The sequence below is a fragment of the Bicyclus anynana genome, chromosome 1, assembly GCF_947172395.1.
Source record: "Bicyclus anynana chromosome 1, ilBicAnyn1.1, whole genome shotgun sequence".
Taxonomy (NCBI): domain Eukaryota; kingdom Metazoa; phylum Arthropoda; class Insecta; order Lepidoptera; family Nymphalidae; genus Bicyclus; species Bicyclus anynana.
The window spans coordinates 11,893,041-11,965,129 of record NC_069083.1 but is presented as its reverse complement, the minus strand read 5'-3'; the positions used below and the strand labels follow the sequence as shown (position 1 = coordinate 11,965,129).

The 72,089-nt window shown below is 35.7% G+C and overlaps 2 protein-coding genes across 2 annotated transcripts; one reads left to right on the top strand and one right to left on the bottom strand.

The window, feature by feature from the left end:
• Window positions 1-21,508: 21,508 nt before the first annotated feature.
• Window positions 21,509-29,691, bottom strand: LOC112055338 (snurportin-1; the record flags this gene model as incomplete). The annotated part of the gene is made up of 7 exons (XM_024095404.2): window positions 29,385-29,691; window positions 29,120-29,213; window positions 27,552-27,722; window positions 24,609-24,800; window positions 24,275-24,405; window positions 22,957-23,105; window positions 21,509-21,756 (listed from the first exon to the last, which is right to left on the bottom strand). Coding segments are annotated over exons 1-7 (1,143 nt in total), but the record flags the coding sequence as incomplete, so codon positions are not given.
• Window positions 29,692-35,105: 5,414 nt separating this feature from the next.
• On the top strand, window positions 35,106-65,506 carry LOC112055339 (integrator complex subunit 6). The gene is made up of 16 exons (XM_024095406.2): window positions 35,106-35,393; window positions 35,492-35,569; window positions 35,992-36,231; window positions 37,450-37,630; window positions 45,482-45,690; window positions 46,403-46,582; window positions 48,454-48,606; window positions 50,429-50,659; window positions 51,384-51,578; window positions 54,480-54,689; window positions 55,830-56,030; window positions 57,315-57,635; window positions 58,745-58,850; window positions 59,177-59,355; window positions 64,148-64,274; window positions 65,064-65,506. Exons 1-16 carry the CDS (start codon window positions 35,277-35,279, stop codon window positions 65,288-65,290), a joined length of 2,955 nt encoding a protein of 984 aa, XP_023951174.2. The 5' UTR covers window positions 35,106-35,276; the 3' UTR covers window positions 65,291-65,506.
• The last annotated feature ends 6,583 nt before the right edge of the window (window positions 65,507-72,089 follow it).

Here is a 72,089-nt window from a genome sequence, read left to right as displayed (position 1 = left end):
TTTTTTTACTTTTCCCAGGTAGATTTTACAAACCTTTTCAGGGTACAGGGTATGTAGCCATATGATACGTCGATTGTCTTTCTACAAACGCTAACGCTTCGAAAATTAAATGAAATATGGGTTGAATCATGCATGGGATAAAATTAATTTTGGTATTTATTGATTTTCATAAGCCCACCTATTATGTAAAATTGAGATACGTTTTATTTTTGAGATTATTTTCTTTTTTTGGGAGGTAGTTTAAGAAATAGCAATGTTTTACGTTCATATAGTCCACTAGCGGACGCCCGCGACTTCGTCCGCTTGAAATTTAGTTTTTCACAAATCCCTCGGGAACCATGGATTTTTCCGGGATGAAAATTTCAAAATTTCAGCCAAATCGGTTCAGTAGTAGGTATCTAAACAAACATTCATACAAATTTTCGCGTTTTTATTATACAGTTTATAGTACGAGTAGGATATACTTTGAGCGCGGAGTGTTGACTCATTCTGTCTTCGTATTTTGTAAAATTAGCACAATTAGAGCCAATGTTAGTTCCAAATTCAGTAAATTTGTGTTCGTGTAAGATTTGTTTCATACTGTTTAATGTAATTTGTTAATAAATAGTTCAATGTAAAAAGTGTGAATTTGTTGTTATGAATTAAAAAGTTGAACCTTTGTTTCAAATTGGTCTTCTAGATTTTATCGTACAAGATACGTGAAATTGTTGCAGTACGATGTACAGATACGTTAAATTTTACTCGTATATACGAGTATAAAGTTGTCTTGGCCGAGACAGACCTGAGCCAATCTATACTTATAATAAATCTGTAGAGAGGTCAATTCTGTACATGAAATAGATTTTCAAAATAACTACCAGGGGGTGATTAGTTATCGATAAAAAAATGCAAGTCAAAAATGCAATCAGTAAAATTTTTGTCTGACTGTCTTTCTCTCTAAAACAAAAACTACTCGACGGATATTAACGTAACTTGGTACAATTATTCTTCATACTCCTGGGGGTTATAGTGTACTTTTCATCACGCTACGATCAATAGTAGCAGATTTAGAGACTGAACCTGGGACCTCCTTGTCATAAAGGAACACATACACAACTGCGCGACATTGCTCAAAATATTAAATCCGACAAGCCTGACATTATTTGGTTAAGTACAAAGTAGGCCAGAACGAAATATGATAACCCTGCTTTTGTTCGTTATACTCCTAGAGTGTTTTGGTAAAATGAGAACTGGGATGCCTGAAGCTCGTTACGTGACGAAGGTCGAGTACGTAAAGCTGAATGAAGGGACGATGAGACGTGTTTTCTGTCGTAGCCACTCCGTAGCACACCTCATACTTGACATAACCTAACAGATTTTCACGTAGCACATTAAAAATGTAGCTATGAGCATGTTTTTTTAACTTTACTTTTACCATTTGTAGCACCCAACGTTACCGTGGCATAAAGCACACCAGCGCCATCTAGAATCTATGTATACTTATAACACGAATTCTATACATTTTTTACATTCTGTACATTGAAGATATTTTGAAAATGTTTGTTGGGGGGCATTATATAATCGATTCTAAAGCTAAAAATATTGTTTTTCGATTTTTTGTCTGTCTGACCGTGTTTTTGTTGCTATTCGGGCATCACGCTGAAACTACTGAATGAATTCAAATGAAACTTGGCACGGTTTAAGACCATAATACAAAAAAGATTATAGGATACTTTTTATTGCAAAAATAAAATAAAAAGGGGGTGAAATAGGGGTTGAAAGTTTGTATGGAAAGTCCTTCATTTTTAGAGTTACAGTTTTAAAATTTTGTTCATAAAGCATAAAAAAATACGAAATATAATAGATAGAATAAGATTTAAACATTTTTAAAATTCAACCCCTAAAGTGGTGAAATAGGGCTTATAACTTTACATTGATTTCCAAGCGGAGAAGTCGCGGGCGTCCGCTAGTTGTATATAAATTAGGAGTATGCTAATAGTAAAGCAATTTTGTAAAAGTAACAGGGTATCTAGGGTCATTACTTTCAAAGCTACAGGGATTTAAAGGGTCAGATTTGCAGCACGGACCCCTGTAAAACGCCCCATACAAAATGGTACGATTTAATAACGTTGTAGGTCATAATGATCGTTAGATTTGTATGGGCGTTCAAACAAAAATACTAATATCTTTATTATTTGTGCGTTTATGTTTATAATTCAAAATAAAATAAAAAATATGGTTACAGAATAGAGCTACTGATATGACATCACAAACTGCGTGTTCGTACTAATATAATATTCATAGTAGGTACTATTTAGTTTTTATGTAGGACAACATAAAAATAGTCGATCTATGTAATAGACACCTAAATTGGAGTTTCTCAGTAAGATAATCACCATTTTAGCGACTGTTATAGAACGATGGGTATTATTTTAATCGAGTTCAAAATACTTTGTGACAGTGACAAAGTATTCCAACAAGTTTGATCTGAATTAATAAGTTCTTTTACAGTAAAAGTTGGCCAATCTACGCCATAATGTACACTGTCCCGTTCCCATTTTCAAGATCTGTGTCTAATGGATTTATCTTCGCAAACTGCAGTTTTATACGAACAAAATTACTGTGACAATAAACCTTTATGTTTTACTGTCTTTTCTCTATGTTTCTGAAAAAGTCAGTCATATAATTTGAGATCTATTGTTTGGATTTTAATGCGTCTTTTACGATACATTCAGATATTACGCATGAGGGATTTTTATTGGAGAGTTTCGTCGGTATATATCTATCACTAGCTGACGCCGCGCGGTTTCACCCGCGTGGTTCCCGTCCCCGTAGGAATATGGGGATAATATATAGCGTATAGCCTTCCTCGATAAATGGTCTTATCTAACACTAAAATAATTTTTCAAATTGGACCAGTAGTTTCTGAGATTAGCGCGTTCAATAAAAACAAACAAACAAACTCTTTAGCTTTATAATATTAGTATAGATAAGCTTTTTAGTATATAGATAGATGGACAGATAGATAGAAATAATTTATTTGTCAACACAACAAATAACTTCTAACTTATAAATAATTCATTTATATCTTAAAACTATTTAATGACAATACTAGCAGTATCTAGAGTGTTTTTGTGACTGAGCTTTTCAGAGGGAGCAATTTTTCTATGCTTAGCATTGCCGTGTTTCGCTTTAAAGTTGCCCGGTGTAATTGCAGGCACACAAGTCTTAAAACCTACATGTCAAGTTGATGGACACGGAATTGTAAGAAATGTTCCTTGTATGTTCTACAATGTGTTGCCCTTTTGTTTATTCTATACAAGTTAGCCCTTGACTACAATCTCACCTGATGGTAAGTGATGATGCAATCTAAGATCGAAACTGTTAGGAGTGGGACGAAAATCCACACTCCTTTCGGTTTCTACACGCCATCGTATCGGAATGCTAAATCGCTTGGCGGTACATCTTTGCCGGTAGGGTATTAACTAGCCACGGCCGAAGCCCTCTACCGGACAGACCTGGACCAATTAAGAGAATCTCAATCGTCCAGCCGGGGATCGAACCCAGGACCTCCGTCTTGTTAATTCACCGTACACACCACTGCGCCGCGGAGGCCGTGCTCTATTTATAGGGGATGATTATCCACTTACTATATCATAAGTACTTCAATTCATTCACAGCCGATTTTGGCTACAGCGACGCTTCTGGCTCCTCAGGTCTGGGTAAGGAACTTGGACGGAAAGTTCTCTGGTGTGCTTTCCAGTGACTAATGTACCCTATTTTGGCCTTAAAAGTGCGACTACATAGGGCACAAGTTAGCACACTATCACAGTAATTGTATGGAATTGCGGCAGGTGGGCGAAGCTTAAGATCATCTCGCTTCCGATCTAAGTCGGGTCACGTTGTTGCTCAATCAACCCATATACGGCTCACTGTTGAGCTGGAGTCTCCTCTCAGAGTGAGAGGGGTTAGGCCAATAGTCCACCACGCTGGCCCAATGCGGATTGGCCGACTTCACACAGGCAGAGAGTAAGGATATTTCTCTAGTATGCAGGTTTCCTCACAATATTTTTCCTTCACCGTTTGAGACACGTGATATTTAATTTCGTACTTCAATTATTCATTATTATTACAAGGCTAGAAAAAAAGGCACACAATTGTTTATATCATAGGTTTCCTAATAATTCTTAAATATCGTAGATCAGATAGGATTCAAAATGTTCTAAGCTAAATTCTATAAACTAATTTCAAAGATTGTAGAGTTGTAAAGTAAGAAAGTATTTTTATATGCCAATAAGATTAAATCTCTACAAATTGCAGGCGCTTCTTATTCCACTAGTGTCTGCCATTACTAAACCTATTAGCTCAGCAAAGAATCCTTCACTTTCTAATTTCTTTAACTCCCGCATTAAAGTTGTTTGATTAAGAAGTTTTCCGAACTTTGAGTGGGTAGTTGAGTGCCTCATTTCAACTAGCACGAAGATAAAGTTTCAGTTTAACTTTATAAGTAGATCCTTATTTTTATAGGTGTACTAGCTGATGCGGCACGGTTGTACCCGCGTGGTTCCCGTACCCGTAAGAATACGGGGATCAAATATAGCTTATAGTTTTCCTCGATAAATGGGCTATCTACCACTGAAAGAATTTTTCAAATCGGACTGGTAGTTCCAGAGATTAGCGCGTTCAATCAAACAAACAAACTCTTCAGCTTTATAATATTAGTATAGATATGAATGAATGATGAAATAGTCCTTGTAATCACGAACATAATCTATTCTGCTATACTATACTATATTATAAAAGAACTGTGATAGCCCAGTGGATATAACATCTGCCTCCGATTCCGGAGGGTGTGGGTTCGAATCCAGTCCGGGGTAAGCACCTTCAACTTTTCAGTTATGTGCGTTTTAAGAAATTAAATATCACGTGTCTCAAACGGTGAAGGAAAAACATCGTGAGGAAACCTGCATACCAGAGAGTGTGTGTGGGTTTGATTTGTGATTGAAGGGGTGTGGATTTTAATCCTATTCCTAACAAGTTAGCCCGCTTCGATCTTAAAGGCCCCACTCAAACATCTGCCGCAGGGGCAATCTAGGGTGTAGGAGTGGGGATGACCCTTAATTGCATCCTTAATAGTGATGTGTGTAGGCATGCCGGGACAATTTGGGAGGATGGCCTTGCGGCAGGGCGGCAGGGGCGCGAGACTATCCTTGATCCCTAAGTCGTCCCTGCCGTCGGTGCGTGTGTAGCGCGATTGGGGCAAATTCTCAGTCAGCTTGTCAGCAGCTGTCACACGGAGTGCACGTACAAACAGCGTAGAATCAAAATGTGTACTTTTATAATATTCATGTGGCATAACTCACTTCTTTTCTGTAGCCATTTCTTCACCCAGTATCTCCTTTTCCTTTTTTTTTGAGGTAGCACCACAGAAAGCGCCAAGGCTACTCCAATCTTTTGAGTGGTCGATAATATGGGTGCCATTCTCAATACGTGTGCTCAGCTCGGCTTATTCTGGAACACTGCACGGCAGGCAAGTGTGTAGAGATACTCCCGATATCGGCACAACCGCCGTGCACCCTAGATTGCCCCTGCGGCAGTTGTGTGAGTAGGGCCCTTAAGTTTGAATCATCACTTACTATCAGGTGAGATTGTAGTCAAGGGCAAACTTGTAAAGATTAAAAAAATAAACTTAAAAATCGCCTTCTTTGGTTGTGTTTTTATTTTTTCTATTAATAATATCACTAACACAAACTTTGAGTATAGGTAGTCATGAATAAAAATTTGGTCCTGTTGTATAATATTATTAATTCAGGTTATAAATTTTTCAAGTTTACAGTTTAAGTTACAATTCAAGTGCCGCAGTGGGTAGTGACCCTGCTTTCTGCATCCACGGCCGTGAGTTCGATTCCCACAACTGGAAAATATTTGTGTGATGAGCATGGGTGTTTTCCAGTGTATGTGTGTATTTATACATTATATAAGTATTTATATGTAGTATATAAATGTATATAAATATTATAATATCAACTATCTTAGCACCCATAACACAAGCTACTCAGTGTGCTTACTTTAGGGCTAAATAGTGATGTGTATTGTATAAGTATATTTATTATTTATTAAGTGCCAATAGTCCCTATCAACATTCCCTATAATCATTCAACCTGTGCGAAGCCAGGGCGGGCAGTTAGTGTTCCACAAAGGCGGACTTAGATTTCTCACCTAATTTTCCGCAGTCTCCCGGGATATTGGGCCTTTGTCGTAATGTGGGTTAGTGAAGCAGGGACACGGATGTCCCTGGGACACTTACCAACGCCTTTTGTCTTTAATTCATTATTATATACTTACAGATAATAAAGGTATCTATTTGTCCATTTACTCCGAGTTCTTGTCGTAGAATAGAAAAGGTTTCTGGTGCATTTTTATTTTGATACGAATATTTCACCGTACCAGTTAATTTTAAACTATCCTAGGAAAGTAAGAACTTCAGTTAAAGCTGCAGAGAGCCAGGGATATAGAAGTCCTCGAACTTTGTTCTCTAGTTTCTCCACTATGTGCAATATGTACTGATGATTTTCGCTTTGGGATGATCACAGACTATTGAATATAATGTTATTTTTTATGCTCTACAAGGGCTAACTTCTAAAGAAAAAAAAAACTCTGCCCAAGATTCAAAGCGATGACCCCAAACTAACCTAACCTAACCTAACCTAACCACTAGACTCTAGTGGTTAGCCTATGGGGAAATCTAGTGACTAGATCAACAAGACAGTTAAGTCTATAATGTATCTGTGTACATAGAACTCAGTGTACATATGCCGCATGAGCCGCTAGGAGTATATATAACATATTCCGTTAAATTATATGACGGCTTTGGGATCCTCAAACTTTTAATTACTAGTGGTAGCCCGTAGTTGTTGCATAAACAACTAACTTCTGTAATTATTTGGATATTTTTAATATAGGTACCAGTAGCTTAACTTTTCGCGTCAAGTATTTTTTCAAGCTAGCGTTTTTAGTTGAAGTATATCATTAAAATTTTTCTTTTCCTTTTACTGTCTAGTGGAATGTTATAAATCAAGATATTCTAGGAGTCAAATAGAGAGATAACAATATTACCTACATGATAAGTTGGTACTGTAGGTATAAATAAAAAAGTAGGTACTTAGTTTTGATATTCTGGAAAAGGGGATTTTGAACTATGAATTACTTTTAAATGGGTGACTTTATATTTTTTCTTATAAATAACAATCAGACGCCCTCTACTTCGTCCGCGTGAAATTTAGTTCTTCACAAATCCCTCGGCAACCGTGTATTTTTCCGGGATGAAAATTAGCCTATGTATTAATCCAGAGTAATATATTATTCCGATGGCCGAGAGCCGTGTTAGCTCAGTGGATATGACCTCTGCCTCCGATTCCGGAGGGTGTGGGTTTGAATCTGGTCCGGGGCATGCACCTCCAACTTTTCAGTTGTGTGCATTTTAAGAAATTAAATATCACGTGTCTCAAACGGTGAAGGCAAACATCGTGAGGAAACCTGCATACCAGAAAATTTTCTTAATTCTCTGCGTGTGTGTAGTCTGCCAATCCGCATTGGGCCAGCGTGGTGGACTTTTGGCCTAACCCCTATCATTCTGAAAGGAGACTCGAGCTCAACAGTGAGCCGAATATGGGTAATGATGATGAATATCTTTTATGTGTTAATCCAGAGTAAAATCCTTTCTAAATTTCAGCCAAATCGTTAGTCGCAGCGTAAAAGAAGAACAAACATACGCACTTACACACAAACTTTCGTCTTTATAGTATTAGTGTGATATATAAAAATATAAATACATAAACATCTACCTAAACTCCTGGAAATTGTTACAAAAAGGGAGGTACATTTATTTAAAGTATAGAACTTGTTGTTCAATGGCAACCTACTTAAAAGTTGAGAATACACTTGTACCTTGTTTTGCAGGAATTCTTCGAGTCGGTAGCGAGAGCGGTCGTTAGAGGAAGTGCTTTCCGAGTCAATTGCACTGTGTAATGACTAACTGCGTTGTCGATTGTGAAGGAAAATGAAAATATTGTGAAGAAAAACTAAAATATTGTGAAGAAAAATTAAAATATTTATTTAGTTTGAAGTTTCGCTCGCTGAAATGAGCCACAGAATACATATTACTACAATGTAGCCAAGCCATGATAGCCCAGTAGATATGACCTCTGTCTTCGATTCAGAGGGCGTAGGTTTAAATACGGTCCGGGGCATGCACCTCCACCTTTACAGTTGAGCGTAGATAGGTAGGTAGGCCCAACGGTGAAGGAAAAACATCTTGAAGAAACCTTCATAGTTGAGAATTTTCTCGATTCCCTACTTGAAATCTGCCCAGGAACATTGGGCCAGAGTGGTGGACTATTAGCCTCACCCCTCTCAATCGGAGAATCTTGTTAATGATAATGTCAAGGTATAACCAAGTACGAGTAGGTAGGTTCATAGATGCATAACATGTTTTAAGTAATAGGATATACATGTTTTAAGGAGGAATATAGTACACAAAATATAAAGAGCAGTAGGTACGCAGAACCACCTATAGTCTAGCAAGTTCGTTGATGAAACTCCCATGATATGCGGGCGACGGGAGGAAGACTACGCCGGTATGAGAATAATATGTGTGTGCGGGGAAGTGAGGTGCATCAGTCATGAGTTTTTCATAGTGTCGAACTTTTTGCTTAGGCTTTGTGTTAATAACATGAAGTTGTCTGAAAAATTATATTATTATAGTATACTAATCTATCTATCTAATTATATTTTAAAAATTATATTATTATAGTATACTAATCTATCTATCTAATTATATTTTAAATTTTCCATTTCGTTTTGTCAATATGTCGAACTTTTAGCTAACGCTTTGTGTATACAACTTGACGTTGCCTGAACAATTATAGTATGGTAATTTGGGGAGAGATTTTAATAATTAGAAGGCGCCATAGCTTCATAATTAGTTTTCTACGGCCTCATCTTATAAGTTACTGTAATTAATAAATTTCTTTCTTTAATAGAATAAATCTCCTTAGAGAGCCAGACTGTTATCCGTGCAATAGACGTTGTAGCAAATATACTTTTTAATGATACCTATCAATAAATAAAGCATAAAATAAATCCATAAATGCTATTATTTGTATTATTTATTCAATTTATTAAATAAAAAGAAAGCTAAAAACATGCTATTTATTTCTCTATTTTACTTACGTTTTAGCGACCATAATTTTTTGTAGGACAAAAAATTGAAAATTATTAATTAGACTTAGTAAATACGTAGACAGTGTTTTTAAAAAATGTCATTACATCATTAAGTTTTGCGTGGTTTATTATAAATCAGGTAATGGCAAAAAGTACGTACCAACCTAAATCCGTTAATTTATAAGTTGAAACTAATGCTATGTAGTATGAACATAAAGGACTATCGTCTAATGATCTGATCTAACTACAATAAATTCATCCGTTGATGAATTTATTGTACTTATATTAACATTTTTATCAGTGATTCAACATTACATAACATACCTAATAAATATGTAGACAAAAAAATGATGCCATAAAGTTACGAGTAAGGTTGGGAAATAAGTACCTATGTGAAAATAAAGTGAACGGTTGTGTTACGTTGAGAGCTTAGCAAATATTTGTGACATTCCCCTGAAAAACTTTAGCGCAAGTGGCTTGCGTTACGCAAAACAAAGAGCACACTGGTGTCATAGACATCAAAAAATAATTATACTGGTGCTAGACTCTCTTCTTAATCGTACACTCTTGGTAGAATGGTCGTGGTTGCAGCCCATTCCCCTGAAAAACTTTAGCGCAAGTGGCTTGCGTTACGCAAAACAAAGAGCACACTGGTGTCATAGACATCAAAAAATAATTATACTGGTGCTAGACTCTCTTCTAAATCGTACACTCTTGGTAGAATGGTCGTGGTTGCAGCGATGAGCGACGCCTTCTGTGCAATGCTCCTCCACTTTTGGCGATTGGCTGCATTTTGAGTACACTCCACCAAAGATAACTGTGTAGCAGCCTTAACTAAATCCGTCCAGCGGGTTGGAGATCGGCCTCTGGATCTTTTGCCCTGGACTTGCTCTTGAACTACCAACCGCTCTATTGAATTATGATTTCTGGAGATGTGGCCAAAAAACTTTAAGACCCGTAAAAGCAAAGTCGACGAAAGTCTTTCTTTTATCTTTAGTGCATTGAGAATGGAAATGTTGGTTCTGAATGCTGTCCAAGGAATCCTCAACAAACGTCTCCAACACCACATTTCCAGGGCATCGATCTTGCGACGGTCTTGTAGTCGCAAGGACCACGTTTTCGGACCATAGACGTGCTAGACTACAAGGACGTATTATATAAGTCATGACATAGTAAGGCAAGGTCCAACTATTGCCAACAGAGACAACAAATTAAGTTGCACACTTATGTTAAAAGGGGTCTTGAGGCTCCTCTCCGTATGAGAGGGGTTAAGCCAATATTCCATCACGCTGGCCCAATGCCGATTGGTATTTTGTGAAGTCACACACGTAGAGAATTAAAAAAATTCTCAGGTATGCAGGTTTCCTCACGATGTTTTTCCTTCACCGTTTGAGACATGTGATATTTAATTTCTTAAAATGTACGCAACTGAAAAGTTGGAGATGCATGCTCCTGACCGGATTCGAACCTACGCCCTCCGGAATCGGAAGCAGAGGTCATATCCACTGGGCTATCACTGACTCTTGTGCGAGCTGTGCGTGCCAGCAAATAATGAACACTGTGATTGTGTGAGTCACAGTAATGCATGATCTACTTAGAAACACACTTTACCTACCAAAGCAGGTCGGATACAGGTTAGGTGTCAGAAACAACTTAAAAAGGGGAGAGCATCTTACAACAGTTCAGTAAGAACATCATCATAGTTTGTAAAATTCTTTTTGTATTATAATATAACCATTGAGAACGTTAATGGACTATTAAAAACTATAGGTAATATAACTATTGCATGGTTTGTGACTGAGTTGATATCAAGTCTGGTATAGAGATATATTTTCCACGTCCGCCCCAACGCTTGTGTGTTTATTGCTTTAGTGACACTCGAGAAGCTGTAGGCTGTAACAAAATTATCTATAGAGACTACAAAAAAATAGACGACAAATGTTTGTCGATGACATAGCTAGATTCGATTCATTACTCACTAGCTTACGAGTAGGTATCTATTCTACCCATATCTCTATGTTACTGATAACCATATTTTATTCTCAGGGAAAAGCTTGTTCACGGCTATTCTCTAACGATGTTTTGTGTAACTCGATATTGCGAGTTTCGAATGCACCGATGTCTTTCCCATTGTATAGTATAGTGTTAAACAAAGAGAGATAGAGGTAAACTCGAAACTCGCACTTGCGAGTTAAAAAAATATCGTTACAGAATAGCCTAGGTGATGTTGGCTTAGGGGCGAGAAAGAAATATTGCAATTGTACGATAATCAAAGTATTTGTAAATATTATTACAGAAGCGACTGAATCCAGAGGGCGTACGTTCGAAGCCGCTCCGGGGCATGCACCTCCAACTTTTCAGTCTCAAACGGTGAAGGAAAACATCGCGAGGAAACCTGCATAACTGAGAATTTGCATGATTCTCTACGTGTGTGAAGTCCAATTCGCATGGGCCAACGTGGTCCCCCGCAACTTCGTCCGCCCTTAGACCTCTTTAATCCAGCCCTTACAGTAGTATCGCTGTAAAAATGGAGTAACTTCTCCCGTTTTCCCAACATTTCCCTTCACTGCTCTGCTCCTATTGATCGTAGCGTGATGAAAAGTATACTAATACCTGCCCAGGAGTATGAAGAATAATTGTACCAAGCTTCGTTAAAAATCGTCGAGTATTTTTTGTTTCTATAACGAACATATAGACAGACAGACAGACAAAAATTTTACTGATTGCATTTTTGGCATCAGTATCGATCACTAATCACACCCTGATAGTTATTTTGGAAATATATTGCATGTACAGAATTGACCTCTCTGCAGATTTATTACAAGTAGGTATAGATACCTACTAAGGGACTATTTTAAAATAAACTACGAAGACGAGAATCAAAGTAAGTTATATGAAAGAAATATAACTTTTCTATCTGTATTCCCACTTAGTTAGCGCCAGACATGAGCTATTATTGGAAAAATTGCGGAAAATGAACGCCGTTCATTAGTGATTCAGAGAGCGTCCGCTGTTAAAGAGGCTCTATTATCGTCAGATTGATCTTTTTGCTTGAATAGTTTTCGATATATTTTTATTGTTAGCTTTCAAATATATCCATTATTTTCCAGTAAAAACCAGTTAGTTTCGTTGGAGACATGCCAGGAGTTTCGTAGGCGTATATTCGCCGCTCCTTTAGGAGTTTTCCCAGAAATTTAAAGCCTTGATCATTGCTGTTTGGACGTCATATATTTTGAACAATGTGCTTAGCATCTATTTCTCTTTACTATTTATGTTTATCATCAAACTGCAGGTCGTATCGTAATCGTGTACTTATGTCGAAGCTTGGGGTTTATTTTACCCAATAACCGTAAAAAATGTAGGTACTTATAGGTAAAATAAAATACTACATCTACATTCTACACTTAATGTCAGGTGACATATTGGATAAGCGAGAACGGAGAACCGATTAAAAAAATAAGCTCAACTTATTAATAAAAATAAAGTTTAATTTGTGATCAAACGCCCCTAAGGTTTAAACGTACAAAATGTCATTCCTCTCGGCTAGAGCCTAATTGAATCCTTGCACACAACAACAAAACTGACAGGGAATTCATTCTTACTTGCTCCTAAATAACAAATTTATTCTTCTTAATCATGGTTTTTTGATGACAAAATAAGCAATAGTGGGGCGCTTCCTTAAACAATGTTGCGACATTTCAGCAAGTGTAATAGCTTTCAAGCAATAAAGTGGGCACTTAATGGAGTGCTTTTAAGACTTTTAGTGCTTTTAATAAGCAACATTGAATGCCAAAGTGCCCTATGACCATAGGTGGTCATTGGGCCCAGGAACAAAGTATTCATTCATGACCATACTACATCATCAATGATCATCATCAGGCTGCTGAGCTCGAGTCTCCTCTCAGAATGAAAGGGGGCTCGAACAAAATATGGCCAAAAAATTAAGCAAAATCTACAAGTTGTGTCCCGGTGTAGATCTCGTCTCGTTCCCTTGGGAATATCGTAATATAAATAAAATTTTATATTACGATATTCCCAAGGGAACGCGACGAGATCTACACCGGGACACAACTTGTTGACAAATACCTAAATCTATACTACTAATCATGTGCGTATGATCGTTAAGAGTTTAGACAGACCTACCCTTCATAGCTAGAAATGAATAGAATCTAATGCTGTTCTAAAATTGCATAATTAAGTATAATATATGTAATTAAATACCGTCCTAAGTATAATATCTTTCGACGTAGGTATATATAATCAAAGCATTTATCCTTAAAAGTACCATAGGTACATACTTACTAAGGAAAATCTAGTACCTACCTACTTACCAACTGTGCCAAATAGGTTCCAAATTGTACCCTACATTGTGTGGGCCAAAAAAATATTCTTGAAACATTTCACCGCCTTGCCACACGACATTTATCCCACTCATAAACATGCTCAGGTATAAAAACGAAAATTAGGTACATTTACGTACGCATCTCCACGCTCTGGTACATTTGTAATATTATGTAAAGTATTATAGGTCCTTCCATGTTATTGCTCTCATAAAAACCGTTGAAAATAAAAAACAAGATTGGGTACAAATAACCTACAAAAAATCCAGTTAAGAGGATTTGTTTAATTTCCCATTTAGAATTTTAACACCATTTGTCATTATCATGATCAGCCTAATCTAACGACGCATTACACGACCACATAGAGGAATTAAATGATCTAAGCACGACCAAGTTTAGACCAGGGGATATGGAGCTTAGACCCACCCCTATGCAGAATGTTATGATGATAATAATGAACAAGATGCGGTAGCAAGCTTACAAGCATTAGAGTGTGACACCACCAACTTTCCAACTCCGGGCTGAGAATCCATAGGTACCTTGAACTACTGTAAGTTTTCTGGTAGCAAACTTAAGAATGCTTAATATTTCACAAACCAATCGGCTTTGGATTACGATGTCAATAACCTCGTAATCCGAAGCTGGCTTAGCACTGGCTAACGTCTAACTAAATCAACGGAACCGAGGCAACCAAGGCTAAAATTTTAATAAGATAGATATGTAGTAGAGAGGACCTAATTACCTATGTTTACTTTGGATTAGGTGCATGAGAACTTGAGGATGCAGCCTGCAGTATAAGATTGATTGACATTCGAAATCAAATATGGCGTAGGTATTTCGAGACACAACGAATGCATTTCCATGGGGTATCAAATAAAAGGATTTACTCAGAAGAATACAACTAAAGCAATAAGCAAATACATATATCATTTGTCCAGAGGTAGGTATTATCGAAAATTCAAATTAGTACATAGTATGAAATATATTTAGATAAATAGGGGATAATGTAAAGTACAATAGGTACCTAAAGTAGGTGCCAAGATGTGGTGAAAAACAGTAGATACCTATCTAAAAATCTTTTAATACCGCATTAGAAGTTAATTATCTTCTTATCTCTCCAATTAGGCTTTTTGGGTCGCCTTTAAATTATGTTAACTTCCTCAGTACCTAATTACTTAGATGTCTTTATTATAAAGATAAATTACTTCAAGATAATGTACCTTCGTAATTTTCCGTAGTTTTATAGGTCCTGGGGAAGTACTTACCTACCTGAAATCTAATAAAGGCGATAATATTAGACACCATTAGCGGATTTATTAGGCTCAAGTCAAATACGTCAAACCAGTTAAGATTAACTGGTTAGGTTTTATCAAGTAAAAGCCGCCACCAGCCTGACCTGGACCTATTAAGAAAACCTCAATCGGCCCAGCTGGAGATCAAACCCAGGACCTCCGTCTTGTAAATCCACCGCGCACACTACTGCGCCACGGAGGCTGTCAAAAGGGCCTAGGTACCAGCGGCGAAGAGTCCAAGCAAACCGATTCCCACCGGGTTACCTTTTGAAAATCTGTACATATTCGTTGTTGTAATGAATATAAATACACTAGTAGACGCCGCGCGGTTTTACCCGCGTGGTTCTCGTTTCAGTAGGAATACAGGGATAAAATATAGCCTATAGCCTTCCTCGATAAATGGACTATCTAACACTGAAAGAATTCAAATCAGACGAGAAGTTCCTGAGATTAGAGCGTTCAAACAAACAAACTCTTCAGTTTTATAATATTAGTATAGATATGTATGGATATGATAAACCGGTTTGTATCACGCTGAATATGAATTTTCCTTTTCTTTGGAACGGCTTACCTTTATCTATATTCCACGTTTCGCCACTGCTAAGTACCTACCTACCCCTACTGAAACCCTAATTTTACACATAGTAAATATAGGTATAAGCAACGCTCAGTTTACGATTCTTCCCTAATATTCACATCGCATGAAAACATCGTCCGATTTATGATCTGCAAATAACCGTTCCAATTTTATCTTATAAGCCAAGCCAAACGACTAGGTAGATATTATATCTATGGTAATAAAACGATGGATATTAGCTACGCTTTAATACCATGTGGGCTTCGCTTTTTCGGCTATAGATAAGTTACCTATTTATCATCTGTAAGCTTTTTTTTATTATTATTATTATCGTCAGAGTTAGCACGGAACTGCATGGCATTACATCGTGCTAACTGCCTCTAGGGTTTTTCCCATTTCTTTTTCTCCTCTTTTTCCTTTTCTTCCTTTCTTATCATTATTTTCCGGAGCATTTGTGCATATTTTTGCCTTCGCTTGACAGCATACGCGCAATCAGGCTGCCGGAGTCTACGATCATCTCTAAGCTGGAGCTGTTTCTTATCCCTAACTATAGTTTGGTAACTTCGTTCGTAACACTCCCGATGGGCAGCGCGGGCCGGGGGGCGTGTAGCGATGAATGAAAAACCGACGACCAATGCACAATTCAATCAATTCCCCGCATGCACAATTTCACACCCGCACAGTCTTTCCCCTCGACGCCCGCATATCATGGGAGTGTCATCAACGAACTTGCCAGACTATAGCAGAGGCCCCGCGGTTTCACCCGCGTAGTTCCCGTTTATGTTGGAATACAGGGTTAAAATACAGCCTATGAACTCATAAATAACGTGACTCTCTAGGGGTAAAAGAGTTTTCAAAATCGGTTCAGTAGATCCAGATATTACCAACACTTTACCTCATTATTATTAGAAAAGATCTTTTTTTTTTCCTTTTGACGGCCTCTGTGGCGCAGTGGATTTACCTATTACGTTCGATCCTCTGCTGGGTTGATTGAGATTTTCTTAATTGTTCCAGGTCTGGCTCGTGGGAGGCTTCGGCCTTGGCTAGTTACCATCGGCAAAGACGTACCGCCAAACCATTTCGCGTTCCAGTACGATGTCGAGAAAAAACCGAAAGTGGTGTGGATTTTCATCCCACTTCTAACAAGTTAGCTCCCATCATAGACAGCATCATCACTTACCATCGGGTGAGATTGTAGTCAAGGGCTAACTTGTAGTGAATAAAAAAAAACAAATACTAAAAAAACAATGAATTAAATTCATTGAGTATTTATTATTTTATTGTCTTTTTAGTATTTGTTTTGATAGCAACAAAAAATAGAAATATGTATATAAACTGTGACAATTTCAACTGTCTATCACGGTTCATGATAACATAACATAATTTTGCCTTGTAACAGACGGACGGATGGACAGACAGAACAATTTATACGTACGGACAGACAGACGGACGGACGGACGGGCGGACTGACTTACGGACAGCGGGGTCTTAATAATAGGTCGTTTTACCCATTGGGTAAGGAACCCTAAAAATAAACAACCTAAGTAATCAAAAAAAACATCTTTATTACTACATGTAACATGAACTTGTCACAGCACGAAACATTAAAAGCTGTATTCGTAACAACTACGATAATTGGTTTACATACGAGCAATGGCGTGCACATTATAGAAGCAAGCATGCTTTGCATATCCAAAGAAGAGTTTTCCATTTTGTACAATTTATATGTACACTGCCTAGTTCAGGACCTAGTGCACGCCACTACATACGACTGAAGTCCTACTAAAGGTTTCGTCAGTATATAATCCACATTTATCACTTATTACTACAAATACAAAAAATCTCAATAAATATCTTAGGAAATTCTTCATATGCAACATTTACGAATACACAATTCGCACTATGTGAACAATTTTTATGGACTACAATATACAGGATGCTCAGGAGTATTTCCCATAACTTCAAGGTATTAACGAGGCTACTAGGAACCGAACTGCATAACTAATATTTTATAAAGTATAAAAAATATATATATTTTTTCATACAAAGTAATCCAAATAATACCGACTATCATTAATGAATAAAGAATATAAACCTAGAGTTATGGGAAATACTCCCGAGCATCCTGTATATAACTATTCGTTTTTACAGCGTAACTATAAGACCTAGGGATGCGCGCCAAGAGAGAAAGAGAGAGAGAAGGGACGAAAGAGAAAGCGACATTTTCAACGCCTCCGCTATTGGTCGGCAATATGTCTATTTTCTCTTTACCAGATGTCATTAACGCATGTTAAGTTCTACAGGAGGAGAGTCAATCACTAGGATTTGAAGTGAGAGATTGACAATTATTGTCATATAAGAGAAGGCCCAAAGAAAGACCCTTGCGTTAGGTAACAATTTGAAGTTAAAGGTTATGAGCTCATTAGAGCTACCTGGCACCACGCTTCGCTTTTTACCAGTATGTAGTATAATATTACGTATACTAAGAATGGTGTATTATAACTTGGCAAGTTCGTTGACGACACTCCCATGATATGCGGGGGGTAAGTCGAGGGCGCGGGGGCAGAGGGAGGAATTGCGCGGGTATGAAGTCGTGCAAGCGGGGCATCGCTATCCTCCTTCCAGCCCGTGCGACCATCGGGAGCGTTAAGAACGAATTTGCCAAGCTTAAAACATACTATTGAATCACATATTCAGAAAGGGCAAAAGCGTTAAGGTCGGGGATATAAGATCACGCCGCAACCATTATTTGGTTGAGGTTGCATGATTTAAACCAAAACATAAGGTATGAATAATTCTAAAATAGACACATATTGTAAGTTATACAAACAACACAGACAAATATATGTTTTTTCATCTAAATATAGATAGGTCTAAAAATATAGGATAGTTTAAATAGACATTCATTTATGATAATCATTTGTATATTAAGATCTTCATTCACTACACAAAATGTTATGATCATAGGTCTGAATTATATAAGGATAATATAAACATATCGTAACTAAGGTAAAACATTATACCTATTGAGTATTTTAATAATTCAGATAAACAAAAACATTGAAATAGATTTATTGGTGTAAAAAAGTGCCGACCTGCTGTAGCTTTTTCGGAACCTGTCAATTTAGTTTAACTATATCTACGAGAAAATTAATTCTACCTGGCAATACAACAAATTCACAAATTGACCTATACCTATTGTATTGTCTATGAATGAACGCAAGATGTTATTTTAAATCACGTTTCAGTGTGACGTCACACCATTCACTTTCAAACAGTAAACAAACACGGTCTGTGAATGTGGTGAGGTGCCAGGTAATTTACATTATAGTTTAAATACAACCATATACCAATTGGTACAAAATAACATTAAATAAACATAAACTTAAGTTCTTTATACATATTGCCTGAGGCACGTTAAAAGTGGGGCTTTATTTTTTTTTTATTATGTTGATGATGATTCAAAAAACCACTCAATCAATGTAATCAACCGAATACTTCAATAAAATTTTACTTGAAATATTTTGGAATGTACAAAACGAATTCCATTCCAATAAAACGCTGTAAGTAGTGGACAAAGACCTTTATACTGCTAGAATATAATAGAGCATTCACACCTGACATAATGTCAAGCCTGTTAAAATGCTCACTTTTATCCCTAGTGTTAAAAAGGTTAGAGGAAACGAGATCCATATCTTTATGAAAAAGTGTCCGTCGCAAGTCGTTCAGTTGCATATTGCAGACAGTGACTGATTTTCTGTAAGGTATGAAAGCTCAACAAAGATCATTGCTCATTAGAGCCAACTTGCACAGCTTCCTGACAACTTGCAAGCAAGTCGAATCTGTGACACTACAAAGTAAATGTTGTGAGCGCACAAGGAAGGCGGTGCTATATGGGTGCCAGATGGCTCTAATGGGCAGTAAACCAGAGCTCAACACCAGCAATACCAATTTTACTATATACGAGTTAAAATATTCTGTAGTTGGTGTTGAGTCTTCATAATATGCAACTACATAAACTATACATCAACAATAGTTATTTAAATATTCTTTCACATTAATTTATTCAGTATTTGCAGGTTTAGTGGCATCGGCTTTCTCGTCTTCGGCATCCATTGATACGATCCTTTCTGCCTTTCCAGCTGACTTGCGCTGTAAAAATAACAAACAGTTAAATGTGTAAGTAACCCATACATAAATTAATGTAAATAACATTTATAAATTGAAGTATTTTACTTGGCTGATTATGGCACATAAAAGGGTAGTTGACTCATATTAAATTTAATATAAACAATATTAATTTCGTGTACCTAGCACATTGAATAAGGGTCCGAAATATATCGATATCAATTATTAATAAAAGTTAAGGATTTTATATTAAATTTAATTTGAATAACACGTATTTATTAAATATTTCCAAAAATCAAAAACGCTGTCGCCCATTTTGTGACGTCACGAACACACTTGATGTACTAAACGTAAAACTAATTGTTAACCAATATTTTTGTCAAAGGCTCCGTTTGGTAAACGACTAGTTAAAGTAACTTCATGAAACAGATAAAATATAGACCACCATGGCGTTTTGGCTCGTATTGTCAAAAAATACGAGTCAAAATGTTCTAAGCGTCAAACAAAATTTTTTTTCAGTCAAGTAAAACGATAATGAACAATTTAAGAATATTTAAAAAAGTGTCAACTAGCCTATTATTCTAAGGTGCGCTGAGTCCGTCAAACTGACACTCACAAATCTCTATTGGTAAAAGATTAATCAAAATCGGTTTTTAAAACCTAACGCGAACCCTGCTCCGATGCCGGTTGGCGGACTAAGAAATTAAATTAATTTCGACAAAATCGTTCCTTTATCTTGTTTGTTTTGTTACATCTTTGTAATATTTGCTGCTTGAGCGAATCGATGCCGAGGTCATTGCAAGGTGAACGAGTTGTAGCGTGCAAAAAAATATTTAATTTTTAATTATGCACATAATATACACAACTGCTTGACAACAGAGAGAATGAGCTCAAATACTACAACTTCATTGGTTCGGAAACAAAACTATTGGTAAGAAGATTTTAGGATTAACTCGAGCGCGCAGAATAACATGAGGGAGGATATCTTGCATGTTGTTGAGTTTTTCCACCAAATATAACCACTATAATCAATCAAATTCAAATTTTTAAATAATTTTAATTTAACTAATTTTATTTTATTGTAATTAAATATTTGCATACGTATTACTGGTGAGACGTTGTTACTAATTACATAAGAACATATTTGTATCTAAACTGTAATATTATTTTCAAATAAATGATTAAGATTCTGAAAGCTATATAGAAGACTATATAGCTTTCATTTGTGCCATCAGGCCAGTTTGTTTCGCCAGTGTCACGTTGATAGAGAAGACAATGGAGAATGTTGAGTGAACCCTTACTTACTTTCCCTTACAGGGATATTTATATAATAGCCGCGCGCTCAGCAACCCGTAATATAAGGGAAATAGTAATATAAAGGAAAAGCGCAATAGGGTAGTTGACTCATATCAAATTTAATATAAACAATATTAATTTTGCATAGTACATGGAATATGGGTCCGCAATATATCGATATTAATTAATAAAAATTAAGGATTTCTTATAAAACTTAATTTAAAAATCATGTATTTTTTCTTCAAAAACGCTGTCGTCCATTTTGTGATGTCACAATGTTACTTTATGTAATAAACGTCAAACTAATTGTTAACTAATATTTTTGTCAAACGCTACGTTTGTAAGGGTTTTTTTTATAGTGACGTCATGAAACAGTTGAAATATAGACCGTCATAGCCGACAGGTGTTTTGGCTTGTATTGTAAAAACAATTAAAACTAAAATTTTCACGTCTCAAAACAATATGAAAAAAAAATGTTTAAATCTAGTAGAACGATAATGAATTGTTTAAGATCATTTAAAAAAAAGTGTTCACTAGCCTATTCAACCCTCAATAAAATTTTGATATTGATTTTAATATAATAATTTAAATTAACATTAAAAAAATATATATTAAAAAATACATACCCTAGCACCCTTTTTATTATTTTGTTTTTTGTTTTTCATTTCTTTGTCTGTGTCCATGGGTTTATCTTTTGTTTCTTTTGTATTTTCTGCCTCTTTGTTGTCTGTCTCTATTACCATGCTCTCTTTCTTGTCTTCTTTTTTCACGTTTGCGTCTTTGTCTTTATCTGTTTCCATAGCACTAGAGGTCCGGCGTCTGTTTTTCTTAGCATACTTCATCTCAAACTTCTTTATAAATTCCGCTTGATTCACATAATCGGCTGGCTTCTCTCCAATGTACAGTGGGTGCAGTGTGATCTCTGGAATTACGAGGAATTTTTTTTTAATTATTTTTTTTATTTTAACTAGTTAGCCCTTGAATATAGTCTGGCAAGTTCGGTGATAACACTCCCATGATATGCGGGCGACGGGCGGAAAGACTGCGCGGGTGTGAAATCGTGCGTGCGGGAAAGTGACGTGCATCAGTCATCGGGTTTTCATTCATCGCTACGCGCCGAAGTGTATCGAGTGTTACGAACGAAGTTGCCAAGCTATACAATGGCAAGTGATGTTGCAATCTAAGATGGAAGCAGGCTAATTTGTTGGGAGGAGGACGAAAATCCAGCTACACCTGGACCAATTAAGAAAACCTCAAATCGGTCCAGCCAGGGACCAAACCCAGGACCTCCGACTTGTTAATCCACTGCGCATACCAGTGCGCCAGTGGAGGCCGTCAAAAATGAGATGCCTACTCAAAGTCAGAAGACAGAAATTTTTTAAGCAGCCTACAGTGAAACGCGCTTGCCTGGAACATCTTTAAATCAAGAACTCTTTATATCGTATTGTAGGTGGTAACTAAAACAGAAACTAGCAATTTTAATTTTTTATTTTCCTAAATAACTAAGCCGCTTCGTATGCGTCCACGGGACATCAACTACGCTTTGCAGATCTCGGCGATGTCTAGCTATCTTATCATAGAAAACTGAAGGAGGAACGATATCAGAACTTCTGAGCACACTCCCCGGTATACTCAACGCATTCCCGTAATAAAGAGTCTTGACAGATAGACAGCCCGACAGACTGACAGACAAACAGACGGACAAAGAAATGACCTAAAAAGGGTTCCATTCTTTTCCTTTTTAGGTACAGAACCAAAAAAAAAAAACATTTAAATGTTAGGATATTTTACAAAGCACAATATGCTGGTATAATTTACAAAGAAATGATTATATTCAAATTTAAATACAACCATCAAATTAGCATTTGTAAATAGAAAAATAAAGAAAAAGAATAAAGAAAAAAAGATATTGAACAAATAGGAAGAAATTTCAGTTTAGATCATTCGTTGCAAAAACCAGCTCATGACTAAGGGCACCGTATGGGTTCGAAACTAGACGGGCATACTCCGACATTGTATCACTTGAGTTTTAGCATTGTTTTTATAATAAATAATAATAATAAATTAATATGAATAACACTCACGATAGTTTAAATTCTAAAATATTAAGAAGCATAAATACCTTTATCAATAACCTCGGGTAGCATGTAAGGGAATAGCCAACCCACCAGGGGAGTCTCCCCCGCGACGTAGTGCGCCCTCTTGTGGTAGAACAGCAAACCGTCGAGTGGGGGAGAATCGTTTTTGAAATGTGGATATGAGCTCAGCATGCTGTAGAAAGATAAATAAAAGTAAATGATAGTTTGCGACAAAACATTTTAAAAATTTCATCACAACAAAGTTGTTCATTTAATGATTACAAACTTACAATAGGAATGATGAGAGTTTTTTAAATTGTGTATACAATTAGGAGTATGCTAATAGTAAAGCAATTTTATAAAAGTAACAGGGTACTTTTATAAAATAGCTTTACTATTCATATTGCTTCACAATATATCTGCGATCATTACTTTCGGAGCTACAGGGATTAAAAGGGTCAAATTTGCTGCGCTGCCGTGGATTCCTGAGCATACATACACGCCGAACAACGCCCCATACAAAATGGTACGAATTAATGACGTCGTAACTCGTAGGTACATAATGATCGTTAGATTTGTATGGGCGGTCAAACAAAATTACTAATATCTTAGTTATTTGTTCGTTTATGTTTATAGTTCATATATTGAAAAATATCACATTCAATGTAAGGAAGCTAAAACTGTATGAATTTTCATCTAATTACGATAAAAGATTTTTAATAGATTTTGAAATTTTATAATCTTATTTATTTTGCAAATATCCAGTCAATCTTTGCTTTTTATGTATAAATTAGTTAACTTTGACCTTATTTACCCGAATGTATCATAAAAATCAATATATTCAAACGCAGCCATCATCCCTATTGTAGGTACATGTTTGAACCACTGAAAGGAGATCCAAGATTCAACACTGACAACGAAGTAAAGGAGTTTGTGCGCACATGGCTATCCAAGTTGGCAAAGGACGTCTTCGATACCGGCATCAAAAAACTTCCGTAAAGGTGGACAAAATGCGTAACTTGTTAGGGGAAATACCTAGGAAAACTGTAATTTTTTTCGAAAGTAAATAAATATGTCAAAGCATTTGTCTTGATCATATTTGAACCAACGTAGTTATGGTTTGCAGCATTCCAAGATATCAATACAACATTAGGTTATTTGTGGACATGGAACTTAACAGTCCTTTGGGAGTATTTAAGTCTAGAAAAAATTTAATATATTTTTTATGTCCTAATAGAACAATAATGAACAATTCGTAACCGTTTCAAAAATGTGTTAACTTAGCCTATTATTTCTGCCCTGGACAAGCCCTGTCGATAAACACAACTTATTATAGGTACTACTTTTAAACGTAATACTTACTAGCTAAGATAATGAGTTGTGCAGGGCATCATTGGAAGGATTTCTATAATAACTTTGTTTTTCTTGTTGATTACTTTTGTGTCAGGAAAATCTTCAAGTTGTGTCTGCATCCAGTAATGGCGAAATTCAGTCTGCAATTAAAGGCGTTTTCCAGTTTTGTTATCAACTCTCACATCATCAAATCCAAATTGTGGATTAAAAATATTACAACATAATATATTATTCTTTAAACGGAAATATAGATCCCTTATTTTTCAAGTTGATTTATGAAGAATTCTGAATATGACAAAGTGATACACAGAAGTACATTCACATTTATTTGATAAAGACTCACCTCCCCATCTGTCATTGGTTGGTTATTCCAAGCAAGCAAATCCAAGACGTACAAAGTATTAGAGTACTCATAATAGAAGCAATCCAGTACGCAGCAATTTCTACGATAAAAATTGTAAGGATTGCCACCAGGCAGACCTGTATGGCGCTCGAATTTGAAATGGCCATATTTTGTATAGAATTTGGTTGTGCCCTGAAAAATAATAATAATGATAATATTCATCATCATCATCATATCAGCCGATGGACGTACGCTGCAGGACATATGCCTTTTGTAGGGAGTCCCAAACATCACGATCCTGAGCCGCTTGCATCCAGCGAATCCCTGCGATTCGCTTGATGTCGTCAGTCGCCAGGTTTTCTAGTGCGGGGTCGCCATTCCAGCACCTTAGGACCCCAACGTCGATCAACCTATGTGCCCCGCCCATTGTTCTGTTCAGTTCGCCCACCCACATCAGTTTCGCCATTCGTTGATCTTTCGGTGACTTTGGTACTTCCACGGATCTCCTCATTTTTGATTCGACCACGCAGGGACACTCCGAGCATAGCTCGTTCCATCGCCCGCTGTATGACACTGATGAATCTTTGATTCCGCATTGGGCCAGCGTGGTGGACTATTGGCCTAACACCTCTCATTGTGAGAGAGCTCACTCGCTCACTGAACTCGAGCTCAGCAGTGAGCGGAATATGGGTTGATAATGATGATGATGACGATGAATCTTTTATTCATTGTGAACCACTAGGTCAAAGTTACGCGCCACGACATAATCTCGCAAAGAGAAAAAACATAGTCGATCAATAGCGGACGAATCACACTAATATTATAAAGGCGAAAGTTTGTGTGTGTGTGTGCGTGCGGATGAAGTCTCTGGCGCACGTTAGTCAAAAATATTGCTTTCGTCCAATAGCATCTAAAGCTGATCTTGATCGATATTTCGGGTTCGTCGCTATTAGTCGACAATAATGTCATTTAATTTTAACTTATATAATTTTTATTTTATTAATTAAACATTTGTACACCTATGGTGAAACATTGTTACCTAATACATAAGAAAATCTTTGTATAACTAAATTTAATGTTTTCCAAATAAATGATTCTAATTCTAATATGTTTTTGTGAAAGACATACTCGACCAATAGGGGATGAATCGGAAATATTGCTTTCTCTTTCGTCCGATTACGTCTAAAGATAATATTGATCGATATTTCAGGTTTGTTGATATTAGCTGACAATACATCACCATAAAAAAATGGTCGACCAATATCTGATAAATCGGAAATATTGCTCACTCTTTGATCCAATCGAGTCTAACAAAATAAAACATGATTATTGGCAGGTCCTATTAAGTTTCCACTAATATTAAAAGCCTATATCACTGATTGCAAGTATAAATGGTAAATTGAATTTATTTTTCTTTCATTCATAAAAAATTGTTTTCAGTTTTCATTCTTTAGCTTGCTCACTGGTAGATAGATACACAGAAAAGATCATGAAAAATATGCATGGGTTCGTCGGCTTTTCGCAGATGATAAATAAATAATCTATATCTATATCTATACTAATCTATACTAATATTATAAAGAGGTAAAGTTTGTAAGTTTGTAAGTTTGTCACATTTTTTAAATGGGGTAATCTTCGGAACTACTGGTCCGATTTCAAAAATTCTTTCACCAGTAGAATGCTACATTATCGGGGAGTGCTATAGGCTATATTTTATATTGGCATCATTTAAATTAGCCGAGTTATCACAGTTTTTGTCATACAGGTCGGACTGAAAATCCTCTTAAACAGACTTATTCGCATGCGCTGCCTTAACTATTGTGTAAAATTGAAATTAATGTATGGACACTTTATGTATCTTTAAAAGTTCTACAAAAAAGTCCGCGACACCATATATCTATCTTCTATATATTAGCAGATATAGTACCTTTTGTGTTTTAAAAATTATTAATTTTATATACTTAGGTTTACGTCATTATTTATACAACTAAACTTTAATCCTTATTAAAATAAATTATTTAATAATCACAAGGATATTATGGAGATAAGATTTGCCCTTTACAGTATGTTAATTACTTAAATAGTTTCGGAGATAATACAAAATTTCTAAAAGACGCAGAAATTCCGCTACATGACGCCCGGCGCTTTCATTTACGTAGTTCCCGTTCCCGTGCGAATATGGGGATCAAACATAGCCTATGACACTCGCAAATAACGTAGCTTTCTATTGGTAAAACAATTTTCCAAATCGGTCCAGTAGATCCAGAGATTACCTCCTACAACCACACGAACTTTACCTCTTTATATTATTAGCATAGAAGTCTCTATTTCTCTTGGTCATACCACCACTCTCGAAGGACTGGACCGATTTTGCTAAGGGTAGGAGTAAGATAGAGAAGATAGAGAAGTTACAGGGTAGGGTAGGGTATGGGTAGGGAAGCGTAGGGGTAGTGTAGGGGTAGGGTAGCTTAAGGGCCGGGTTTAGGGTAGTGGTAGAGGTAGGGTAGTGGTGGGGTTGAGGTACGGGTAGAATAGGGAAGTGGTAGGGTAGGGGTAGGATAGGCGTGAGATAGGGGTACGGGTGGGATAGGGGTAGGAAAGGGATAGGGTACGGGGAGGGTAGAGGTAGGATGGGGGAAGGGTAGGATGGGGGTAGGGTGTAGGTAAGGTAGGGGTAGGGTAGGAGTAGGTTTGGGGTAGGGTAGGGGTAGGGTGGGGGTAGGGGTAGGGATAGGGTAGGGTAGGGTAGGGGTAGATGTAGGGGTTGGGTAGGGTTGGGGTAGTGGTAGGGTAGGGTAGGGGTAGTAGTAAAGTTGACATCGAAATTTACGCGGACGAAGTCGCAGGCGTCCGCTAGTTATTATATATTTAAGAGTTCAACACCACAAATTTTACCTCTTTAAATAATAATAAATATAAAATAGAAATAAATATTGAACTTACATTGTTGGCAATAACAAGCACCCTCACCCCCTTGGGACAGGGTACAACAAACCAATTCTTCTCAAAATCACTCGGCTTCTCTATCATCCACTCTGACAGCATCAACACATTGCTGTATGTAAGGCAAGTTTTGTGAAAACCAGCCACATAAATGTTTGGTCTATAGGCAACCTATTGTGAAAGTAACAAAATTACAGATTAAAAAAAATCGGTTGTCTGTAAAGTCGGTTTACTGACGTAATTGAATGTGATTATGTCATAAGAAAATACTGATTGAAATGGTTGCAAAAGAAAATGTTCGTTTTTCTAATATATTGTTTAATAATGATAATCGTCATAGACTAGAATATACTTTATTTCTTGTAAAAAAAGTTGCCAGCAAGCAAAAAGCAAGGAAACACGCATGACGTCATCTTTGTTTGTCAATCTGTCAATCAGTTTGTTATTATATTAAATGGATTTCATGCAATTATCTTGATTGTTTAGCAAGTCTATAATAACAAATGCCCCTTTTGCATTCTAGGCTTTTCTATCACTGTGAACTCTAGGTAAAAGTATCAGTACTAAGAAAACATTAAATAATATTCCAAAACCTCCAATATACATTCAAATAATTAAGACCACAAAGAAAAAGGAAAGAAAAACAAAATCAAAGTAGTTTTGATAAATTTGAAGTCAAACATACATACACAAAAACAGGTTATAAAGAGAACTACTAAATAAACAGGTTGAATAAATTTCATTATTTTTAGAATACAGAAAACTCCAGGTGTGATCACGCATAGGAATGAAACCATTGAAACAACTCTTTTTTGGTGTAATTTCACGAACAAACAATTTGTCACCCTGTGTATGCTGTGTTGTGTGACCTGCTATGCAGGTACAATTATTGGACACAATGTGTGTTATTATCAGGGCTGAATGTTGCTTCTGGTGTTTTCTGTATTTTGAGGTTGTAACTACAGTACACTTAATATACATCAATGAGACTCGCCGTAACATTACCACAAGAGTAAAAGAACACATACGTAGCATGAAGAATGTGGACATGGACGGTTCAGCAATAGCTGAGCATGTTCAAGCTTCGGGTACGACTCATTATATCTGTTTTGATAAGGCTTCTGTATTGTCAAGGGAAAAGTTTCTAGTACCTCGTAAGATACGTGAAGCGATAGAAATTAGTTGTCACCCGAATTTTATTCGAGATCATGGATGGTTGCTGCCCACAGCGTGGAAACCTTCATTTCTTTCATTGTCACATACAACAAACTTGGAACAAGATAGCGTTAGTTGTAAGGATGTTTGATATTTTGTTGCTATTGGTCAGCAATGTCTTTCTAGTCTTGTGATATGCCATTTATGCATTTTATGTGTACTGTAGTTACAACTAAATTTATGATCGTTGATGCTATTGTAGACATTCTGTCATTCTGTCATTGATGTAGAATAGTCATAGAGGCATAGATTCATACATTTTGAAAAAATATATTAAAGCAGCAATTCGCAAGGCAAAATTTTCAATAGCTAAATGCTAGAAAATAAATATTAATATTAGCATATAAGCTTGCCTTATTATGAGAGTTAAATATTTTACTGTTGTCTTCAACAGTATTGACAAGTTCCAGAATACCACGGAACCTATCTATTTTGTTGTGTCGATTCCTGTAATAAGAAATAAATAATAAAAGTTTAATATTATAAAATCTTCTCACCTAATATTAAACCATGTACAATATCAAAACTCAACAACAAAGCAACGTTAGGTCAGCTATTATGTATTGGATATATTAACGATAATGCTTAAAATATAATTTAGAAAAAATCTTTAATTACAATTTTTGTGTCTCCAATAACTGAGCTCGCCTCTCTTCCTGACTCCCTGATTTTCCCCAATTCTTATAGAGTCCTTCAAAGTCGCTTTTTTTATCCTGCGTTTCTGTGGCTTCAAGGTTTAAAAGTGCTTTTTCCAAAATTTCTATGTCGTCTTCCATTTTTATGTAGTAAGTACAGACTTACTTTAGGAAATAAGTACCTAAACACACCAAGTGGATTGATAAGTGAAAATTCAACAAAAATATCGAATGGTAAATAATTATCACAAGCTTCAAAGATCAGTTTTTAATGTTTTTATATGAAATGGATTAAAAATTTTAAAAACCGTATACAAAATACACCAACCGGCGTTTGTCGTGGAGATTTTTTGACAATGACAAATTGTCAATCAAAACAAAAGTCAAAACTTCAAAGAAAATAAAATTGTCAAATTGACATCTATCGTACAGATTGTAAAACTTACATGGACATTTTTATTACCTACACAAAAAAATTACCAAATTCAAGGGTAATTATTTGATTTAACTGGTTTTCCTATTCAAACACACACTAAAAACATACAAAAACAGAAATTATTTAAATTACTATATTAATTTTAATAGTTTGTTTGTAAAAATTGGTTGAGTTTATCAACAGGTGAATTTTAACCCGCGAGTTTCAAATTTAATTCTATAATATAAATTGGAAAAACTGGAAATTCATACAAACACATGCCTACTTATTAAAAATTTTATATCGATGGCTCTGACTAGGTATATTTATGAGTATTTATATTTATGAGTTTGTGGTGATTTTTAAATGATTACTAACTAACATATTATATTCTCTTTAAAATATCATAATGAGACGTAAAAAAATCTGCTATATTGTAGATTTCATTGTAGATTTAGGTAAGTACTGGTACCTATCTTCTATCAGCCGGTATACTGTGGCTATTACTGTCTTTTATAAAATTACAGTTTAGCTTATCCAAATATCACTGTTTCAGAAAATTACGACAACGAACTTGAACATTTTAACTAATACAGAAAATCAAATATTTTTTTTATTACAAAGCACTAGTTTGAGACTAGACAGTTGAAGAAATTTTATAAAAACATTTTACTGAAAATGTTGAATTGATTAAAAGAAATAATAATCTATAATTCATATATGATGTTCCTTACCCACGACTAGGATTCTATATTTTAATGCTTCTATATTATAATGCTTTATTTGTTTCTATTTTTGTTTACTACGCATTGAAACTGAGCAAGATTCCTGGTACAGTTAGCGCATGCGATTTGACATGCGCTGTAAATGCATCAGCAATGCAAGAATGTGCAAGAAGGATATTCGAATGGTCCTGTTTACTCCATGCTTGTAGGTATAATAATAGGTACTACTTAGAGTTATAAATAAGAAGTATGTATACCTATAGTGTTTTCTAGAAAAGGTGTTCCTATGGTAGTTATTCACCTAATCCGTAGAGCGATATTCTATTTTAGCTTACTTAGTAACTTACTCGTATTTAGGAACTTTTAATAATGTCGGATATAATGATAAAGAGTAAGAAACAGAATGTGCATTAACTTGCATAGCACCAAATGTGCTACCTTCTGATCAGTTTGAAGGCGGTGCCAAGCCAGTGATGTTTTAATTTAAGCCGTTTAAATTACTAAATTTCTGTGGTTCTTTCAGAAACGGCTTTAATTAAAACATGACACTAGATTGGCACCGCCTTCAAACTGATCAGAAGGTAGCACATAGGTAAGATGTTATTTTTTGCTTTTTAGTTTAGGTTAATTTTTGAGTTGGAAGTCGGTTGAATTTTTTTTATTAAAATTTTTATTTTTTAATTTTTAGTGTTAGCACACCTACTGCTGAGTGTGAACAAAAATTAATAATCAATTAGTTGAAACGTTATTTTTTTATAATAAGTATCTAAGTCCTACAATCCCAATTTTAAAAATACTACCTTAACTCATATATAAAATTTTACTCCCCCTTTATCCACACGTAATATGAATATTCAGAAAAACGTGAAAGGTGACTGTCCTCCGTCTTCATCACCAGACCCCCTATGCAGTCATAATCCATGTGGTTGGAAAGTTCTCATCAATATAAAATTTATCAAGTCCAAACACAAGGTACCTTCTGTGAACCGTCGAGGAGTTCCCTTAACTCTCCTTCATCTTCGTCACCAGACCCCTAATACAGTCACAACCTATCCAGGTGGAAAGTTCTCATCAATACAAAATTATCAAGTCAAAACACAAGGTAGCCACTGTGAACCGTCGAGGAGTTCCCTTAACTATCCTTCGTCTTCATCACCAGACCCCTAATACAGTCACAACCCATCTAGGTGGAAAGTTCTCATCAATACAAATTTATCAAGTCCAAACACAAGGTAGCTACTGTGAACCGTTGAGGAGTTCTCTTAACTGTCCTTCGTCTTCATCATCAGACCCTTAATACAGTCACAACCCATCTAGGTGGAAAGTTCTCATCAATACAAATAAATCAAGCCCAAACAAAAGGTACCTGCTGTAAATCGTTGACGAGTTCCATCGTCTGTGTTTTGGCTCCATCATCAGACGAACTCCAAACCTTCATAAAATTGTAGTGGTTTAAAATGCCTTATGGAAACACTAACAAACGCACTAGCCGTCCCTACAATTTTCGAAAGTTCCCCTCGATTTCTCCAGGATGCCATCATCAGATCCTGACATGAAAAAAATGGGACCACCCTGGAATCAAACCCTTCAAAATAAAAAAAGAATTTTTAAAATCGGTCCACAAATGACGGAATTATCGCTGGACATACATAAAAAAAAAAAAAACATACATACAGTCGAACGTAGAACCTCCTCCTTTTTGGAAGTCGGTTAAAAATTAAAAATATCGAATTAATTTACCCAAGGCTAATCATACTACAATAGCTTATGGACACCGCTAATGTTTATAATCGCACGACAAAAATGGTTGTTTTACTAATAATAATTCGTTTAGTACTAGAAATTAATAAGTGACAATCGACAATTAACAATCTTTGTTATCCTTTGCCACTTTATTGAAACAGTCCCAAAAGGTGTCATGATCTTCATCATGTGAAGTTGATTTGTAACACGACAAGGAACCGTATATTCGGCGCTTCATAGCATTCCAAATATGTATCTGGAATCTGATATCTGACCAAATTTATCTCTAAAAATAATTATAGACATAGGTAAAAATAATTATAATATAATTAAGTATTAAATTTAATAGTTTTGAAACTATTAAAATCCCACTCCTCCTTTTTTGGGACCTTTTAATGCCCATGCAACCGAAAAAAAAGACTTTTGAGAGAGGAGCCCAAACACAATTCGCGTCGCCATCGAAGCCATCTCAAGGCACTATCGCGTAAGACGTTGGTTGAAGCTTTTTCTAGATCATTGATGAAAACAACTATTGAAACTTGAGTTTGAGTAAACTTTAGTCTTTACTTTTTATTACTTATTGATTATTTATTGATTACTATTGATCATCCTACTAGTCCTACTAATATTATAAACGCGAAAGTTTGTATGGATGTTTGGATGTATATTTGAATGTTTGTTACTCTATAACGCTACTACTACTAAAGCGATTTAGCTAAAATTTGGAATGGAAATAGATTTTACTCTAGATTAACACATAGGCTACTTTTTATCCCGAAAAAATCATGGTTTCCCGACATTTGCGAACGAATGTTTGTTACTTTTTCACGCCTCACATACTAAACCGAATTAGCTGAAATTTGGTATTAAAATATATAGCTTGGATTAACACAAAGATTACTTTTTATCCCGGAAAAATTCATGGTTCTCGAGGGATTTGTGAAAAACTAAATTCCACGCGGACGAAGTCGCTAGTTATTTAAATGAATTTTAAGGGTTTTATTTCACTTAATATACTCCTAAATATTATTAACTAGCAGACGCTCAAGACTATGTCGACGTAGAACATAATATTATAAGTTAAAACTATACCCTTGAGTAATTACTCCATCTAATAAATAAAAAAACCTCATCAAAATCCGTTGCGATGCGTCCGAGTAAACTAGCTAAGCTTACTTACAACACTCTTTTTTTTTGTTCTTTACAAGTGGGCCCTTGACTATAATCTCACCTGATGGTAAATGATAATGCAATCAAAGATGGAAGCGGGATAACTTGTTAGGAGGAGGACGAAAATCCACACTTTCGGTATCTGCACGACGACGTCGAACTGGAACGCTAAATCGCTTGGCGGTACGTCTTTGTCGGTAGGGTGGTAACTAGCCTCGGCCGAAGCCTCCCACCACCCAGACCTGGAACAATTAAGAAAACCTTAATCGGCCCAGCCGGGGTTCGAACCCAGGACCTCCGTCTTGTAAATCCACCACGCACACCACTGCGCCACGGAGGCCGTCACGATGTCGTATTTACTATTAATTTATTACTAACTGATCAAATGAAGTAACCGGCGAGAACCTATGTAGCAATGTATAATACTTTGATTTTTGTAAAAAATGGTCTTTACAGAATATGAAAAACTAACGGACGCCCGCGACTTCGTCTGCGTGGAATTCACTTTTCACAAATCCGGCGAGAACTATGGATTTTCCAGGATGAAAAATAATGGATCTTTGTTTTGAATTTGAGCCAAATTGTTAAGTAGTTGCGGCGTTAAAGAGTAACAAAGATCCAAACAGACTTCCATACAAACTTTCGCATTTATAATATTGGTAGGAAGTAAAATAATATTAGTAGGATATGTTTGTCATGGATATGTATTACGTGGCTAATTGATCAATGTTAGTAAATAGGCTAGCTGTTCTTTTAATGGCAATAAAATGGGCTGTAAAAAATATTTCTAGCTTCAAAGTAGTCAAATATCCAATGGGATAGGTAGGTAGAATACTCGTAGTACTTAATAAGTACTTTTTTTAAAATTTCCCGCTTGTTTTTGCGGCTTGTTTATCAAACATGTATAGTTGTCGCTTATTATTACACTAACGAAGACTTGCAGTCTTTGAAAGTATTTTTATAGTTGAATCTTTTGTGTAGATTAATCTTAAATAATAGGATAATATAATCTTGTATACTGTTTAATAAAAAAGGGATAATTTCTAAAACGCCTATATATTTCTTTATATGTCGTCATCATTTAGGCGTCAGTGTTACTATAAAATATTCTTTGCCCATTGTAATGCAAAGAATATTATGCAGTTAGAGCAGACTTAATAATTCCAAATTTATTTCGTTTATATATTTAGTATTAGAAGTAAGTTTGTTTATTACTCCGTCTTGTAAGATTGTAATTTTTAGAAATTTATTTAATTAAGAAAATTAAAAATCAAAATATACTTTGAATTATTAAATTACCAAAAATAATAAATAAAAGAAATTATAAGTCATTGTATTATTCAAATATTTTAAACAGAAATACAATAAATATGTTCAATACCAGTTAATAAATTAATCATCAATAAAGCGTGTAAAAAGATATAGTTTTATAAATTTTAATCTATAGGAAGTATAACAACGTATATTTGTATTAATTAGGGTTACTCCAATATATTGTAATACCTTTATAGTAGAATAAATTTATTAATTGTTAAAATATTTTTAGGGACGCCATATTTCTTCAAGTAGCAACATTGACGTTAACTACGATCTTTGCCGAGTGTTTTTCTATTGGATGCCGAGAATAACCGAACGTATGATTAGGTCACGTGGTACTTTTGGAGTCTTCGTGGCGTAGCTTGTTCAGCTGCTCGTCGAAGCGGCTGTCGGACGGTCGCATCCTTGCGAGTCTGCGTACAATGTAGCAGCCATTTTTGTTCTGTTCATAATAGCGTGCGCATATTTTAATGTATTTAGAAGGATATTTAGGAAATTTTTCAAGATGACTATTATAGTCTTTTTAATAGATACTTCAGCTTCTATGAATCAAAGAGCTTATTTGGGCGGACGCCCAACGTTGCTCGATGTAGCCAAGGGCGCTGTGGAGACGTTCGTAAAGGTACGTGCAGTGTCATCGACTCCTCAAACCGCCTCGTTTTGTGATCGATTTGTTTATCGCGTGTTAAGTGTGTAAAACTTATTAAAATTATTTCGTAGGTACGTCAGCGATCTCCCGAAAGCAGAGGCGATAGATATATGCTTCTTACTTTCGAAGAGCCACCCGCGAACATCAAGGTTAGTATATCAGATTGAACACGTTTTTGGAGATATTCTTGTAGTATTGGCATTGACAGCTATGTATATCGGTCCTGTGATTTATTTACGAGGTTCACTAATCTGTAATCCATAACATAACATACGTTGAAATTACAAAATGTATTGAAAGATACAACAAGACGTAAACAGGACGAACCGCTGCCGTTGCTGCCTTCGCGATATCGCTCGCGACTGCGTGCCAGCTTAGCGTTCATTGGTCGACTTATCGTACATAATGAAATGGCGATTTGGGGGGGAAATATGAATTATAGAGGATGAGTGCCACAAGAACGCGATGGTTTTCGTTTTAACTTTCGATTGATAATATTAATAGAAATACATTTAAATTATTAAACAAGCAATTTAATAATTCATTGTGATACTCATTCTGATTTTTGCAGGCTGGTTGGAAAGAGAATTTAGCAACTTTTATCAATGAATTGAAGAACTTGCAGTGCCTTGGACTGACTACAATGGGTGCTGCTTTGAAGCATGCATTTGATGTCCTCAATATTAATCGCATGCAGACTGGCATAGACACTTACGGGCAAGGGAGATGCCCTTTTTATTTGGAACCATCAGTCATAGTTGTGATTACAGATGGAGGAAAATTGTCCAGTAATGCTGGCATCCAGGAGGAAGTGAGTATTTTTTCATTAGAAGTAAATGCATTAAGTACCTATATGAATTCCTATTGGATTTTTTTTAATTTAAATTATTTTTAACAGACAAATTTAGAACATATAAATGCCAAATATGAGTTACATTTCAATATGTTGCACAGATATTTTGATATATTTTGTCTGCCAAAATTATGATAATGCACTTTAACATTTCAAATTTTAAAATTGCATTCATTTATAATAACTAGGTAATTTAAAAAAAAATATTTTTAAATTAAGTTTTAACTTGTATTAATTAATATCCATATATTTCAGACCCTTATTCCATGTACTATGCGAAACTAATATTGTTTATATTTAATTTGATATTAAATCATATTTAATTAATCAATCAATATTATGAACATTGATTTATGTTAAAAATAATCTTAATTTTATATTCTTTGTTTGAAAACTAAAATAATGTGTTTTGACATTTAAAATTGCTTTTATAATAACTAGGTAAACAAACTAGTGAGTGCTCATCACACGCAACCACTTATTATCTTATCTGACATCCTATTTGTGTGTAGGTGGGGTTCAGTGAGATTTTTGAAGAATTGTAAATATTAATTAGTTAGGATTACCAGTGAATTACTAATATTCTAATATGCCTTTGTTGCAAATAAAACAAATAGTATATACTCAACCCATGCTCGATGTACACTCTTTATCAACAAACAAATTAAAAATGAGGGTATAAGTCGCTCGTCATTATCCTAATAATAATTATAAACAACTTGTTGTTAAATTAATGAAAATAAATTTGATTAATAAGCAAAACATATTAACAATTAAATATAGTTAATATATTTTGTAAAACATAATCTGTTGTTAGACATCACTGTACCTATAAAGCATTTTAGTGTTCCCATAAAAATCCCATTAGAAGTTTTTATTGTACAGTTACTGCCATTTATTTAGTTCTTTTTTGACTATCAGCTTAGGTAAGTTGCTGTCGTAGTAAAGATTTATCAATTGAGTCATCCAGAGATACCTGCCTTTTGCACTGGTGATAGAGTCAAGTCACTGGTGACTACAATCATACAAACCTCTCGTTTCAAATGTGTTTGTATATGAATACTTTTGCATCAACATATTTATACTGTTTCCAAAAAAAATATAGGGTAAAGCTACTAAGCATGTAATGCAAACATACAAGTACATTTTATAGATATTTTTTGTTTTTTTGTCCAGTTTAATCTTCCAATGAACTGCCCAATACCTGGTTCCGAGCTGACCAGAGAACCGTTCAGATGGGACCAGAGGCTGTTCTCCCTTGTGCTGAGGTTGGCTGGGACACCAGCAGTGGAGAGGGATTCTGGACTTGTTCCATCTGATTCGTCGCCCATAGATGCCATGTGCGAGGTCACAGGAGGTAAGTAAATCTATAATTTTGCCCAATCTCATTTAATGTAAAGTGATATTGCTGTCTAAATGTGCAGATAGACTTGAGCATTCACTTGTAACAGAACATCGAGCATTCGCTGTATATTTGTTGAATTGAACAACAGCCAAATATTGCTACGAACATCTAGACTCTTTTGTGAACTTTTCACTTTTCTACAAAAGAGAGTCTGAAAGGTAGCCATCTTTAAAATTTAAGTACGAGTAGGTATTTATACAATTTATTTTGCTGTTTTATGAACTTAAAACGTTCATTTTTCGATAACTTATTACTAAAACTGCCCAATTTATATACTAGCCGATGTCCCGCGGTTTCACCCGCGTAGTTCTTGTTCCTGTGATACAGGGATAAAATATAGCCTGACACTCACGAAAACGTGGCTTTCTAGTGGTAAAAGAATTTTCAAAATCGGTTCAGTAGACCTAATATTACCCCCTACAATACCACAAACTTAACCTCTGTATAATATTAGTAGGTACGTATTCCCACGGGAATAGGAACTACTAGAAGGAGAGCCAGCGACAGCCAGACCTTCGTCATTTTATAAAAGCTGAAAGTTTGACAGCTCATGCTCCCACTAAAGATGAGTACTGTAACCAAGTATAGACTTAGGACCGTGGTGGCTTTGGGAGATAGCAGGTTTTAAGAATCCAGACCCTCAACCGTCAAAGTATAAGTGTAATTTTTAAATATTTTTATCGGCATAATATGAGAAACGATATCTCTATTCGCCAGATACTTGGCTTCATAGTAACCCTTCGCTATAGACCCTTGAAGTTTTAAATTAAACAGTGTTTTGCGAAGGGTTGCGGCGAAGCTAAGTGACTGGCGACTGGGAAAATAATTTCTCATATTATGCCGAGGACAAAATAAAAAAAATTACACTTCATTTTTTTACACTAAATTATCCTTAAAACCTGCTACCTCCCAAAGCCACCACGGTCAAAACTCCATAATTGGCTGCCGTACTTACTTATGGCAAAGACGTGATAGCCCAGTGGATATGACCTCTGTCTCCGACTCCGGAGGGTGTGGGTTCGAATCCGGTCCGGGGCATGCAAATTAAATATCACGGGCCTGAAACGGTGAAGGAAAACATCGTGAGGAAACCTGTATAACCTGTATGTAAATTTCTTAATTGTCTGCCAATCCGCATTGGGCCAGCGAGGTGGACTATTCCGGAGGAGACTCGAGCTCAGCAGTGAGCCGAATATGGGTTGATAACGACTTACATATGGTAGGAGCATGAGCTGACAAACTTTCAGTTTTCTAAAATAACGAAGGTCTGGGGTTCACGGGCTCTTAGACTATACGCGATGAAACCGCGAGACACCTGTTAGTAGACAAACTACCTACCTACCTACTCACAATATGTAAATGTGTTGAGGTGCCAGGTAAATAAGAAATGTTTATAATGGAATAAATAGCTAAATGATAGTTGAAATGAATAAAATTAACCTATATTTTTTAAACTAGTTGTAATGTTGATGACATTGACTTTTTAAACTCTTGTCTCAATCACATTGTATATTATTAGTTTTTTTTAATAAGTAATATATTATAGAAATGCTTAATTCGTAAGGAAACTATTTGTAATCATTTTAACCTCAAAACTTTAATTATTATTAATTATTATCATTAATTAGTTATGCCCCACAGTCTCACCCGCTTGTTCCTGTTGTAATATCGAAATAAAAAGTACTTTGTGCCAATGTGCTTTTTACCCGACTGTAGTCTACCTTGGTGCTAAATTTCACCCAGATTCGTTCAGCCGTTGAGCTGATATGTATATAGTATGATGTTTTTAGAGTTTTTAATTTCTTTGTGTATCGAAATTTTTTTTTCCTTATAGAACCTTTTATAAAGTTGTTTTATAAAACATAAAATGTAGATACCTACTTAATTACGTAGTTTAAATAAAGCCTTTTTTATCTGATTTAACTAGCAGACCAGGCATTGCCAGACCACAAACTTACTATTACCTCTATCATACAACTACCCTGCCCCTACCATACGTCTACCCTAGCCCTACTCGACACCTACTCTACATTCTTCACATTGACTAAATTAAATCAAAAATCTTTAAACTTTAAACTCAGTTTGTATAGAGTAGAGATACCTAGTAAGTAATCTGAGGCTATTAGGGTATCTCCTAATGACTTATAAAACTCTCAACCTACGGCAGCTTTTTAGATAAGAATCAAAGGGTGGTCAAAGATCAACAAAAACCTTCGAATCCTATAATGCACAACATTATTCATCACGATTGTAAGCAAAGTGCTAACGACTCATCTAGGTGAATTATTGGTTTAGACACCTAACAATTTCACGTGCCCGTGAATTCTATTGATATATCACCATAAAGTAACCATTTTTAATACCATAAAGTAACCATTTTTAATTGCATTAATTTAACTCTTTCCTTAAACAGTGCGTCCTTGTAATGACGTCATACATACATTAGTTTATAGCGTTTTAGCACAAAAATTGTGAGCACAAAAATGTAAAATAAAATGAATTGTATGAAATTTTAGTAATGTTTTGTGGTAAAATGAGGTAGAGCCGTGATAGCCCAGTGGATATGACCTCTACCTTCCATTTCGGAGGGTGTGGGATCGAATCCAGTCAGGGGCATGAATTTCTAACTTTCAGTTGTGTGCATTTTAAGAAATCAATTATAACGTATCTGAAATGTTGAAGGAATGACATCGTGAGGAAACCTGCATACCAGAGAATTTTCTTAATTCTCTACGTGTGTGAAGTCTGCCAATCCGCATTTGGCCAGCATTGTGGACTATTGGCCTAACCCCTCTCATTCCGAGACTCGAGCTCAGCAGGGAGCCGAATATGGGTTGATTATGATGTTGAAAGTGAGGCATATCTTTTTTTTAAAAAAAGATTGTTATCTCCTAATAATCTTATTATAAACGGCTAAAGATTCTGTTTGTCGCTGATAGCTTACAGCTTATTGGTTGCTTGCGTAACTTTACTAGGCTATCAAGTTTCAATGATTTATAATATTAGTGTAGATATACAATTATGATTTCTCATTTGAGCAGTAATGTAGGTACTTTTCTGTAAATAAGGGTGACATTAGCCCTTTGGAAACCAGTTTGACAAGTTTTTTTCGAGTGGCATTCTTGTTGATAATGTGTGGAAAAACGTTATTTTTATTTTATCGCGTGTTCACCTTCACGTGTTTATTTGACTATTCATTATAGTGCAAAAAGTTGTTAAGTAATTATAAGTTGCTAATATTTAGCTTTGGTCGCAAATCCTTGTAGAAATTTGTGTTTTTACAAGTGCATATAGCTATTTAGAGGATACTAAAACAAAATCTCTTTAAAAATTGTCTATCTGGAACGGCTGAACCGATTTTAATGTTACTTTCACTGGAAAATAGAGGAGGTTATGGAGCAACATACAGGCTACGATGTATTTTTATTCCGAAAAAATACATGGTTCCCGTGGGATTTGTCAAAAAATAGAATTTCATGCGTACGAAGTCGCGGGCGTACGCTGTTTTTCTAATTTGTACCTTTTGTTGTCAATTTTATAAACCCGACTATAAGTTATTCCTAGAGTACTGTCTTACTTGATATATAAGTCAGCCATTGACGGTCAATTATTCTCACGTTTCTGCAACGCAAACGGCACCGAAGACGTTTCATAAGTCGAGCCGTCATGTATGCAGTGACCAATACACGATCAGTTATAGTCATGGGTGCTGCAGAAACGTGAGAATAATTGATCGTCAATGGCGTGCATTAGTGACGTTGTAAGAGCCTTTGATGACATCATTTAATGAAGACTCAAAGCTCGTTAGTCTTATGTGTAACTAAATAATAAATATAGTTTAGGCTTCAACTATTCCGTCCTAATTTGTAACTTATAATATACGACCGCGTGGCTCAATGGTTAGTGTCCCTACTTTCTGCATCCACAACCGTGGGTTCGATACCCGCAACTGGAAATTGTTTGTGTGATAAAGTGTTTTCCAGTGTCTGGGTGTATTTATACAATATATTATTTATATGTAGTATAAATAAAAATATATCACAAAATCAGCTATCTTATTACCTCTAACGAAGGCTATACGCTTTCTTTGGGGCTAAGTAGTGGTGTGTGTATTGTTTATGTATATTTATAAATATGTTATTACTTACTAGCGGACGCCCGCGACTTCGTCCGCGTAGAAATCGATGTAAACCTTCAACCCCTATTTTACCGCCTTCTATTTATATTTTCGCATGTTTTATATATTATAAATAGTCTGCTTTTTTACTAAACTATAACTTAAAACATGAGACTTACTTTTTGAAAAATCTTGAATTACATTATTTTTAGTATTTTTCTGGTAGTAGGTACATATAATACCAATGTCTACAAATGTAACTTGAAAGATGAAGCACTTTCTATGCAAAGTTTTAACCCCTGTTTCACCCCCTTCTGTTTTAAACTTTCGCAACAAAAGGTATCCGAAATATACGAAGAGGGTTGTAACTCTTCGTCTTAAATCGTAATTTTTATTTGAATTTATTCAGTAGTTTAACGTTATGCGTGTCAATAAAAACAGACAGGCAGAAAATAAAAACACACATATATATATATATATATATTTTTGGCTTCAGTAGGTATCGATTATTTATTATGCCTTCTTACTAAAATTTTCAAAATATCTTCAATGTACAGAATTTGCCCTATTACAGTTTCAATCTAAAGTATAGATTACTTCGACACCTTTCAGCTATTCCATAATTTAGTGAACTATATCTGCACGGCTATTCTCTAACGATTTTTTGTATAGCTCGCAAGTCCGTGTTCGAAGTTCGAATTCACCGCTATCTTTCTCAATCTATAGTATCGTGTTAAACAGAGAGAGATCGAGGTGAATTCGAAATTCGCGCTTGTGAGTTGTAAAAATATCTTTACAGAATAGCCTAGCTGATGCCTATTCAGCCCTTATGTAAATCGGGTTTATCCCCGCCCAGACAGATGTTATGTTAGATCATACAGTAAGATATTAGTCATGGGATGACTGTATCTTCGAGGGTCTTTAAACTTATCATAAGTAGGTATAACATTATGCCTACCTATTAAATGTGTAATGAGGCGTGATCTGATGCATAATTTATTTATAATCGATGTCTATTTCAATATTACTGAATTGATAAGTAGGTAAATAGTTTAGAATGACCTCTTTGGTGTAGTGGTATTATTGTTTAGTATCGTAATACGCTATTGGTAGAATCGATCGATTTAATAGGTTAATTTCTCTAATTAAAACGATACTTGTACCTATGATTGACTGTTTACTAATTTATCATATTAAAAAAAGCAAACGCAACCGAACTTATTTGATATTGAATATTTTATTCAATATGGTTTATAAAACAATCCTCGCAACCGCGCCGGGTACGCGCGGTCGAGGTAATGTTTATGGCTTGCGAATCTACATACTCGTATTGTTATAAAATACAAATAATATACACAAGTCCTCCGCTGTGTTTGTCTGTCTGTTCGCGAGTGACTCGAAACTACTGAACGGATTTTCATGACGTTATCACTAATATATAGATTCATGAGGAAGGTTTAAGTGTATTTTTTTTATTTTTTGTATAAATAAGTTAAAATATGACGACAATAGGGATGATGAAAGTATTTTTTAATTGTGTATAAATTAGGAGTATGCTAATAGTAAAGCAATTTTGTCAAAGTAACAGAGTATCTGCGATCATTACTTTCGGAGCTACAGGGATTTAAAGGGTCAGATTTGCGGCGATACGGTACGATTTAATGACGTCGTAGGTTCATAATGATCGTTAGATTTGTATGGGCGGTTAAACAAAATTACTAAGATTAGTAATTTTGTCAAAATCTTTGTTATTTGCGCGTTTATGTTAATAGTTCATATATTGAAAAATGTCACATTTAATGTAAGGAAGCTAAAACTGTATGAATTTTCATCTAATTATGATAAAAGATTTTTTAACCGACTTCCAAAAAGGAGGAGGTTCTACGTATGTTCTACTGTATGTTTTTTTTTTTTTTTTTTTTTATGTATGTCCAGCGATAATTCCGTCAATTATGGACCGATTTTGAAAATTCTTTTTTTGTTTTGTAGGGTTTACTTCCAGGGTGGTCCCATTTTTTTCATGTCAGGATCTGATGATGGCATCCTGGAGAAATTGAGGGGAACTTTCGAAAGTTGTAGAGACGGCTAGTACGTTTGTTATTGTTTCCATAAGGTATTTTAAACCACTACAACTTTATGAAGGTTTGGAGTTGGTCTGATGATGGAGCCGACACACAGACGATGGAACTCGTCAAGGATTTACAGCAGTCACCTTTTGTTTGGGCTTGATTAATTTGTATTGATGAGTACTTTCCACCTATATGGGTTGTGACTGTATTAAGGGTCTGGTGATGAAGACGAGGGACAGTGAAGAGAAATCCTCGACGGTTCGCAGTAGCTACCTTTGTGTTTGGACTTGATAAATTTGTATTGATGAGAACTTTCCACCTAGATGGATTGTGACTGTATTAAGGGTCTGATGATAAAGACGAGGGACAGTGAAGAGAACTCCTCGACGGTTCACAGTAGCTACCTTGTGTTTGGACTTGATAAATTTGTATTGATGAGAACTTTCCACCTAGATGGATTGTGACTGTATTAAGGGTCTGATGATGAAGACGAGGGACAGTGAAGAGAACTCCTCGACGGTTCACAGTAGCTACCTTGTGTTTGGACTTGATAAATTTGTATTGATGAGAACTTTCCACCTAGATGGATTGCGACTGTATTAAGGGTCTGGTGATGAAGACGAAGCACAGTGAAGAGAACTCCTCGACGGCTCACAGTAGCTACCTTGTGTTTGGACTTGATAATTTTGTATTGATAAGAACTTTCCACTTAGACAGGTTGTGACTGTACACACGCAGTGGGTATGCTAACACTAAAAATAAAAAAATAAAAATTTTAATAAAAAAAATTCAACCGACTTCCAACTCAAAAAATAACTTTAACTAAAAAGCAAAAAATAACATCATACCTATGTGCTACCTTCTGATCAGTTTGAAGGCGGTGCCAAGCCAGTGTCGTGTTTTAATTAAAGCTATTTCTGGAATAACCACAGAAATTTTGTAGTTTAAACGTATTTAATTAAAACATCACTGGCTTGGCACCGCCTTCAAACTGATCAGAAGGTAGCACATAGGTATGATGTTATTTTTTGCTTTTTAGTTAAAGTTATTTTTTGAGTTGGAAGTCGGTTGAATTTTTTTTATTAAAATTTTTAATAGATAGAAATAGGTGCGAGAGGATTACCAGCAAAATCTCTCTATAACTTGTTTAAAGACCTTGGCATCTCTAGAAGTGCAGCTAGTTCTATATTAGAACGAGTATCCAAAGCTGCTCTAATAGGATCTTACCAAATTTGGATAGGTAGGGAGAACAACAAGAGCAGTGAACGGGGAGTGTTGATCGTCAAGGAATTCCTTAACCCTACATCCAGTAGTCACAAGTCCTGGACTTTGCTTGGTGTTTTTCTCTACCATGCGATGGACCCGGCACCTGCACATTGAATCCATGGAATGCTAAGATATTCGTCTCATTAAATTTTATAATCTTATTTATTTTGCTAATATCCAGTTAATCTTTGTACGTACTCATCGTAATCTCTCTACGTACAGACGTATAAATTAGTTAACATTGTCCTTATTTATCCGAATGTATCATAAAAATCGATATATTCAAACCTAGTCATCATCTCTATTGTTGGAAGTGTAACCCGCAATAAAACAGTATATAATTTGTTTTAGGTCGATCCTATTGCATCACATCGCATCGCATGCTCATGCAGTGCATAGACAGCCTGGTGCAGAAGGTGCAGAGCGGCGTGGTGATCAACTTCGAGAAGATCGGCCCCGACCCGCCGCCCATAGACGGTGGTAACAACAGGGACGGTGACCAGGACGACGTTAATCCGGACGGTGACAAAGATATGGACGGCGATGGTGAGAAGAATGGGGTACGTATTTTGTTGGTGTTTTTTTTGTGGTCTTCATCATTTTAAGGGATTAGGGCAGTATGTAGCAGAATGGATATGTTAAACCCACCACACTGCTCCAATGCATATTGGTGGGCTTGCCTTGCCTGGACTGAGAAGTTTAATGAAGAATTTCTTGAAAGAAAGAATATCTCAATATATCACTTCCCGACCTAAGACTCGAACCCAGAGCATTGTGATCCGATGATTAAAACACTATATAATATTTATATATTAATCAATAATTAATGCCACTTTTCTTTGTAATTTTATGACTCAAGAACGGGCTCACCTATCCAAATGTAATGTTTAGGCTTTGTTCGGACTATTTAGAAGATGGTTTATGTGCAGTTTGCACAAAAACAGTCGAGTTCTTCATTTATCACATTTTTTGTAACAAATGAATTCATGGGTAGGGTAGGGGTAGGGTTAGAGTAGGGTAGGATAGGGATAGAAAAGAAGTGCAAATAAGTCAAAGTGAAGCTTGACCGTGTCCGCTCCGTCTTCCAAAACGCCAATGTTACATTGCAAACTATTAGGTAGTGTACTAATTAATAGTTTGCAACGTAATATTGACGTTTTGTTTTATCTCGTATCTTCAGATTCGTCATACGATTTCGTATGTATCTTCGTTTTTTATAACCATTTTTACCACAGTACAATATTTATAATTTAATTGTTTGCGGTTTTGCAGCGTTGGAACGGAGGGTCTTATCAGACGGGCGTGCCGAACCAGGCGTCGACCGCGCCGCAAGCCTGGCACTCTTGCAGGCGGCTTATCTACGTGCCGCGGACCGTGGCGCAGAAGGGCTTCGCTGTGGGATTCTGGCCCATACCTGAGTCGTTTCGACCTGATCCCAACGCTCAATTGTTGGTAAGTTAGTCTATATCAGAGTTTCCCAAACTTGTTTTGCGTTGCGTGCGAGGGGTTTGATGACCCCTTGCCATGATTTTTCCGTGTTGAGTAGACCCCCTAGTTATTGGATATTGATTTTCTGTATCCTACAACTTACACAATTTTATAAACATACTAGATGATGCCGCGCGGTTTCACCCGCGTGGTTCCCGTTCCCGTAGGAATATGGGGATAATAGTCTAAAGCCTTCCTCGATAAATGGGTTATCTAACACTGAAAGAATTTTTTTTAAATCGGACCAGTAGTTCCTGAGATTAGCGCGTTCACGCAAACAAACAAACAAACTCTTTAGCTTTATAATATTAGTATAGATAACCTAATAATTAAAAATTACCCAATACGCTGGTGCTATTACCCTTTAGAAAACGAATTGATATTCATAATTATTGTATAACAATACTCAGATGGCTATTTACAGTTTAGTACGCGATATTAAATATTTTACGACCATGTAACCTATGGGTTATGTAAATAAAAACCGTAGGTAAAGGGCCCTACTTGAACTAGCATATAAACTGACCAAGATCTTTGTCTAATGATAAAGAAATAGCTAAAAACAAAGGATTATTATCATCTAACACTCATATTTCTATTCTTCTTTACAAGTTAGCCCTTGACTACAATCTCACATGATGGTCAGTGATGATGCAATCTATTCGTGAAGGAAGCGAGCAAATTTGTTTGGAGGAGGATGAAAATCCACACCCCATTCGGTTTCTACACGACATCGTAATGAGACTCTTAGATCTTTTCAAATACAAAACAGATTTTAGTGTGGTTTTCATCATGAGATAGAGTGGTCAAGAGCAAGGTTTACCTACTACTGTTTCTTTAATTGTTTTTTGAGAGAAGACGCTCGCGACTTCGTCCGCGTGAAATTCAATTCTTTTTACGAATTCCATGGAAACTGATGAATTTTATTTGAATAAAAAGTAGCTAAGCTAAGTAGCTAATCCAGCATATAATTTGTCTCCATTTAAAATTTCCAAATTCATTAAGTAGTTTTTGTGTGACAGCGTAACAAACATCCGAACTTTCGCGTTTATAATATTACATAGTTCAATTTGATAGTCGACTCTCAAAGCGACTTCGACCGCGTTTCGCGCGCGTTTTCAGTTTTTGCGTGGAAATCATGATTTTTTTTGGATAAACAGTAGCCCGTGTAATATAATTAAAATAATAAATGTAACAGGATATAATTTATCTCCATTTAAAATTTACACCAAATTCATTAAGTAGTAGCGTGGAAGAGTAACAAACATCCATACATCCATCCATAGAATTTTTCGCGTTTATAATGTTGTTTAGTTTAGTTGGGATAGTCAACTCTCAAGATTGCTGAGTATCATTTCACCGTGCAACTCATTCACAGAGCTGCCATAAATTTGCATAAATTGAATTGTTATTTATGTTAATAAAGGAGGTCTGTAGCTCTCATGTTTTTCCATACTGTGTGTAGTATGGATATGTATAGCTTTTTTTTTGGATGACTAAGGAAAATGTTGTATTAAACTACCTATAATTATTTATTGAATAGAATTAGGTATTACTTCGTGTGCGAAAATACGAAAGTGTACAATCGTTGGTGGTACTAACTATGTATGTTAGAAAATCTTGGAATCTCAATTTGCACACGCTCTGAGTTCTGATGACAATACATGACTAGCTAAGAAACGTCATTACAATTCCAATATCGCGGCCTCCCCAAGATGGCGGACTGGTTGTTTAAAATGCACCCCCATGATATGGGTATCAAATGAAATGGTTTGAGCGTGTTTTTTTAGTTTTTTAAACTATTATATTATTTAATATTGTGACATTATTTACAGCCACCTCGTTCAGCGCATCCTGTGGTGAAGTTTACTTGCACAAGCCAGGAGCCCATGGTGATAGACAACTTGCCTTTCGACAAGTACGAGCTGGAGCCGAGTCCCTTGACGCAGTTCATACTGGCTAGGAAACAACCGACGAGCTGTTGGCAGGTAAACATACATTATTAAATATTTATTTAATTATTTATTATTTTAACTTAAAACCGTCTGATGTCCCTAAAGGAATAAACGTCAAACTAATTATTATTAATTAACAATTTTGTCAAACACTCCGTTTGCTTAAAATTTCGTGTTAACGTGAGGTCATCATAATATGTAGTTAAAGAAACGATCATCACAAAAACTTAAAAATTAAAAAATTAAAACTTTTATTCACGTCTTTAAAAATATGATGATTTTTTTTAATCTAGTAGAACGATAATGAATAACTAAAACCATTGAAAAAAAACTGTGTTAAACTGACTTCAGTAATAACTTCTCCATTTTAATCACACAAACGGACGGATTTTGGGAGAGGGCCAGATTAAGGGGGTCCAAGTGTGGACGAAGTCGCGGGCGTCCGCTAGTATTTTTTTTTAAATCTCTACAAGTTAGCATTTGACTACAATCTCACCATATGTTAAGTGACGATGTAATCTAAATTGTAATGTAACTATTTAGAAGTAGGATGAAATCCACACTCCTTTCGTTTTTTTTTTTTAATTTTAATTACACAAACGGACGGATTTTGGGACAGGGCCAGATTAAGGGGGTCCAAGTGTGGACGAAGTCGCGGGCGTCCGCTAGTATTTTTTTTTAAATCTCTACAAGTTAGCATTTGACTACAATCTCACCATATGTTAAGTGACGATGTAATCTCAGTTGTAATGTAACTATTTAGGAGTAGGATGAAATCCACACTCCTTTCGTTTTTTTTTTAATTTTAATTACACAAACGGACGGATTTTGGGACAGGGCCAGATTAAGGGGGTCCAAGTGTGGACGAAGTCGCGGGCGTCCGCTAGTATTTTTTTTTAAATCTCTACAAGTTAGCCCTTTGACTACAATCTCACCATATGTTAAGTGACGATGTAATCTAAGTTGTAATGTAACTATTTAGGAGTAGGATGAAATCCACACTCCTTTCGTTTTTTTTTTTAATTTTAATTACACAAACGGACGGATTTTGGGACAGGGCCAGATTAAGGGGGTCCAAGTGTGGACGAAGTCGCGGGCGTCCGCTAGTATTTTTTTTTAAATCTCTACAAGTTAGCATTTGACTACAATCTCACCATATGTTAAGTGACGATGTAATCTCAGTTGTAATGTAACTATTTAGGAGTAGGATGAAATCCACACTCCTTTCGTTTTTTTTTTAATTTTAATTACACAAACGGACGGATTTTGGGACAGGGCCAGATTAAGGGGGTCCAAGTGTGGACGAAGTCGCGGGCGTCCGCTAGTATTTTTTTTTAAATCTCTACAAGTTAGCCCTTTGACTACAATCTCACCATATGTTAAGTGACGATGTAATCTAAGTTGTAATGTAACTATTTAGGAGTAGGATGAAATCCACACTCCTTTCGTTTTTTTTTTTAATTTTAATTACACAAACGGACGGATTTTGGGACAGGGCCAGATTAAGGGGGTCCAAGTGTGGACGAAGTCGCGGGCGTCCGCTAGTATTTTTTTTTAAATCTCTACAAGTTAGCCCTTTGACTACAATCTCACCATAATATGTTAAGTGACGATGTAATCTAAGAAAGCCTCAATAGCTCAACGTTAAGAGAGTGGTTGGACTCATCACCGAGGGGTGGTGGTTCGATTCCCGCCGGAATGGGAATATTGGTCATATTATAAAAAAATATGGGAAATATTTAAAAAATAAAATCTAAGATAGAAGCAGGCTAACTTTTTAGGAGTAGGATAAAATCCACATTCCTTTCTGTTTTTTTTTTAAATTATTAAAAAATGAATCAATTGTTATTTCCAGGTGTTCGTAGCAAACAGTGGTTGCAAGAACAATGAAGTGAGTCACCCGTTCGGTTACCTGAAGGCATCAACCAACCTGACGTGCGTCAACCTGTTCGTGCTGCCCTACAACTACCCGGTGCTGCTGCCGTTGCTCGACGACCTATTCAAGGTGCACCGCTGCAAGCCGACGCCCGAGTGGAAGCAGGCGTTCCAGGCGTACTTGGACAGGATGCCCTCGTACTATGTTACTGTAAGTTTGTACAACTACGTTCGACGGCCTATGGGGAGCAGTGCCAAAAAAAAAAAACAAAAGTCCTGGGGCGTGCACTTCATTTTTTTTTTTTTTTTTTTATTAATTTTTTACAAGTAAGCCCTTGACTACGATCTCACCTAGTGGTAAGTGATGATGCAATCCAAGATGGAAGCGGGCTAACTTGTTATTAGGAGGATGAAAATCCACACCCCTTTCGGTTTCGACACAACATCGTACCGGAACGCTAAATCGCTTGGCGGTACGTCTTTGCCGGTAGAGTGGTAACTAGCCAGAGCTGGGAGATTGTTTACCCGCGTAGTATAAAATATTGTTTAACGTTTAGTACTTCAAGTAACATAGTGACGTCATAAAATAGACGACAGCGTTTTTGATGTTTGGAAAATTTACTCAAATACATCAAATACACAATCAAATATGGATTTTTAAATTAAGTTTTAGAAGAAATCCTTATTTTTTATTAATTGATATTGATATATTTCGGACCCTTATTCCATGTATTATGCGAAAATTAATATTGTTAATGTTTATAAAACTGATGACGAGGCAAAGGTGATAAATAGTATTGACATAAGGACGCGATGTAATGACAACGTAATCGAGTTCAAATGTGAATGGAGGAGAATGTGATCTTACTTAAGATAACTTTCGTCATTGATATTCTTCAGTAATGTAACTTAAAATTAAAAAAAAATACTTCCAGCCTCTTCGTCGCGCGCTGACTAAGATGGGTGCATCGGCGCCGCTAGTCCAGAGTTTGATACCCGACACTCAGGACAACTCTCTGAGTTTCTCCGTACTGAATTACTTGAAAAGACTGAAGAACCAGGCCAAGATTGAGTTTGACAAGTTGTGTGCTGACGTCATCAATAAAGCCTCCAGCGCCAACAGCCAAAAGGTGTCTATAAATTGTGTTGTTTTCTTTACTTTTATCATGTTTAACCAAAAATTTCTTAGTTCAAATTTACGATTTTTCAAAGCCTTTTATTAACTAGACTCAGTTTGTTTTATAGTACAGACTTTGCAAACATCCTTTCTTAGTAAATCTCCATGTCAGAACACTTGTAATAAATTGGCATTGCTAGTGTGTTGCAGGCTATAGAAGATGTTATTTATCCACATCATAAAACACCCCCTAGTAAACTAAGATGTTTATAATATTTTATCTGCTATATTCCTATGGGAATCATCGTTTATTAACAACCCATATTTGGCTCACTGTTGAACACCAATCGCCTCTCAGTAAGAGAGGGGTATGGAGAACCTACGGGAATATAGAGATAAGGTATATGTTACTCAGTAAACATGCTTCCTAATGATGAAAGATTTTTTTAAATCGGTCATGTATTTTGATGCTCGAGTTAACTCGTAAGAAATCAAATCTTACGTCTTTATAAAATTAGTTTACATTCAATCTATATATACTATGCACAAAAATTAAGGGAGCAGAAAAAAAATCCAAATTTTTGGGGGATTTTCAAAAGGCTGTAACTTATACAAAAATGGTCGTACAGCAAAAAAAAAAAAGGGAATTGTAGCTCTAAGTGTTTAGTTTTTGGATCTGAGTTTGAAAATTTTTTTTTGAAAATATTTTTCGAGTAATCATAAGAAAACCACCGAAAAAAAAATTTTCGAAATTTTTTTGGTTTTTTTTTTAATCTACGGACGTGGAAAAATTTTTTTCGACTCAACCTCCATATGGACCGGATAGCTTGTTTATTCAGATTTAATTTCTTTTTTTTTAAATCTCGATACGAGCATTTCTCGCTGAGATATGTTTGAATGGAAAAAGATCATTTTGTCTTTGATTACCAATATCTCAGCAACCAATGATCGCACAGAAATTTTGAGGTTGGTGTTAAAAACTTGAATAAATTTTCTACAAGGATTGGCAATTGAATTTGAAAAAAAATTTTTTTTTCAATCATTACATGAATTTGAAAAAGCATCCAAAAAAGGGCTTTTTGTCGTTTTTTGGAAAATCAAGCGCCCAATCAAAAATATTGCGGAAACCACTGACGTTAAGTGTGCCTTTTACTGTTCAATATACCCACAAAAACCCTACAAAGTTTCAATTCAATCCAGCCAACCGATTTTTTTCCCACTAGATCGAATTTTTGAAAAAAATTAAAGGAGCAAGAATTTCGCTCTGAAAATGTCATAATTTTTATCAAAAAGGAAAAAATTTTTTTTTTTTCATTTTTCTCTCAATTCTGTATAAGTGACTTGAAAAATTTAAGAAAAAAAAAAATCGAAAATTTTTGAGAAACAAAAAAAAAATTTTTTAATTTTTTTTCAATTGGCCCAAATCAAAAAAAATTAAAAAAAAAATTACCGCCGACATTAGCGTTACCCAAAGCGTACCACGTGGAGGTTGCACGGCGGATTTACGGTTTTGTGCTTGCGCACGTGTGTGGTTTTATCAGAGATTGAGACCCTGTGGTTCGTCACTTCCACAGTATTTTGTGACTCCAAACCTCACTCTCCGAAGATGTGTGAAGTGTGTGTGTGTGTGTGTGTGTGTGTGTGTGTGTGTGTGTGTGTGTGTGTGTTGTGCTAATACCGCGTATTGCCACCTCTGCTCCTGATAACAGCCCGCATTATAAAAATTATGACATTTTCAGAGCGAAATTCTTGCTCCTTTAATTTTTTTCAAAAATTCGATCAAGTGGGAAAAAAAAACGGTTGGCTGGATTGAATTGAAACTTTGTAGGGTTTTTGTGGGTATATTGAACAGTAAAAGGCACACTTAACGTCAGTGGTTTCCGCAATATTTTTGATTGGGCGCTTGATTTTCCAAAAAACGACAAAAAGCCCTTTTTTGGATGCTTTTTCAAATTCATGTAATGATTGAATAAAAAATTTTTTTTCAAAATTCAATTGCCAATCCTTGTAGAAAATTTATTCAAGTTTTTAAAACCAACCTCAAAATTTCTGTGCGATCATTGGTTGCTGAGATATTGGTAATCAAAGACAAAATGATCTTTTTCCATTCAAACATCGATATCTCAGCGAGAAATGCTCGTATCGAGATTTAAAAAAAAAGAAATTAAATCTGAATAAACAAGCCATCCGGTTGAGTCGAAAAAAAATTTTCCACGTCCGTAGATTAAAAAAAAAACCAAAAAAATTTCGAAAATTTTTTTTTCGGTGGTTTTCTTATGATTACTCGAAAAATATTTTCAAAAAAAAATTTTCAAACTCAGATCCAAAAACTAAACACTTAGAGCTACAATTTGCTTTTTTTTTTGCTGTACGACCATTTTTGTATAAGTTACAGCCTTTTGAAAATCCCCCAAAAATTTGGATTTTTTTTCTGCTCCCTTAATTTTTGTGCATAGTATATTTAGAGACTCAATAGCTCAACGGTAAGGCGGTCTGACTCATCACCGGTAGTGGTTCGATCCCGGCCCCGTCGGATTATTATCGCACCCACTCCTAACACAGTCTTTGCCGATATGAGTACTGTTTACCAACATACAAATTAAAAATGAGGGTATTAATCATTAGTCATTTCACTCCTAATAATAATTATAATTAACTTCTTAAATTAACGAAAATAAATTTAATTAATAAGCTTAGAACAGACAGAACAGACATGTGGTTTATATATTTTATATAACAATTTATACACAATTTAAACATAATTTAAAATAAATAAGTTATGAAATGACATACGTTTTCTACCTTCATTTCTTATTTTTTTGTTGGTAAACAGTACTCATCAAGAAAGTCTGTAGTATAGTTGGGAATATTGGTCATACATTTTTTTTTAATCTATTCAATATAACATTTCCAGGTGGCAGAAAGTGTCCGTGTGATGCCTCGCTCACCGCTCAAGAAGGACCTCACGACGCACCCGTGCCTGCAGGACAAGTTCACTGCTCTGCGGGATCAGTTGAACGAGTTCGGTGGGTTCGTGGTGGGACTGTCCCGTGGGAGGCACAAGAACCAAACGCACACCTACAGGAACCCCTTCGATATACAGAGGAGAGATCTGTTGGATCAGGTAAATTAACAACCCACCACATTCGGCTCACTGTTGAGCACGAGTCTCCTATCAGAATGAGAGGGGCTAGGCTAATATGCCACCACACTGTCTTAATGCGGATTGGCAGATTTTATTACAATTAAGAAAATTCTCAGGTGTGCAGGTTTCCTCACGATGTTTTTTATTACCTACTAGCGGACGCCCGCGACGTCGACCGCGTGAAACTCGATGTAAACTTTCCCTACCCTACGCTATCCTACCCTACCCCTACCCTGCCCTGCCCTACCCTGCCCTACCCTACCCTACCCTGCCCTACCCTACCCTACCCTACCCCTACCCCTACCCCTACCCCTACCCCTACCCCTACCCCAACCTTACCCTACCCTACCTCTACCCCTACCCTACCCTACCCCTACCTTTTCCTGAATTTTCTTTGTTATAAACCTCACGGAGCCCGAGACCTTTCTAACGAATGCAAAACCGTGGAAATCGGTTCGTGCGTTCTGGAGTTATAGCGGCAGGAACCAGACTTAGTTTTATATAGTAGATAAATGATAAATTTTATGATAAATAAATGGGTGAAAGCTTACACTAATTATTCGCAGACGAAGTCGCGGGCGTACACAAGTATAATTTATTTATTCGCTAGTCAATATTTTGCTAAGTTACAAGTTAGTTTTTGAATAAGAAAAAAACTTAAAAAATATTATATCAAAACTGCAATAATAGAGAAACTCCCGATCTATGACACAGCCTTTCTTGATGAGTACTGTTTACCAACAAAGAAATTAGAAATGAAGGTAGTAAACGTATGTCATTTCATAACTTATTTATTTTAAATTATGTATGGTTTGTTTTCATTGTTCTAAGCTTATTAATCAAATTTATTTTTATTAATTTAAGAACAAGTTAATTATAATTATTATTAGGTGTGAAATGACTAGTGATTTATACCCTCATTTTTTAATTTGTTTGTTAACAACCCAAATTTGTTGTTGGTAAACAGTACTCATCAATAAAGGTATAGGGTTCCTTTCAAAATATTTATCAAAATCATTGTTTTTTTAGCAGTCCTCTTAGTTGTTGAATAAAAAATAATTTACTTATAAACCAAAGTGCTGAGTAATTTATTTAATTTTTTGTAAATGCTTTTTCCAGGTCGTACGAATGCGTTCGAACTTCCTCCAGCCGAATTTATCTTACACTCGGCTGGTGGACGAGGACAGTGCGCACTCTATGGCGGTGGCGCAGATGGGCAACTACCAGGAGTATCTCAAGCGGATGACGCCTCAGTTGAGAGAGATCGAGTCGCAGCCCGTCAGGCAGCACATGTTCGGGAATCCATTCAAAATCGACAAGGTAACCTATAGGCAATACTGTCTTGAGCAATGTCCTATTAGTGCGTTGCGTTGCGTTGCGATTTTTGAAGTACAAATATAGAATGTATATCAGCAGCCTTGCCCCACAACAAAATTAAAAACATTACGCTGTGAAAGTACGCAAAATAAACAAGCCTAGCTGTGTCAACATGAGAAAACTGTCTTATTTTTCTCACTGCAAATGCAGCTGAGCTGAGTTTACTCGACAGTTTTTCTATATGAGCACCCCACTGAAGTTTACAATCCAATGTCACTCCCAGGAAAACTGTGGAATTCTCTATTTCCAGTGTTTCACCATCGATTATTATAGACTTATCTAATTTTATAACATTTGGTAATGAAAACTCAACACATTTAGTTTTCTTTGCATTTAAAAGTAAGTTGTTAACAGTGAACAAATGCGACATATGGCACGGTTTATATCGTCGGAATTATCTTTACTTCTGTCAGTCTTAAAAATTAAGGATGTGTCAGCAAACAGTACAATCTCACAGATGCCGCTGACATGGTGTATTTTTCCATATATTATAAACAGCATGCCACATTAATGCGGCGATTTCGTTGCATCGATGTTTCAAAGGAGCAAAGAAGCGTGCGTCGCTATTGCACTGCGACTGCGTCTGTATCATCGCAATGCAAGTGTGACATACGATGTCCATTGCGACGACGCAACGCACTAATGAGGCATCTCTTTAGTACTTGTATCTATAGTAAAGTATGAATAAATTTTCCGAAACTTGGGTTAAGGCGATAAAAGAGTAGATCACAAAGAACCATTTTTTTTTGTCTCTGTTTCTTGTTGTTTTTATAGGTTGTCAGGTAACTGTCTTTTTTTCGTTCGTTTTCGCTAATCTCCAGTAGGATAAAAATTTGAAATTGAAAGTACCCAGTATCTGTCTTTTATTCCATTGCCATGAAAAAAAGAGCAATATTTTCGATTTCGCCACTGTTAGTCAATAATATATCCCTTGTAAGTGTATTAGCGAGTTTTTGTCACCAGATATCTGGTAGACGCATCTTACGCCTACTGGAGATTATCGTAAACAGAAAACAGACGAACAGTTAAATGTATTGGTGACCTGGTTTGAAGAAAGTATTTTACAATTGTACAATTTGTATCTGTGTGGTGCCTACCCTATTTGAATCTATGTGAACGCCACTGTCGTACATTCACCATCTTCAGCTGATGCAGATCTGGTTAATAATTCTATTCAACACTTCACTGTCTTACACTATCGTAATATCACATTTATTCCATTTACAGAGGATGATGGTAGACGAAGCCGACATAGACCCCCTAGGAGCAGTCCGGGGGAGCGGTGGAGGCGGCATCGGCGGGAAACGGGGGTCAGAGACCCCCCGAGCGGCACCACCCAAACGGAAAGCGGGCCCCTTGCCTCAGCACGTGGTGGCGCGGAGGCCCTCAACACCACCAGTGCCGGCAATAATAACACTACACATGCCTGCCACCTCGTCCGTGGTATCCCCACCACCTACAGCGCCTTTGTCGCCTGTGATGACGCGGCGACCTGCCTCCCCCCTCGCGCCCGTGCCTTCTGATCTGCCGTCGGGGAGGCCTCCTGAGGTGACTATTCTTTATTTATTAACTAGCGGACGCCCGCGACTTCGTCCGCGTGGAATTTAGTTTTTAACAAATCCCTCAGAAACCATGGATTTTTCCGGGATAAGAAGTAGTCTATGTGTTAATCTAGGCTATAATATATCTCGATACCAAATTTCAGCTAATTCGGTTCAGTAGTAGCGGCGCTAAAGAGTACCAAACATCCAAACATCCATACAAACTTTCGCGTTTATAATATTAGTAGGATAGTAGGATTTAAACCACTTTTTATAACAGACAATAGTTAACTACATTAATATATCTAAACCCTAACTTATTAATTTCAAGCATTTAACACTGCTTTGTATAATTATAGAAAACTAGCGGACATCCGCGACTTAATTTTTTCACAAATCCCTCGGGAATCATGGGTTCTTCCGGGATAAAAAGCCCTTGTGTTAATCAAGAGAAAAATCCATTTCCGTTATATATTTCAGTCAAATCGCAGCGTAAAGGAGGAACTAACATACACACTTACACACAAACTTTCTCCTTTATAATATTAGTGTGATTATAATGAAGTTACCAATAGGTTGTTAACACCTGCCTTACATCGAATATTAATATGAACTATAGATTATGAATAGATACATTGAGGATTGTTGTACATTAGATTTTTTTAACTAAAACATATTTTATCACATAAAAGTAAAAATGAACAGACATTGGGTTATTTTAGAATTTACACTATCATTAGTGTTATTCATATTAATCTATACTATATACTAATATTATAAAGCTGAAGAGTTTGTTTGTTTGTTTGATTGAACGCGCTAATCTAAGGAACTACTGGTCCGATTTGAAAAATTATTTCTGTGTTTATATAGCCCATTTATCGAGAAAGGCTATAGGCCTTATTATCCTCATATTCCTACGGGAATGGGAACCACGCGGGTAAAACCGCGCGGCGTCAGCTAGTTTATTATAAAACACGGCTATAGCTCACGTAATGCAACGTCGGAGTATGCCCGACTAGATTCGAACCCATACGGGGCCCTTAGTCATGAACTGATTCTTGCATTAATTAATATATTAAGAAATTGGTATATTAAGTGGAAATGTCTAAATTCCAGGAGCCTCCAAACGTGGATACGGGCGGGCCCTCCACGCCGGTGTCGTCGCCGCAGCCCGTCGCGCCTACCAACCTCCCGCCTGTCATCAAACCATTTCTCAATGGAGGTTTGTATCCTGTTCATAAAAAAACAATTATTTCATTTTTATTATCATTATTACACTAGAAGTCGCGCGTGAAACCCTACCCTATTTCTACCCTACCCTACCCCTACTCCTACCCCTACCCCACCCTAAGTAATTTTCCTTGAGATATTCTAGGTATACAAGTTAAGTCTTGTACAATGACGTATCGCCAAGCAGTAAAGTTTACTGTTTAGTGTACCTACTGTACTACTGTACTGTAGTGTACTGTTTAGTGGTCTATATCGACCCCTAGGGTTGATATAGACCACTTTGGGAATCACTGGTTTAAACCAAATACACATGAACAGATGCGTACACAACAATGGGCAGCAAGATGCCGCGCTCGCCGTCGCCGCCGGGCGAGGCGGCCGTGCCCGCGCCCGCGCCGCCCGCCGCCGACACGCAGGAGCTGCAGATCAACGCCATCCTGCAGGGCATCGCGGCCGAGAACAACTACTCGGCGCGAGGGAGGAAACGGAAAAGAAAGGTTGGTAATTCCTGGAATTTTTTTTTTTTTCTTTATAAGTTAGCCCTTGACTGCAATCTCACCTGATGGTAAGTGATGATGCAGTCTAAGATGGAAGCGAACTTGTTAGGTGGAGGATGAAAATCCACACCCCTTTCGGTTTCTACACGGCATCGTACCGGAATGCTAAATCGCTTGGTACGTCTTTGCCGGTAGGGTGGTAACTAGCCAAACCTGGACAAATTAAGAAAATCTCAATCTGCCCAGCCGGGGATCGAACCCAGGACCTCCGTCTTGTAAATCCACCGCGCACGGAGGCCGTCAAAAGAATGTGTTATACCATGCCATTTTATCTGTTTAAAGTGCTTTATTTATTCTTCGACAAAATTACATAATATATCTATTCATTAGCTGCCACTTCTCTACTTATTTAGGTAAGGTATTCCTGTAACCAAAATTAAATAAACTTATTCTCTCATCTCCCTCTGTTCATTCAGGTATGTCCTTGTGAGGTAAATTTGGCATTGATCCCGGCAAGTGAGATGAAACAAAATATCAGTTTCATTTCATTAAGGGTGTCAAATTCGTACGCGATTGTAATGGAGTCATTGTGTTGCTATGGTTACTCGCCGTTGCGTCGCTAACACCCGAAAATGTGTTACAACGTATAGTACACTAAACAAATATATTTAGGTAAAGTTTAAAAAAGAGAGTTAAGAATTTATTTCCCCTTTTTTATTTAAGTACAACATATTCCTGTGACAAAATTAAAAAAAAAACGATTTCGTCTTCTTTACTAGGTACTAATGATACTATTTAGGTACTATAATATTTCTGTAGCCCGCAAAGTTAATAAACAAATTCATAGCCTGCCATCCATTTAGATACATACATATTCCTGACCTTCACATTATTCCCAGTCATACAATTTGACATAGATACGATATCATCTCTGGAGTTTTGGTAATGTAAGAATTATTAAAAGACTCAGCAGATTTAAATCATTCATATTTATTGCTGTGATGACCCTCGCCAAGGTAAATATAACCCACATTTTGCTTACAAGTTAAAACATATTCACGTTAATTTTTAAAAAGTCTATGTCATGAGATACATTTTTTTCACTTAATTTTATTATATTAGTCTGTGATTGTTGCGATATTAGGAGAGTAACCGTTAGTCAAACTGCGTTTCCTGAATTTTATTAATCTATGATTCTCCTAGTTCCTATGAAATCTCTTAAGACTTATTCTATTTTGATCCCTAATATACCATTTTATTAAATGACTTGTTTTAAAGAGCGTCTGAATATTGCATCTATTTAATTTAATAAGACTGTGATAAGATAAATTATCTTAGTATCTTAATCTCCCGAAAGAGTACTTTATCCCTTGATCATACTGCGTCCTCTGAATTTTATTAGTCTGCGGTTCTATGAGATTATGCTGCGTTATCTAAATTATAATAGTCTGCGACTCTCCCGCTTCTAAGAGTATACTGCGTTATCAAAATTGTATTATTCTGCGATCCTCCCGTTACTAAGAGAGTCCGATTTTCTTGCCCTCCCTCGCTGCACCAGATGCCAGACTCACACGAGTTGCAGATCAACGCCATCATTCAGGGCATCACCGCGGACAACGACTACTCTTCGAGAGGGAGGAAGAGGAAACGAAAGGTAGTGTGGCTTTATGTGGACCCCCTATACTAGGCCTAGGATACAACGAACTATCTCGCGACCAAGAGGGCTATTCTGTAACGATGTTTTGTACAGTGGCGCAGCGTGCCTTGGCCCTGTATCAAAGCAATTGGGGGGGGGGGGAGCTAAATGAAAGGTAAAGATTTCTCATAAAAGAAACAGAAAAAAAATCTTGCATAAAATAAATATGACAGTGGCTTGACCTATGTAGGATGTTTCCAAATTTTGGAATTTCGCACGATTAACACGGGAATAAAAGATTTCTTTCTTTTACTTTTGTCAAATAAAGTGAAATTCTATAGGCAGTTTTTATTATATATATTTTTTTCCATTAAGCACCAGATTAAGTGAAATTGTGGATTACATTTTACTAATGTTCGTAAGGGGTCCGTATCACTGATACAGCTGATACGGCGGTAGATACGCCCCTGGTTCTGTATAACTCGCAGGTGCGAGTTTCAAATTCACCTCTTCTCTCTCTGTCTAACAGGATACTATAGGCAGAGAGCGATAGGTACGAGTTCAAAGCTCATACTGTCCAAGTGATAAAACTATCGTTACAGAATAACGCTACAGTAGACAAAACATGCGTTCCATGACATATCTCGAGACGAGATTAAGAAAATTGTCGACCAATAGCAGCTGAATCAAAAATAGCGCTCTCTTTTTCGTTGCTTTAGAACGAACGAGGGAGTGATATTTCAAATCTGCTATTGGTCGTCGATGTCGTGATGCATGCTAGATCTACAGATAGGCATATTGTCGATCAGTAGTGGCGAAATGGAAAATATCGCCCTCTCTCTGCTTCCGTGCCATGAAAAAACACTATATAAATACATTAATTATTGAGAAATCGCAGTTCTTTGTTTTTAGTCTTATTTGCTAGAAACAGTTTACAAGTATTAATGCATTTCTCAGGTTTCGTATTTAAATGCCAGTATATGTAACCACATGCTCCTTTATAGGTGTTATAACAAAACACTATCTGATTATACAGTGTAATATTATGGCACGGCAGTCTGTCGTTGCGATGTGACGAAGGGAAGAGCGATGTTTGTTTGTTGCCGCTATTTGTTGACAATATGTCTTTCGTAACGAGATTTGTTGTTGACCATCCTAGGCCTTCTTTATATGAGTTGCAGCATCTCCCCACTTCGATGTTTTACTAGTATAACAAAGTTCTTTTGTCGTTATTTTTTTGTAGTTTCTTGTCATCCACCCTTTACTCCTGCTTTAGATGTATGTCCTCTTGGTGTTAATATTGCGTAGTTATTCACGAAGCATTATTTTATTGGACTATATTATCCATACGCTAACTTCTGTTCGTATTACAGGACTCCTTATTCTCATTTCTTCTCTTAATCCTAGAGAAAGTCATTTTGTATTGCTTTCGTTAGTGGATTTAAGCATTTTTTGTTTATTTATTGTTTATTTATTATTGCTAGCATATAAGTCTTCCTTTTTACATCATTATTTTAATGAAGCCATCCTATTATACTTTACTAAATGGTTATAACCTTGCTAAAACTTAGTTTTTTTTACAAATCTACTATCGTTATCTTTCCTTTGTCTATAAACAAAATGTAATGTTAAAAAATTCAAGTCATTGACGTGTACCTTCAAAAATTGATAATTAAAAATCGGTTTATGATTTACGAGATATACGAGTACTTTTATTCTTTATAAGTATTTTCTGTCCATTTTAAGTTACCAACGATCAATTATATCTTGTTTCACGCAAATAAGTTGCGAGAATTCAAGGTGAGTAGTAAAAAGCTAGAGAAATAGTAACACAACAAATTTGCATACAATTTGGTAAAAGTGAGTAATTATAACTAAACTAAACTTTATTTATTTATTGTTATTGATCATATATTATTTTAGAAATATGTAATAAGTAATTCAAAGGAGATGGTCCATTTCAGGTCAGCTCTTGTACCCCATATCATTAAAATTTAAAAAATACAAAGATTTTATAAAAATCTAAATAAGTGAATAAAACTAACTAAATAAAAAAAAAAATAAATAAAATTAAAATCCAAGTTAATGAGATGAGATAAATCAAGATGGCGTCCTTAGAGCAATTATGACTGCATTGAAAACGTCATCTATCCGCCATTATTACCCGTAATAGTGTTGCATTTCTTGGGAGAGAATGAATATTATTTCGAAAGAATTAAAGTGAATTCGTAGATTTGTATAATCAAAAATAGTTGAAAAAAATATTTTCTTTTATTTCTGCCAGGGTACAATGACTGATCCTGAGCTCCATACAATTTTGGGCCATCTCCTGTGACAATGTTCTTTTGACGTTAATTTTTGTGTAGTTTCTTGTCAACCACTCTTACTCCCGCTTTACATGTTAGAATGTCCTCTTGGTGTTAATATTGCATAGTTATATACACGAAGCATTATTCTTATTTTACTGGACTCCACAATTATAGAGTAGTTGGAATGTTTTTGTGGCATAAGACGTATTAAAATATGAAATAAATACGAAATATCATGAAATATACGATTATAGATCGAGATCCATCATAAGAAATTTATACTCTCATCTGTTATTTATTTGGGACAAATAAATGATAGAAAATATTTACATTGACACATTGCAGATAGGTTGCCTATAGTGAAATTGCGGCCTATAGTGAAATTACACCCCTCATTGGTAAAGTTTGAAAAATAATATAATTTTTAAAATAATATACCCAACAGAATTTTAAACGTAAAGATTGCCTGGTTGCAACTGCAACTGAGGGGAAGCATAAAAGGCTGTTTATATCTACAGACATTTAGCGTGCCAGACACGTGCCGTGGCAGATAAAATAATATTCTTCTATTTACGTATTTATTTTTTACTTTGTAACTTTACTTTTGTGTAGAATCCTATCATTCTTATAAAAAGTTAACCACAGAGAAGAAAGATATTGCAGTAAATCTTTTGCATAGTATAATGTTTATTTACGTGTGCAATTACGTGTTTGTGTTACTAATCAAAATAGATATGAGAAAAGTAACAAGAAATTGTAAAAATACGTTTTTTTACAATTTCTTATTCTTGTATTTCTCGTCTTTTCTGGAAGTCGGTTGAAAATAAAATATAATGTATAATTTCAGAGCGAAAGACAAGAAGCGCCCATCTTACTGCCGCCTCAGCCTTCGCGTAAAGAGATGGCTGACATCAAAAAGCACAATCTCGGTGTCCGGTCTGAAGTGTACCGCGCTGTTCGAAGGCCGGGCAAAGGTAACACATTTTATGTACAATTATTACAATTTTTTTAATTTATTCTTTTCTTCAGACTAATTACATAGGACTAGTGTCGCACCCAAATTCACGAACAAAATTGTCTGTCATTTTTTGAGGAAAACGGCCTTAGATTAGGTATGTATCACCAAACTGTTGTTGAGCTCTTTAAAACCTAGTTCGGAGTACTGTAGTATTTTAGTCAGGTACGATCGATGTTTGGGCGGTAAATTCAAAAATTGCTCGTACTCAACTAAAATACTAAAGTAGTCCGAACTAAGCCTAAACGACGAACACGATTACAACTATGATAAATCGATCCTATAGATATAGTTTTTATAATTTAGATTAGATCGTTGATCATATACTTTGACAGAAAAGTAACGTCTAGGCAGTTCCTTATGTAATTAGTCTGAGTTCTTTCCCATAGGTAAAAGGCAAAGGTATTACACCGTACAACTATGTCTTTAGTGTTTAATATTCATATCCGAACATTTATTACGAGCTACGCTTTGCAATGTCAGCCACATTGGTTCTTTTCCCGTGGAAATATAGCTTATGTGCTAATTCAGACTTAATCTAACTTTGTATAGATTTTCACAGAATCGATGGACTGAACCGTAACAGCCCAGTGGATATGACCTCTACCTCCGATTCCGGAGGGAGTAGGTTTAATTTTAAGTTTTCAACCAAATATTATTACTATTATCTAATAATATTATTTCCTGACTTTTCTTGTAAACTAAGCCTAATTGAAATAAATGAACTTTGACTTTTTGTCCTTTCCAGATTACACGAAACTGTTCGAAATATTAAAACAATTGCAAGGTAGCGTGGACGTTAAGAAGGAAGTGATACGTGATGTTATAAGTGAATCGTTGCGGTTCAAGCGGCGGGCGCTCGCGCAGCTGCTGGAGGACTTCTTAGCGGGACTAGAGAAGAACGGTAACAGTGCCTCAGTTAGTATGACCATGGTCAACAATACGTCTTACAGTACCACGAACAACCATAGCTAGTGGGGTGTGTGAAATCGTACGTTCGTTTGTACACACACACACTAAACTGTGTTAAGTTTTTAATATTAAGGACCGGTTTCACCACCTATGTAGTTCTAACATGCAACCCATTACACGTGAAGACAAAATGGCATGTTGTCAACCAAGCAGTCAATATACAGGGTGCTCGGGAGTATTTCCCATAACTTCAAGGTGTTGACGAGCTCTTATAGAACTGCATGATCATTTTATTTTTTTCAATAAAAAAAAACTTTTTATAACGCAACACACGCCTTTAGGTAAAATGAAATATTTTTTTTTCATTTAATGACAAGTTAAGATGATAATGAAAGTACTGACTACATTTTTGATGCGAGCGACTACCTCTGTGGGGCAATGATTTTCTTGATTACTTCAGGACTTTCTGGTAGTGGTATGGATGCAGCCTGTATCTGACTTTGTCGATATCGACGAGATAGTTGCAACTGGTACTCCGCACTTCACCAATTAGCTACTTCGTGATATTTATCAATGAATAAGATTCGCTACGTCATTATTATAAGGATGCGTGTATAATTGACAAATTTTAAGATCTAGTTACAAAAGAAATATTATTTACGCCGAAAATATTTAACATTTTAGAAAACATGCTCCTTGGACATATTTAATTAATTTTCCTAAAAAAATAACCCTAGAGTTATGGAAGATACTCCCGAGCACCCTGTATATTAATAATAATAATAAGTATTTCTGTGTCTATTGATATTTATGTTTAAAATCTGTATGTCATGGTATGTTAATTATTTTGTATATTTGCATAAATTTGGTCTAAATAAATAAATAGCAACGGTTCGGCAGCTTATTAGTCATTTCTTCTTCACAAGATATGTCTTGGTACGCATGTTAAGCCAACTGTTAGGTGTCGGATAGTTTAACCGTAACTTTGGCAATTGCTTTTATGTCAAATTACTTGACAAAACTTGTGAGTAAACTATTACACTTATTAAAAGGTGGTGATACCGGCAATATGTATTTTACTTAAATTGACAGATTAGCCGAGCATTCTTGTTTAAGCATTCGAATTTTTCATAATTACAAATTTACAAATAATTTCCGAAACTACTGGACCGATTTTAAAAATTCTTTCCACAATTAAAAGAGACATATTGTCGATCAATAGCGGTGTAATCGAAAATACCGCTCTCTCTTTCGTTGCGATGGAATGAAAGAGAGATCGATATTTTTTTCTGTCTTGTTGGTTGACAGTATGTAGGTCGTTGGTGCATCCAAGGGATTCATCCTACTGCGTGTATTAATTCATTTCTAATTAAATGCTGTATTATACAAAGTGTCTCATAAAAACTAATTAATGCATCAAACTTAAGTGGAAGATACATCACTTAATTAACTAAAACTAATTATACTAGTTTAAAAAAAAAAAAAACCGTGTGTTGACCAAATCGAAAATAATCAAACCTTAGTTATTCTAAAAAAATTTTTTTCAAAATAATCAAATAAATTTTGGATGATTAGGTGATGTATAGTCCACATTATACAGGGTGATTCGGTCTTTAGTGCGGATATTTTTTTTCGTGGTTCTGTATCATTAATAGAATATAAATCTACAAACAGTTCGATACATTTTATGTAATTTTTTTTTTTAATTTATGTCTCTAAAATAACAAAATAATGTACATATTATTACTTAACAAGATATATTCAGCTTAAAAGTGATCTGGTGACGTCCTTTAGGTATCAAACGAAAATAAAATAAACGCACAATAGGGTGACCCTAAAATTCTGTTCAAAAGTAAATAACTTTAGCTAACGATAATTTTGTTATTTTTGAGTTAAAAAAAAAAAGAAAAAATACGTGATCATTAAATTTTGTTTATGTACAAAATATAAAAATATCCGCACTAAAAAAAATTTCTTCCTGTATATTTTTCTTGTTCTGCACAATACTGTGCGATTGAGAGGCGAATATAGGCGAATTATTGATGGATGCTCGGTTCTAAAAAAACTGTTATTGACGTTTACAATGTTAATATAGTTATCTGAATTACCTATGTTAAAAATTTAAAGAGATGTCTTTTCCCTTCTCTAATCTTATTTGAAAGTGGCACTGCCAAATAGTCTATGCTCTTTGCCTATAATGCGCGACTTAAAGTTTCGAGATTATTGTGGATTTACAAAGCCGCGTCCTTAGATTGTATACCAGATACTAATACACGTCGTTTAGCTGTTATGCCCATTATAAATTATTCCAATAAGCCATTTTCCTCCAAAGGTTGTAAAAAAACCGCTAGTAACAAGCACCGGGGGGAGGTACAATAGGTTAGTTGACACTTTCTTTTTTTTAATGTTCTTAAATAGTTCATTATCGTTCTACTAGATTGAAATATTTTTTTATTTTTTTTTTTTGAGAAAAGACATGAATGTTTTTTACAATACGAGCCAAAACGCCTGTCGGCCATGACAGTCAATATTTCAACTGTTTCGTGACGGCACTAACAAATCCCTTACAAACGGGACGTTTGACAAAAATAGCAGTTAACAATTAGTTTGACGTTTAGTACATCAAATTAATATTTTTTATATTAAATTTGATATGAGTCAACTACCCTATTCGGACATATGACCGTCAAATTCTAGTAAGCGACACTTTAGTTTTAAATTCAATACATTAGTACCTACCTAAATACCCCCCTCCGTGCTGCCCCTAGCGGATTTTTTTAATACCTTTAGAGAAAAATGACTTTTCCAGTGAAGCTTAGAATCTTAATGCGTCAAAAGTTGCGTTGAAGCTTACGTTCAAATCCAATCGTGAAACTGAAGATATCATATACCTAACTCGAATAGGTGTCCCAAATGAAAATAACCGACTCTTTGCTATTGTATTATGAACTAGTAAGAATAGAACTCGTAAGGTAATATCCGCTATCCCTTTTATTTGCGTTGGTACGAAGGAGATGGGACTAGGACTACTCCGCCTTCATTGGTGGTTATGTTGTATATTTCTCGTCACTTGGCTGCATGTTAGGCCTACTGGTCTGGTAAACACTTTAAGGGCGTTAAGTCAGGGCTGTGAAGTTCGTCTGTGTGCTGCAATGGTGTTCATCTTAGTATCTAAAGAGGTAAATGTTATGCAAGTTGTGCAAGTCTGCAATAGCCTTTATTACGCATAGAATTAGCCATTGATAAATAATGTTTATTTGGCTTTAATTGTTCGAGGTAAGCTGTCAAGAATATTATCTAAACTCAGAATACAGAAAACACCAAAAACCATGTGCAGCCGTCATTATAAATCACGCATTGTGTCCAAAAATTGCATGTCACACAACACGGCATACATAAGGTAATACAGCCTCCGTGGCGCAGTGGTATTCACGGTGGATTTCCAAAACGGAGGTCCTGGGTTCGATCCCCGGCTGGACCGATTGAGATTTTCTTAATTGGTCCAGGTCTGGCTGGTGGGAGGCTTCGGCCGTGGCTAGTTACCACCCTACCGACAAAGACATACCGCCAAGCGATTTAGCGTTCCGGTACGATGTCGTGTAGAAACCGGAAGGGGTGTGGATTTTCATCCTCCTCCTAACAAGTTAGCCCACTTCCATCTTAGATTGCATCATCACTTACCACTAGGTGAGATTGTACTGAAGGCCTAACTTGTAAAGAATGAAAAAAAAAATAATAGGAACTAATCGTTTATTCGTAAAACTACACCAGAAAAGAGTAATTTCGACGGCTTCATTCATATGCGCGATCATGCCTTCTGGAGTTTTCAATATTCTGAGGAACGACGTTTTATATTTAAATAATACAAATATTGCTCAGAGCACTTCTGAGCAGTATTTTTGTATTTAGTCGTAATTTATGTTTTTCATTGTGCACGTATAAACATACAGTATTAAATTCCTTTCAATTATATTGTTTCCTATAAAGGAGATGGTCCAAATTTATATGGTCAGTGAACACAGACAAACAGAAGGATATAAAATAAACTATTTTTGATATTCAAATCTACGAATTCACTTTTAATTTATCAAAATTATTTATTTTCTCCAGAAACTATTTACAGGATTACAACATTAGGATTGCAACAATAGAAATTTTTTGTCGTTTTGACGTTATCTCTGTATTATTATAATATAAAATGGTATTTAATACATTCCCCTCCCAAGTAGTCGGAATATACTGTATTAGGACGACAATGGCATCGAACCACCCCTCGGTGATGAGTCTGATCGCTTTACCATTGAGCTATTGAGGTTCTAACATTATCACCACAAGCCCGCATATCTACCGCGAGGTGGGTTTATGCACCACAGGCTTCCTAAATCCCCCCACCCCCCCCACCTATGAGGAGGGAAGAGCCTGGCCTTTTATTAGGCTTCATCACTTTGACAAAGATAAATTTGATGAATACGCTATCCAATACTTGTCAGAATGTGGTGAAGATTTCACCATATTCTGAACCACCTCCTTAAACTTCATTTCTTACAAGAAACTGTTGTGTTTACAAAACTGACTGGTTTTAATTGATATGAAGCAAAGATGAGAATGAGTCCCTATAAAAGGCCTATGTCCTGCAGTGGACGTCCGTCGGCTGACATGATGATAATTATGATGAAGCAATGAATTTCTATATTTATTTCCTCAATTTATTTTATTTTGTTAATTTTAAAGGCTAAGTTACAGGAATAAACTTTCTCGAAAAATAAGATTTTTGTCTAGAAAAAGTGGAAGGTATAGAGGGATTTTAACTGCATAACTTAGTCTTTAATTTATTGTTTTTTGTCATCTATGCATAATATGATTGTAATATGTGAATAATATTATTTAATTTTTGAATAATCACTCGTGAGTTATTAATGAATTCATTTATTAATGTTAACACTGCTTATTTGTAAATTTTAACAATCCACAAATATAATTAAATAATTTAAACATAATATGAATAGAAATGGTTATTGACAGCTTTCCTCTATTAGCAAAAGTACCAAGTATTCATTTTAAATTATTAAACATAGATTCTTGAGATTGTGATAAAAATGTAGTTAAAATTTATATATGTAATAAGAATTAACATCAGAAGAATATGTTTAAAAAAATTTTGGCGTAAGATCACACAACACAACACACCCTAATCCTAGAATTGCTTTTTTCCTATTTGTCACAAATATTCAAAATGGATTTTTAGAGATTAAATAGAAAGACATCTAGTAATACTTCAAAAGTTTGAGGGTACACTCTTAATTTATAATAAAACCGGCCTCTAGGCTTACGTTTTTTTTCTGTAATTCCACCAGACCAGACTTATAAATTACCTTTGGACTTGGAACACAATCAAATACATCAACAAAATTATTTGTAGATTTTTTTTCGAGGGGGTCGAGGAAATAAAATAAATAAATAAATAAAATAAAAATATTTAACACCCATAATACACACACGTGTAACTTTAACACAATGAAACATCGATTCTATAGACGCAGTTTGTATAAACAGCGTTAGATCGTGATCATATACTTTTGACAGGGGGGTAACGTCTAGCGAGGCAGGTCCTATGGTAATTGGTCTGAGGGTATAACTAAAAATTATACCTTGGATATTATAAAAAAATACGATAAAACAATGAAATTGAAAATTCTGATGGATGCTTTCTTTGATCTTACGCTTAATATAATCCATACGCGGCACAGATGCACATTATTGAGTTTTGAGGCATTTAGTTTGCATTGAATCTGTATTTAGTTGTAAAAATTTACTGATGAAGCGATAGAAAAGACTTGTGGCGGATTTTTCAATTGTCAAAATAATGAATGGAATCTTCTCTATAAATAAATATATCTTATTTATCATTTTAAAAGTTCTCATCCACGGGTGACAAGTTGAAAGGCCATAGTTTAAACGTAAATTCTACTAAGTCCTTGATTTTGCATAGGTATATGTATAACATGTTAGAAGATGATAAAGAAAGTTGAGTACTTGCATGTCAATTAAAACTTCAATATCTAAAAAAAAATTAAAAAGTGGTTCTAGGTTTTTGAATATTGTATTGTCTATTGCCATAAACACTATTAGGACAGGCGTTTTGTTCATGAGATTTCATATTAAAAATACATTACCTGGAGTAGCTAATTCAATTTCAATTTAGCTACAGCGCCCTCCTTTATTTTCTACTCTTTTGCGTCACACTGTACGTCATTTGTGGATGAAGCTTTTAGGATATAAACAAGTAGAGGTTCTATTCTGTGACTTTTATATCCAAATTTCTTTAAAAAAATTCACTGTCTCTTGCCACAACATACGTTTCTTACAACTATATATATTTTATTTATCACCAACGTAGATAATATGAAACAAATATGAAATATAAGAATATCGTAGATGTTTTTATTCTAATAAAAATATAAAATGACTGGCGAATTGTGAAAATGTAAATAATACTTGTAAATATTAGATTTTATTATTATTACCAATGAAAAGATTTTGCGTTGGACGCGCCACGTGTCACATTACGACCTTTAGTATGATCTAGTATTGGAGAATCTGACTCTACCATTAAAATAGTATTAATTTAACAGACGTAAGAGGATTTTGTTAATATGTATAAATTCACAAATAGCCAATTTTATTGTATAGAATTGCTAGTTTTATTTTATGCGGTCAGATTTATTTGATGTGTTTTAATAAATACTTCGTCGCGCTAAAGGTCGTTTGGTCAATTGTAAAGTGTATATATAATTTTATAAATAAATTATGATCCTTATTGGATTTTTGATACTGTGTTTTATTCATTATCATGTGACCTAGG

Excerpts from the sequence above, each read along its gene's own strand:
- LOC112055339 (XM_024095406.2), top strand. The coding sequence starts at position 35,277 with ATGACTATTATAGTCTTTTTAATAGATACTTCAGCTTCTATGAATCAA. Across the intron at positions 46,583-48,453 it reads ATCCCAACGCTCAATTGTTG|CCACCTCGTTCAGCGCATCC; the intron begins GTAAGTTAGTCT and ends CATTATTTACAG. Across the intron at positions 54,690-55,829 it reads GGAGAGATCTGTTGGATCAG|GTCGTACGAATGCGTTCGAA; the intron begins GTAAATTAACAA and ends TGCTTTTTCCAG.